The 60948-nt window shown below is 39.3% G+C and overlaps 2 protein-coding genes across 4 annotated transcripts; both read right to left on the reverse strand.

Moving 5' to 3' along the window:
- Positions 1–24389: 24389 nt before the first annotated feature.
- cep76 (centrosomal protein 76) lies at positions 24390–45387 on the reverse strand. 3 transcript variants are annotated; one of them, XM_061082024.1, is made up of 13 exons: positions 45158–45387; positions 43936–44091; positions 43681–43765; positions 41463–41687; positions 41108–41293; positions 38594–38691; positions 38245–38373; positions 37776–37961; positions 32906–33072; positions 32057–32216; positions 31660–31749; positions 27142–27359; positions 24390–25674 (listed from the first exon to the last, which is right to left on the reverse strand). In XM_061082024.1, the coding sequence occupies exons 1-13, from the start codon at positions 45218–45220 to the stop codon at positions 25536–25538; spliced, it is 1902 nt and encodes a 633-aa protein (XP_060938007.1). In that variant the 5' UTR covers positions 45221–45387; the 3' UTR covers positions 24390–25535. The 3 variants fall into 3 exon arrangements, with proteins under 3 accessions (XP_060938007.1, XP_060938006.1, XP_060938008.1); XM_061082023.1 differs by having other exon boundaries at positions 31660–31833; XM_061082025.1 differs by lacking the exon at positions 24390–25674 and having other exon boundaries at positions 27154–27359; positions 31660–31775.
- A 4055-nt stretch (positions 45388–49442) lies between these two features.
- On the reverse strand, positions 49443–58791 carry ptpn2a (protein tyrosine phosphatase non-receptor type 2a). The gene is made up of 9 exons (XM_061081069.1): positions 58582–58791; positions 57344–57434; positions 57156–57256; positions 56900–56998; positions 54905–55042; positions 53062–53271; positions 51734–51898; positions 51374–51582; positions 49443–51150 (listed from the first exon to the last, which is right to left on the reverse strand). Exons 1-9 carry the CDS (start codon positions 58636–58638, stop codon positions 50961–50963), a joined length of 1260 nt encoding a protein of 419 aa, XP_060937052.1. The 5' UTR covers positions 58639–58791; the 3' UTR covers positions 49443–50960.
- Positions 58792–60948: the final 2157 nt, after the last annotated feature.

Consider the following 60948-nt stretch of genomic DNA (forward strand, 5'->3'; position numbering starts at 1 on the left):
AACCATGTTATTTAAGTGTATCGCTTGGAAAGCTGATCATTAGATTTAAGTAAATAAGTGAAGTTTGTGTTCTGCAAAATATAAATTTTTTTTATTAAAAACTATCCAAACATGTAAAATATCTGTAATACACTAAAGCAAGAGGTATAGGGACGTTTTTCCATGATGAACTGATTGACTGAGTCCACATTTAGCTCTCTTCAGTATTGGTCTTCTAAGGTAGCCTTCCTTTGCTCCAATTAATGGAAACTATGGTTTCAAATACAGCACTAACAAAGACAGTAGAAATAGACAGCAAATGTCACATTTTAAGATATTCGTTTGAAACTGTGCCCAACATAAAATCAACCAAACTGTGTTATCATCAGCACATATTTAACTTATACTCTCTGGACACCCACACAAGCACACACATTTTCCAGCTTTCTAGTATTGAATAAATTCGTTTTTACATTATTTAGAGTTTATGTGCAGATCATCCAATTACAGCCTCAGGGTGGATGTAGGGGGGTGAGAAAACATTGGTTTAGGTAGAGAATATCCGATGATGTCCCCTGTTATATCAACAACACACACACACACATAAATTCATGTACAATGATAATCTGCTATACTGCATGCGCTCTATTGTTTACAGCCCCCTGGACAGGGTCTCCAGATGGTGGGGTGCCTATTACTGAGACCCCTACTGTGAGGGCCCGCTGTGTGTGTGTGTGGTTGGGTGTGTTTATCTGTGAATTGTGTTGATGCACAAACACACATTTTTTTGTGCATTTCTCTATATTGGGGGTGGGGGGTGGGGGGGGGGGGGCGTGAGCCAGACGCAAAGGTGAGCCAGAGGCAACATACAGGGAGACACCAGTGTGGCATTCCTTCAAAGACCTGATCAGAGCCCCTTCTCTGACAAAGGGGAGAGCAGTGTGTGTTTCTCCAGGGGATTAGCTCGGCCTCTTCCATTAGGCCTCGTACAAATACCCCTAAAAAGACGATGGTTGGCTCTATAGCATGAAACGCATACAGCACTCACACTGCCGTATGCTGGGCCCAGCTCATGAATATCATTACATAGTTACCTGGGGATAAAGCTTAACATCACACAACATGTTTTACAGTGCAGTCCGGACAAGCGCCAGAGTGTGTGGAAGCTAACTAAAAGTCTTTTATTTTCAAAGACTTATGTTGTTTCGGGTTGAGAGAAATGTTTAAAGTCTCTGCTGTAACATTGTGATGAGGATTTATTTCTGACAACAGCTTTCTATCAGCAAGGAACTTTTCACTGTTTGGTGTTTGTTAAAATTAAAGAAAAATGAAGAGAAGAGAAGAGAAGCTTTTTAAATCATAACGCATTTATGTTTATCATCTCTATCTGTTCTAAGCAACAGCTTCCAACCACTTCTGAACTCCGTCACCTGGAGCCCACTACTCAACATTGATAAGCAGAGGAAGAACCAAGCATCAATACTGCGTTTACGAGCAATCAAATTGCATCTAACAGCATTATGGCAACTTTGATTAAAAAGATTTGTAGACTGATGAGTTATTACCATTATTATGATAAAAAATAATTATATTAAAGGAATGGTGTGGAATAAATGCAAAAAATAACTTGAATAATATAATAATAAAATGGCTTTTGTCGCCATTTAAGGGGTAATTAGCACAGGTTGATACTGACTCCATTATATAGGTTGCAAATTGAAATAACTCTGTATACCTTTTGAGGCTTTCAATAGCAAATGTTTATGCATTGTTTGGGGATGAAACAATCTGTTGATTTGTGGGATAGACTGTTACTTTATAGATAGATAGTGAATGCCAAATGATTTTTATTCTCAAATTAATATCTTTTGGATTGGACAAGCAATTTGAATATGTCTTCCTGTATTATAAGAGATTATGATGAGCATTTTTTACTTTTTAGGATATTTGACAGACAAAACTAATATTTTAATTGTATTTAATAACAGAATGATGGATTATATTTGATAAAAAAATTGTTTTATTTAAATCTTTATTACTGTATTTTTTCTGATATTTTTCACTAACTTACTTAATTTGTCTCTTCTTCATTTTGTGGTGTAAAAAGAAAAAAAGATATTCATGCATGAAGAACATACGTGATAGAACACCTTGAGACATCTCATGGTCCCTGATATGAATTGTCATTTCTTGTACTTATATTTTGTGTGTAATATTTGCACCTCCGATCAAACAAATTGCCGCTGTTGGCTAATAAAGTTACATTTACAAACTTCCACATTGTTGATCGTTAACACATCCTGACAAAAATGTGTACCAACTTTTATAAATAATTTAGTTTCAACTTGTTCCAAAAAATCTGGCATATATTTGAAAACTATCACAGTGCTCTTCGGATTTTATAGAACACTGTGTGCAAATTACACAGTCACAGAGAACAGATAGAGACAGAGGTAGACACTATATGTGGAAAATTCATGGCATTTCCTGCCATCAATCTGAACTGTAGATACAATTCATTACTTGCAGGATAGCTGACAGTACGTGCTGAACGCCACAGAGGCACGCTGACATTTCAATATAATGGTGCCATAATGCATTCATCTGTTCACCATTTATGGACCAGCAGTCAGTACTGATGTGATAGTCAGGAGTGACATGATATGCTCATCAAGCTGCTGCTGCATCTTTGATGGGAAAGGTTTGACTTTTAGTATTTGGATAAACAGGATTGACAAAGGTAAAGAGAGACAAAATCGGTTTAATATTCTTCAGAATTTTACTTTAGTGGCAGAAAATCTGATTTAAAATATTGTAATATTCATTCAGCCTTAAAATTCTATAAGGACAATTCAGACATTTATTGCATTTATATTATATTGTGTATTGTATTGTATATAATCGTCATCATCAATCCAGTATCATCAAAATTCTTTGCACAGCATTCCCTCGTGTGCCCCTTTTCAGCCAGTGATGAATTATTTAATCATAGAATGGATGTACAAGCTCTAAGTGCTTTGTGGTTGTAGAGCCACATTGCCTAGGGGCGGAGGAAGGGGCTGGGTGAGACGGTTGGCCGGGTATTTAACAAAAGAGCAAGCAAGCAAGGCAAAAAAAGGTAGTACCCGCCAAATGTCAAAGCCACCCACCAGGTCTCCAGTGATATTTCAAATTCTTAGGTGAAAAACACCTGCTTTACTGCACTCAGCTCTCTGTGTACGCACACCACCTTCAGGCCTGCCGCGGTATTCCCACCGGCATTAGTATGTGGTGAGCATGATGAACGGGAAAGGATGTGGTAGAACGTGTAAGAGAAATCATAAAGAAAAAAGAGAGAAATTAGAGGAGAAACAAATGAAAAGGGCAGAAAGCTAAAAAATTCAAAAACAAGAAAAAGATGAAACTGAAGATATAAAATACAAATCAGAAAAAAAGGACAGAGAGAAATGGAAAGACAAAATAAGACAGGAAAGGACAGCAGATGGAGGTAGGGAGATAAAGGAAAGTGGAGAGATGGGTTAGAAAGATGAGAAATAAGAATTCATTACAGCAATGTGCCTCCTGCTAAAGCTAGAAATCGGAGAGGCTCTGATTGTTTTTTTTCTTAGATACACTGTAATCTCAATGATCTCTACATACTGCTGTAATTGGATTCTTCTGGGATGATCAGCAAAAAAAAACTTTTTTTATCCACACAAGAGGAACAAGAGAAGGAAAGATAACTGAAAGATAGATAAAAAGTATAATAAAAAATGACATTATCTTGTAATAATTAGGCTTTTAAATATTACACAGAAATAAAACCTCACATATTTGTATGCTAAATTGTAGAATATGAAAATGTTCATTATATCATTAGAATTTGTCTTGTTGTATCTTCCCTCACAGATAAGTTTGACATTTTGACAAATGTGCTCAAATGCTTTCTTGCCAGGAGCAAGATAAGAAGACGGATACCTCTCTCACACACAGTAGTAACACATAGTCTGTGAACCATTTGGAATGACCTGGTTTTCTCCATTAATTGAAGATTGAATATGATCTGATCTTCTCCACTGTCACAGACAAACAGAATGTGTTTAAGCTAATAACTACGGAGCCCCCCAGGGGACATGGGGTAAAAAAAATGATGGGTGAAAAAAAAAAAAAAGAACGGACTTTCTCGAGATACTTTCTGACTGCAGAATCTGTCATGGGAGACTGTGTGTGTGTGTATGGGGTGTGTGTGCGTGTGTGTATGCTTGTCCCTGTTCCTCTTCACTAAAACTGATAAACACATGTATTTTTTAGTTATTATCCGATGATGACCGATCATGACTTCGGATCGCTCCGTCACTTTAACGCTGACGGTCCTGTACTGTGCGCGTCACGTTACGTCTCGTGTTGTGTGGAGCGGGGGACTACGTGCACACGGTGTTTAAACATGTGGGCCATGAACTCAAACAAACACAAAGTAAACATCAGTCCTGTAGGTGTCCTAATAACTTGTGATCAGCGCTGGTGTTTATTGTTAAAGTGTAAAGCGAGCGCGGGACAGAGGGAAGTGAGGCGGAAGCAGACTCCGACACACACAGGACGACCGGACTTTTAATGAGTGTCTGTTCTGATCCTGGAGCAGCGCTGGTTATAATTATTCAGCGGCAGCACATCGCTAAGACAATGAACGGAGCAGAAAACATGGATCGATCCTGTTATGTCTCTGTATCGATGCACAGTCGCCCACTTCCGCGAGTAAGGCGACTGTCCCCGCAGCCGCTCAGCCTCGGCTTCCCTGCTCCGTGGTGCTCTGCCGGATGTACATTGTCCTAAACTTTCTCGAGATCTCGAGTTTGTAGCTCGAGATCTCAAGTTTGTATCTCGAGATCTCGAGAAAGTCCCTTTTTTTTTTTTTTTTCACCCATCATTTTTTTTTACCCGTGTCCCCTGGGGGGCTCCGTAAATAACACACAAACAATTATTATTTTTCATGTATTTATTTAACACACATTGGACATTCACAGTTCCTGTGGAAAAAGTCAGAGAACCCTTTAATATTTCCTAATTGATCAAACCTCCTTTGGCAGCAAAAACCTTAAAACCAGTAGCTGCAGATCAGGAGGATTTTAAATCGTTCTTACTTTAGTTCTGTTTGAGCTCATCCACATTATTTGGACATCAGGCCTGAACATCTCTCTTGAGCTCATTAGGGCCAATCCAAAATGCTGATGTTCTGACTGGTCAGACTGCACCCACTTGCTCTTGACAAAATGCCCTGCTCTTTGTCTTCTTTGACCAATTACTATTGTCCTGATTGGTGCTGAGACCAGGCTGCAGTAATAATGACTAGAAGGAGACGTGGTTGAGTCGAGCATTTTCATTAAATAGATTTTTAGTAAAAGACGCAAAGGTGGGCCTGGTTCGGGCACTCAGCTGTGGGACATAGAATGTGCGGTGCTGGCTCAGCAGGAGCAGGAACAGCTGCATTGAGTTTTTTTGTGCTCTACTTTAAATGCAGTCCCCGTTGGACTGACACACACACACACAAACGCACGTATGTCAACCATGTGATTGTATAATAGTGTGTACGTTTTTTGTCTTATTTCACCGAAAAATTACGAAATGGGAGGAGAATCCCGTCTGAAAAAGGGCTTTATACCCACAATGCACACATTGTGCTTTTTTGGATTCTTTCCCTTATATTTGCAGTAAAATGTACTGGATCTATATTTTATTAAATGTCTGTGTATATAGAAGGACTTCAAAAATATTCTCATGATCTGTTCCTGTGTCTTTCCAGGATATCAGTTCTATAAAATAAGCCTTTTAACAAGGCCAAATCTTTGATATAACTGATTAAGAGTACCAAGACACACAACATTTGATTAAAGAAATGTTGTATTTCAGAGGCATGACGCTGGTGAAGTGAATACCATGTTCTGTCAGGAGACATATTTTTATATGAGGTGAGGTCCAGGAAATGAAACTGTTTAAAATCATGAAATTGAGAACAAAGGCATCATCGACAAAATCATTTTTTAGGACTCCTTGTTTCAAGGGATGTAATTATAAATTGGCCTGTTCAAATTCAATCACAATTATATACAAGAACTGGCCCAATTAGTAATCCCATTTACTCCATCTGTTTGAATGCCCCCTTTCTTATTGAAAGAGCATTGTGTGTGTTGGCTTTATAGAATATTTGTTGTAATTTCATATTAAATTATAAATGACGGTATGTCATTTATTTGAAGACATTGTGCTTAAAGAAAGGAATTGATTTTTCTCTGCATTGGTGATTAGTAATCAGAGGTCAGTCTGTTTAATATGAAATGTTCCGTACACAAATAGACACACAGAACAAACATCTGCCATAACTTTTTTTTCTTGATGACAAGATATTGTGGTTTGAACATTTGACATGTAACCCTAAAGCAATTACTGTCATAGAACGTGTGCCAAATTGGTGTAAAAATGTTTAAGCTGTCTGTAAATTAATTATTCCTTTGAAATGGCATTAAAACTCCTCGGGAAAACGAATTGCTTATTGCCATATATACTCTGAAAGGGATGGTGAAGAGACTATAAACCGTGTTGAGCAAAACAATATGGCCGTTACATGTTCATGAGAAAATGTGTTTCAAAATGTATCTCTGTCTGTCTCTCTATCCCAGAAAACAGGGTCATTAGGATGTTTTTTCTGCTAGTTTGACCTTTACTTGAAATTGGCACATCACTGGCCTCTAGCAAGCAGACTAATAAGTGTAGTATATTTTAGATACTTTTCTGGATAGTAGGAGGAAGTGTAGACATGTTATCCATCCTCCCTCTTTATATACAGTATATTGATTCATTTGACAGTTTTTGTCACCCAATCCGACTTTTCCTCCAAATATTTCTTATAACTACTATATTGCTTTCTTGCTTTTGTCCCAAATTTTTTCTTTTATTTCTGTTTCTTTCTCCCCTCTCTGTCCTTTCATTTTCTTCCTCCTTGGCTCCATTTATTCCTCCTTCACCATTGCTTTGGCTCCCCTCTGCTGCTTCACAGCCCTCTTTCCCCTCTGATCTCTCTTCCTTTCTTTTGATTGATCACCATTTCAATAACAGTGGCCAGGGTTATTTGGCAGCCACCACAGAGCACATTCGTTTGTCCCCCTCTGCAACTGAAGAAGATACTCCGCTATTCTAATGGACTCCAGAAGAGAGAGTCCTTAAACTGATTTAAAAAGAAGGCCAGCAGATCTCTCTTCCTCTCTTCCCTCTCTCCTTCTCAGCCTTTTTGGGCACTGACAAAATCTCCCTCTGTTTGCCATGGGACCAGATGTACCCAGGCAGTTCACAAGATGCTAGTGCATGGAAGCCCTTTTCTTCCGCATGCTATAGGACATTAAAGCTGGACTTAGTATATTGGCAGCTCTAAATTAAATCGAGAGGAGACTGGAAACTTCTTATCCTCAGTAAGCATAAATCACGTAAGGTGTCACTAAACTTCACTTCACTAGCTTCTGTTTTCCAACAATTAAACTGAAAGGAGGACAGATGCTAATGCTTGAGTCCAAATTAAAAGGCAAAATAGCACGACTCAAATTTGTCCCATTAAGAATCATTTTCTTTTTACACAGATTTTAATACAACTCAGTATTAGAGGCTTGGCTTCTGCTACCAGCTCACATTAAAGCCCTGTACCCTCTGCTTCATGCACACAATAGGGGACAATCCAGAGATAGACTGAAGTCAAGCAGGGTTCAGCGGCGTCCTTGACAATCAATCAATCAATCAAATTTTATTTGTATAGCCCATATTCACAAATCACAATTCGTCTCATAGGGCTTTAACATGGTGTGACATCCTCTGCCCTTAACCCTCAACAAGAGTAAGGAAAAACTAATAAAAACCCTTTAACAGGTAAAAATACGAAGAAACCTCAGAGAGAGCCACATGTGAGGGATCCCTCTCCCTGGACGGACAGAAGTGCAATAGATGTCAATCGTAGGAAAACATCATCGAGATTAAAGTTTTTAGCAGCATCGATGAGGGTAAACATTTTAAAGGATAACTTCAGTACTATATGTCAAGCAGTCCTGCTGCAGTCATAGTCTATGGTCAGCAGCCAGCAAGATCATGATACACCATCAAGATGGGATCCACTATGATCCACAGTCATTGTCCACTGCCGCCTTTAGGATCCATTATCAGCCGCTGCCTCGGTCGTGGTCCACCACCACCATCCGATGCCAACGCGACAAAGGATCTTCATTATCACTACGATCAGCCCGCACGATATAGAATCCGCCATACTGGATCCACCATTGCGACCTCTGATGCGGGATCCACAAATCGTTATCCATGGTGCGGCCACAGCTGTGGCCCTGCATCTGCGGGCAATAAGGCACAGAAACTCCGGGGAAGGGGTCAAGTCAGTAACATGTACTGATGAGATATGAATTACTTTGATGTGATAAGGGTGGAGAAGAAGAAGGAGAAGCTAGAAAGAGAAGCTCCGTGTGTCATGTGTCATAAATTCCCTTTGCGCCTTAGCGTCATCAGGTTTTTTTCCTTGAAGGAGGAGAATTTTAAATTCTATTCTAGATTTAACCGGAAGCCAGTGTAGCGATGCTAATACTTGAGAAATGTGCTCTATTTTCTTGGTTCTCGTCAGGACACGTGCTGCAGCATTTTGGACAAGCTGCAGAGTCTTTAATGACTTACTGCTGGAGCCTGATAATAATGAATTACAATAGTCCAGTCTTGATGTAACAAAGGTGTGGACTAGTTTTTCTGCATCTTTTTGCAAAAGGACATGTCCGATTTTTTAGATATTACGCAAGTGGAAAAAGGCGTTCCTAGAAATTTGTTTTAAATGACAATTAAAGGACAAATCAGGATCTAAGATCACTCCCAAGTTCCTGACTGTTTCATTGGAAGCAAGGGCAATGTCGTCTAGCGCAGCTATATCATTAGATAATGTATGTCTAAGGTGTTTAGGGCCAAGTATTATAACCTCCGTTTTATCTGAGTTTAATAAGAGAAAATTGCGGGTCATCCAGGTTTTTATGTCCTTGAGACATGCTCAAGGTTTAATTAATTGATGACTTTGTTCAGGTTTTATTGACAAGTATAAGTGGGTGATATCCGCATAGCAGTGAAAATTCACAGAGTGTGTCCTGATAATGTTTCCTAGCGGAAGAATAAAATTGGGCCGAGCACAGAGCCCTGTGGAACACCATGGTTAACTATGGTGCGCACAGATAACTCATCATTAATGTGTACGAATTGGGAGCGATCAGAAAAATAAGATTTAAACCAGTTTAGGGCGGTTCCATTAATGTTAATTAACTGTTTTAGTCTCTGCAATAAAATGTGATGGTCAATTGTGTCGAATGCTGCACTGAGATCTAACAGAACTAGGACAGACACAAGTCCCTGATCTGAAGCTATTAAAAGGTCATTAGTGACTTTTGCCAAGGCTGTCTCTGTGCTGTGATTAGCTCTAAACCCAGACTGAAAGTCTTTATTTAGATTATTTTCCTGGAGAAACTCACACAGCTGATTGGCTACAACTTTTTCTTAGATTTTAGACAGGAAGGGGAGATTAGATATTGGCCTGTAATTGGCTAAAACCTCTGGGTTTTGGGTGCGTTTTTTGAGTAGGGGTTTGATTACAGCTATTTTAAAAGACTGTGGTACATAACCTGATGATAATGACAAATTGATTGTGTTAAGTAACAAACTATCTTTTAGGGGCAGAATTTCTTTAAGTAATTTTGTAGGAATGGGATCTAAGATACAGGTTGTTGGTTTAGAACCTGAGATTATTTTGGTGAACTGATCACGGGTGATCAGAGAGAAGCTGTCTAAATAATGGGAAGGATTCTCAGCCATTTCTGAGATCTCTGTTGTTGGGTGGGTATTAGTGCCAATTAAGGGCAGGAGATGGTTGATTTTATTTCTAATAGTTAGAATTGTATCAGTAAAAAAAGGTCATAAAGATATTGCTATTTAGGGATCAAGCAATACTGGGTTCGGTGGAGGTGTTACTCTCTGTCAGCCTGGCTACAGTACTGAGGGAAACCTGGGGTTTGTTGTTATTCTCTTCTATTAGTTTTGAATAATAGGCAGCTCTTGCTTTGTTGAGGGCCTTTTTATATTCTTTAACACTACTCTTCCAGTCTAGGAGATTTTCAACACTGTTGCTGGAGCGCCACTTCCTTTCGGGTTTTCTTGATATTTGTTTCAACTCATTTGTCTTGGAATTATACCACGGAGCTAATTTGCTATGTTTGACATGTTTCTTTATTAGAGGCGCTATTGAGTCTAATGTTAATCTTAATGAGTCTGCAGAGCTATTGACGAGGTGGTCAATCTCAATGGAGCTCGGGTTTTTAAAGAATTTGTTGTTTATGTCGACGGATAATACAGGTTTAAATGTAATCGGAATTATTTCCTTCAATTTAGCTGCTCTGCTTCCTGGTCCCAACTCTGGGTTGTCATGTGATAGACTGGGTAATATTCCTAGATAAGAGAGATGCTCCATCCCAAGTGGGATGAACGCCGTCCCTCCTAGCAAGACCAGGTTTCCTCCAAAAAGTTTGCCAATAATCTACAAAGCCCACACCATTTACAGGACACCACCTTGTGAATGTCATCCCTGATGCGTTGGCTCTCTGGCCAATAGGGAAGCAGAAAATGTTGGCGGGTGTTTGTGCAGCATGAAATTTCTAATGTCTTAACGGCACTGAATCAATCTAGAGTTGTTATGCTAATTTTGTTTGTGTTTTTAATGTTCCTTTGGCATGCAGTCTATATAATTTGAGTAGAACGGATGACAGTACTAATTCAACATCTATGAGGGGGCATTTTGGGTTCAGCCTCTTGCCAAGAGATACTTTGGCATGGGCTGGGATTCAAACCACCAACCTTCTGCTAGTTTTTCTGATTAATACATATGCTCTATCTAGTATATTTAAAAAAAAATCTTCTCTGATATCTTTTTTAATGTGATCTCTTATCATTTTGACCAGCTGAGTTTGGTGCTCTCTTATGCATACCAGGTGCTGGCAATCTGAAGTGTACCAAGTTGAATCACGAGAAGAAGGGAGGGAAGAAACAGCATATTATTAAGTTGTTCATTCTTGTCTTTCCGTCCTTGATAAGATTAACTGTAGCCTGAATATGGTGCTGTGGATTTCTTATTCATTGTAAAACCTTTGAAAACTAATAGGAATAACATTTTTGGCAGTTTTTGTTCATTGTATTCTCATCCTTTACTTACTATCAGATTAGATGGGTGGATTAACCTATGTGGTCTGTTTATCTTTTTGAGTGCTTTTTATTTCAGACATTAATAAATCTTGAATGATCTAATCATCAAGAAAAAATCTAGTTGAAAAGTAATTTAACATATTGAAATAAAATGAAAAACTAGGGGTCAGATCTCATCTTTAGATAAAATCCAATTTATAAGTGTTTTCACATCTAATCCATTTTGTTTGGTTAAAACAAATTCTGAATTTGCCCAGTTAGTGCGGGTTGATTTGGGTTAGTGAGAAAACTAGTGAGTAATCTAGTCTCGACCGAGAAGACTGAGGCAGCTCAAAAAGAAGATCTCTTTTGTGAAAGCAAATACATAAAAAACGGTATTGTTGAGAAAGTTGATATTGGATGTGACTACGAATAAATCCATCTACTGCTCATGAACTGTTCAGACATTAATCTTAATTATAATCAATCTGAATAAGCAATTTCTATGTTCATCTTTTGGTAACCATGGTAACATGTGTGTAAGCAGATGAGTGGAGGACTATACCCCTAAACCACCGTTAAAACTGTGGTCTGTGTAATATACTTTGTTATCCCTCAGTCTATTGAGTAGTGATCCCACTGTTATATCCCCAGAATATTGCATTATCCATTTTTCGTGTGATGAGCTTACATACAAAGTCAATGCAAAAACATTTTCACAAAAGCCAATCAGCGCTGAGAATTAAAGATGTTATATTCACTGGACTCGAAGAAGCTTACACAAACAAATAAACAAATGTTTTTGTTCGAAAGACTCTTTTTTTGGTACCAAACTGATCGTGTGGGTACTTAAACAACCTTAACTGTTTTGGACATGTGTCCTTATCCTCTAAATCAAAAAAGTCATCTTGACCCGTCTCTGCTTCAGCTTGGTGGCTGGCTCCTTTTCTTTCTTTTCATTTGTCTCTCTAGTCTTCCCTCTCACTCTCTAATCTTTCATCGTATCTATATGTGCTTCTCTTTCTCCCCTAAATTTTGAAAATAAACAAATAGCATATGTTACTAACAAAGAACGTGTTTGAATAAAGATGTGATGTTTAGAATGAAGTCCTCTGACATAATGTATGTACTGCCACACTAAAAATGTTTGCGTTAACTATCTGTCAACTTTTTCATCTGGTTCTTCCTGCTCAATCTCTCTCCCCTCTCCATCTTCCTCTTTCCCTCTTTGCACTGACAATAACACACACATATAATGTACGGAAATACAAAACAACATATGTGATAATAAATGAAGCCAACACACAGGGCATTTATAACATAAATATATGTAAGAAGTGAATGGGGAGAATCCACATTAGCTGACAGTTTTTCATTACACTGCTTAGTATTGTAAAAATTATTGTGATGTCCACTGCAAAGAGTGTAGGGACAACAGTAGCTAACGTGTCTTTATAACAATGTGGTCTTGACTACCGGTCCACTTTCTTAACTGGTTCAAGCTCTCTTTCTCTCTGTCCATCCTGCTCTCTCTTTCCATTCTCCTATCTACCTCTTTTCTCTGACAATAACACATTAACATATTGCATGGAAACAGACAAAAATATAGATTTATAACTGTGTGGTCTTGACTACATGTCTACTTTTTTCGCTTGGCGATGCTCTCTTTCTCTCTATCCATTCTGCTCTTTCTCCATCTCTGTCGCACTATCATCCTCTGTTCCTCTTTGTACTGTCAACCAGATGGGAAACATAACAACCAAAGGATTTATAGTATGATACGAGGTATGAAGATGTGACTCTATGTGAATCTTTTAAATTATAATTAAGTATTGGGTTGCTTTGCTCACTTTAGCAGGTAACATCATTTGGACCTTACACTTTCACCTCAACGTGGCTGTATTCTTGAAATAAATATTCGGATATCCATCTTTGGAAAAACAGACATTTCTTTAGGGTTGTATAAATAAGACTTTTTACCACAGCTAACCTCTTTTATGCCCCAGCAAGTTCATGTTCCATTTGAAACAAAACAGAAAGATGTCTGGAGCTCTAATGCTTCAATTTACTGCCCATAATTGAACTTACAATAGTTCCTAGAGACAAATTCTGTCATAATGACACATAGTGATTATTTAAAACAAAAATTAGATGAATCACTTAAGTCGTTGGCTCTCCGTTGTTAAATTAAAACTGACCAACACTGTTCCAACACTGTTAGCAGCAAACATAAGTCCCAATTTTCCACGTTTTTTTTTTATATCAGGCGACATTATTATATTTTTAGGGGTGCTGAGAGTAATTATAGGGGTACTCCAGCACCCTTAAAAAGATGCTGAACTTGCTCGTAGGGTTTATTCCTATTACTCATGCAAGTAATGCAAGAAAACACAAGTTATCACACAGTACGAATCGTGAAAATTTTCATTGCGTTTGGTGTGAAGGCAGCATTAGAGGCAGATTAAAGGGATAGTTAACTTAAAAATGAAACTTCACTCATTATCTAATCAACACTATGCTGATGGAGGGGTGGGTACAGTGTTTGAGAATTTAACATAAAGACAGGAAATTTGTGCAATAGAAGTAAGCATGTTTTTGTAACTGAGAGTAGAGTTATTAAAAACCATTTGAATTCTTTAAGGTAGCAAAGATGTCTCGTAAAAGACCTTTCCCAGGCCCAGGACAAAAGGGAAATCTATTGTATTATTTAAAGAACCAGCCAAGTCAGAAAAGACAGACAAACACACTGACAGAACAGTCCGACCAAATTATAGAAACAACAGGGCAACAGACAGAGGAGCAACACACAGGACAGAGAGAGCAACAGACAGGACAAACTGACAAACAAGTAGAGGAGCAACAGACAGGACCGATAGAAGCACATGCAGAGGAGCAACAGACAGGACAGACAGACAAACATGTAGAGGAGCAACACACAGGACAGAGAGAGCCTGAGACGGGACAGAGAGAGCAACAGACACTAATATTGTGTCATTTTTTGCTGAACATAAATCATTAACTGCTCTTAATAATACAATTATTAACAATAGAGGTTAGGTTTCAGTAAAGAATTAGTTGAATACCATTGTAGTCAAAATGTCAATCAACCTACATTGGTCAAATCTTAAACACAGGTCTATTAATTAGGCCATATTGTGTTGGAGAGACGGCCCGCGAGCTGACCGGCAGGCCGGGCCCCGGCTCCACCGGCCCGGTTAGCCCGCGAGCTAACGCTAGCCGGGCCGTGTAGCGAGACTATGATGTGTATTTCGCTCGTAATCCCATTTGACGCCATCTAGCGTATCGTTTTTGACATAGATGAACCACAACAAATCGCGGGAGTTGTTTTCCAGAGTTTTTGGGACGGCAGACATGCTAGATACCCAAATTAACGTGTAGAAGCACTACAAAAGTGGAATTTTCATAATATGTCCCCTTTAAACCAAAATTTCCTTGGGGTGGACCTTCAGCTATGTCTTTGCTTCACAGAATGTAACCAATTTGGTCCATCCCCAGTAGGCCGCCCCTATCAACGACTTTAGGCCCCACAAACCACCAGAATGCAGGGCACAACATGGGTACAACGCCAAATTAATTCAAATTCCCTGATATTTGAGCCACCAACGTGTGTGGCTGCGTGCGCGGCAACATTTTGGTCACCTCCGACAAAAACTCCAAGGTTTTTTTAAAAGTTGGCAGCTCTAGTACATAGCTGTACCAACACAATTTTACTGGTCATTATCCTCAATATTTAAGATTAAACTGATTTGAGTGACAGGCAGAATGTAAAAAATAAAATGTATCTCCACCAACAATGTGCATTGCATGGAACTAAATAAAATTGCAACAACTTAAAAGTGCATGGTATTATATCAAGGAAATGTGTTTCAAATTTTCCAGAATTTCCTCTATTAGCTCACCTTAATGAGGTGAATAACATCATACTGTTACAAATATGAACTGTAATTGCTTGCTGGACTAACATGCCTATTAACTTGGATGTAATTTGCCTACATTTACCATCTAATGAGAGAAAATGGCATCTTTCTGACTTGGCAAGAGCAGTGAAGTCAGGTTTATAAGTTATCAGGGCAATGCGCATGCTGTCATGTAGATAATGGTCAGTAAGGGAATTGCGATTGTGAGTTTTAATGGAATTCATGTGAGAGAATTATGGCTCACAAGTGTATGTTGAACCAAACATTGTTCAAAGTGCAAGATCCCTTGAGTGTGGAAATTTCTCACGGCTGACTTCATGGGTCCAGAATTTTTCAAAACCTGCATGCTGCCATGACTGTTGCAAGTCACCTGACGACTAAATGTCAATGGTTTCCAGTTGTAAAGACCCCTCATCCACAGAGTATAAATGCTCCCTTCCTTTCAATGCAAAGTCAGATTTAACGTTCACACAGAAAGGATCCTTTACAAATGTCATAATTCCACTGTGGATGCTAAAATCATGAAACCTTGAGGCAAGGTTGTTTTTCAACGAGTCAATGAAGCCTGCCATCATTCCTGTAATTTGTAGGCCAGAACTCCTCAATGTGGGGAAGTGGAGCATCCTTTGAAAAGCATGAAGCTTCTCCACAAGCTCCGCGGCTGTTTTATCCCTGCCCTGCAACTCCATGTTGAGTTGGTTCAAATGGTGGAAAACGTTGCTCAAAAAGCAAACAGTGGCATTAAACTCATAATTTTCCAGAGACAGAAACTTGCCAGCTTTTTTCAACTTTCAAGACTGGCGAAACACCAGAATTTCCTCTCTTAGCTCACAAAAATGTTTCAATGCGTTTCCTTTGCTAAGCCATCTAATGTCATTGTGAATGAGCAAATCTTTATATTCAGCAGACATGTCAGCTAATAGCTTGCGTAAAAGGCAGTGCTGTAAACTGGAAGTTGACCGGATAAAATTTATGATGGCCATGACAGAGTCCATGGCCTCTTTCAACTCACAGGAGGCTCTGGTGGATGAAGCAATGAAGCGATCTCATCTGCGGAGCCGCGGCTGCCATCCTCGCAGCTAGTCCCTACTCCCTGCCCGCCATCGAGGGTGCACCATCAGTCACCAACATGTTGACGCGTGCCAAATCATAGTTGTTCACTTCAAAGAATGAAACGATTTTGGTGAAGTGAATCTCACCGGTAGTATGTCCCTCCATGGGAATTAGTCCAAGCAGATCCTCACAAAAACATTCCCCATCAACAAATCGCACATAGAGGCACAGCTGTGCAACATCACTGTTATCGGTCGACTCATCCACGGCCAGAGACATCACTTCGGCTTTCCTCAGATTGTCCAAAAGCGTCTTGAAAACGTCCAATGCAAGGGACTCCACTCTCCTCATATTTGACGAGTCAGATATTGGAACTTGCTTGATGGAATCAATAACGCTTTTTCGTGTTTTCTCATCTGCTACCGGCTCCTCAATGAATGCCAGCATACACTCCTTGACCATCTCGGGGTCTGTAAACAGCTTTTTCTTTTTAGCCAATATCCATGCCACTTGTAACAATGCCACCTTTGCTCTCTCTTGATCCGTAGAGGCCCGAAATAAAGTTTGACATCTTCGCTCATAACAAGATTTGAGGCTCAATATCCTCTGCTTCCGAGCAGCAGAGCCCAGTGGGAAAGTGACATCAGTCAAGTTAGCATGCGCCGTCTTCAAATGCCTTCTCAAATTGTACTCTTTACACACTGCGAGGCACTCACTGCAGATTAAACAGACCGGGTTCCTACTATCCACAGTAATAAATACATATTTCTCTGTCCATTCATTTTTGAACTGCCTATTTTCTGAGTCAACTTTTTTTTTTGTCTCGTTAGCGCAGCTTGAAAGTTACGAGTCGGAACGGTCACAGTGATGCACTCTAGAGCAGGAAGGGGCAAATTTGATTGGTCATTTGTTGTCCCTCATAATGTATGTATGGCCAAAACATGCAGTACCTGTTTACTTGGCTTAAACGGGTGCATACTGCCACCAACTGCACGTGAGAGTGTACAATTAGCCATAGTTTGCACGCAGTTAATTTTGCATGTGGCGTCAGCTGCATCTCGGGTATGTGCAGTTACTGTGAGTTACTGACCATGATACTGTGACAAGACAAGATACTGACCACATCTATTTGCAACAGAGAGACTGTGCACTGGTGATTGAAAGTTATGAAGGCTATTTAGCTGGATGTCTTCTGTAACAGAAGGTTATATTAAATAAAGTTTAGTTAAACCAAAGATTGTTTCATAAATCTGATTGAATTTGTGCTCCTTAAAAGATAAGAGTGATAAAGGGCTTTAATAATTTAAAATAGTGCTTTTTAAATAATGATTTAATTATTTTCCTGGTACAAAAGGGTGAATGAATAACAACAAAAACAAAATAAACAAATATCGGCTTTCGCCTAGATTGTTGTTTTAAACATGGGTAACGGCCAAGAATTTCCATATCGCTGCATCCCTATCACGTACTGAATGAGGCTACTGGAGCATTACATTACATTACATTTCATTTAGCTGACGCTTTTATCCAAAGCGACTTACAATAAGAGCATTCAACCCCGAGGGTACAGACCCAAAACAACAAGAATCAAGAAAGTACAATTTCTTCAAAATAAAGCCAACTACAAAGTGCTATAAGTAAGTGCCATTTAAGTGCTACTTTAAATTTTTATTCAAGCACACCCCGGGGGCCAGTCCATAGCAGCTCGAGGACCGGATTTGGCCCGCGGGCCGCCTATTGAAGAGCCCTGATTTAGATCATATTTTAAGCCTTAATGTCCATTGATATCTTCTTGCGAGGTGCATTCATGGACGTGCAAACGTCCGCTGGCTTAGCTACTTCCGGAAGTGACTTTTAGACTTAAAACAGGGTGTAAATGACCTCGTTTCCAGTCGAATATGAATTTAGGGACTTGCAAACACTTTGATTACACTTTGTTTTTTCGGACTCACCCTACTCTCCATCAGCAAAGTGGGGTGTAGATAATGAGTTTCATTTTTGTGTGAACTATCCCTTTAAGTGTAGTTCTTATTTTCACCAAATCATGGAGCTACCTCTCAATATTTGATTTTATCAATTGATAGAGAATTACAGTTTCATGATATTGTTAGAGTTGGGAATATGGGATGTGGCAAATAATGTTCTCATATCTGAAAATTATAGCACTGTAGTTTCACAAGGTATGCATTCATGAAGGGGACCTCATTGCTAGATAATGAAACCCAAATTGCCCCTCACATAGAAGCACTGAATGTGTAAATGGCAATAACCTGTACTGTAAAATGCTTGTAGTGGTCATCAAGACGAGAGAAGTGCAATATAAATACAGACCATTTACCATTGCTCCCAGGACTATCTGCTGGATCTCCTGTTAGTCTTTTCGCCATCCTTTCTTCGTATGCATCCAACAACAACAACAACATCATTAAACCCCAACTCTTCCCCCTCACTCCTGTTTTACATCAGTAAGTGGCAGCGCCAGGCTCAAAGGTAGTTGGGTAAAGTCTGTGAGAAAAAGGGCACGCCTAGTAAGCGGGCATATTGATGAGCTTGACACTCCCTCAACCAAAACATGCATCATTAGTAGCCTCTCGCTCTCTCTCATGCCTGACGCATGCACACACAGTTTGTTTCTTTCTCTGTATCTCCCTCCATCTCCCATTTCCTTCTCAAGCCCCCCTCCTGTTTTTTAGCACTAATTAGCTGGGTTCTCCCTCCTCTGTGCTTCCCCAGTCACATCTCAAAGGGAGATGGATATGATTTTTCTTTAACCTTAAGGCCAAGTTAATCAGCTGAATTAATGACATTATTACCCGATAGGCTCCAGGCCATGCAAAACATTTCTATCTAATGCTCAACGCTCCTCTCTGTATCTCTCCCACTCCTTCTTTTTACCCCCTGCAATATAATTTTAAATTAAAAAAAATGCAATAAGACTAGAAATGAGAGAGGCAGAGTCATGGCGTTGGGTGGCAGGAAGATACAATGGGAAATATAATAATTGCATAGATATGGAGTTACAAGTGCGATTACTTTAACAAATAGCCTCAATCATTTATTTATTAACAATATTTGCGGGGGTGTTTCCTGAAATTGACAAAAGTGTTATTTATCAAATAGTCGTTATTCGAACAATGGTGTAGTCTCTGTATCTGGATGTAAAAGAGGACATGTGGTTCCTATACTGTGTCAATCACAAACAACCCTTCTCTCACACACACACACACACACACACAGCAAACACAAAACAGCTTTTTGGTCTGGCTAAAACACAATAATTAGATGATACATTGGTGTAAGTCAGTAGATTTATTACCACAGTTGAAAAACACCACTGATAAGGAGATGCGCCATTAGTCTTCTCATTTACTTGACAAACTCTAACTTAGCCCAAGGCCTGTACATCGGATTAGGTTCATCTGATGACAACAAAATAATGAGTTGGCTCTAAAAGAAGGAGACCAGCCTTGGGAACTCGCTTCTTATTTCTGTGACCAGACAACCAGACCTTCCTTTTGTGTGTAGAGATGAGCTTTTGGTTTGGATTAATATCTGGGGAAAGAATGTAAGCAGCCTAATACTTAGCAGGGAAAGCAATGCATGCAAATACAAACATACTGTTTCTGTATGGTTTGGCAAATGCAGAGGGTTGGTGTTTTTTTTTTATCCCAGGCAACTCCCAGAAGTGTCCTTGGGCAAGATACTGAACCCCCAATTGCCCCTGATGGCTATCACTGTAGGATAGTAAAAACGACTATAGGAGTGTATGTGGGAATGAGTGAATGTGACTTGTAATGTAAAGTGCTTTGTGTGGTCATTAAGACTGAAAAGTTCTATACAAATAAAGCCCAGCTCATATTTACCATTGAAACACATCACCAGAGTGGCACAGTTTTCTTTAATTCATGATCTTCAGCTACTGTTGATTAAAATGTAGTTCCCGTCATTGTGGAGTAGAGAGAGAGAGATCATGTTTTGTATTTTAATAATATTTAAAGGAAGCTTTAAGTTGTCAATAAAACAAGCAACACCTTATTTAAGTGTCTGTGAATTCCTAATAATTTCCTAGAAACATCATGGAGAGAACCGTAATATGTAATAATATGTAATAGTAGTCAGGGGTGACAGGGTAGGCAATTAAGCTGTGTTAGGTTTATTAGCACTTATTGTTTTTGGGACAAAGGTCTTGTGATTGAAAACCCCTGAACATACTGCAGATAAAAAAGTATATATTTAGAGTAAAAGTTGATATTTTTTCTAAAATCTATTTTTTTGCAATGAATTCTCGCGATCAAAATTTGACTGTTAGGCACAATCAAAAAACGTGCCAAAGTAATGTGCTAAAGATGGCTCTGAGCTACAATATACTCCTCCCAATCAACACCATTACAACTGATGATACAGTTATTGGCAATACTTGTTAAGTGTGGGTGCCTTGTCTATGGATGAAGAAGACTCATTAGCAGCATATACCACCTTGGAACAGGAAGATGATTATATGTGTGAAAAAAAGTGTATGCACTATAATTAAAACAGAATTGGTATGTTACTTCCACCTGTACATCCGTTCGATCTATATCCAGTTTATTACTATTACTAATTAACAAAGTACAGGCTACAAAGCCATTTAAAGCATACTGTTTAACCTTTACTGGTACATAATCAATCCATTGCTTTGTTTAAATTGAGAATGTACTTTTAGTCTATACTTAACACCTGCCTTGATATACAAACAGCACCATAAGAACAAGTAAGTCTCACCTGAATGCAAACACTGCATGTCAGTTGCATGGGTGGAGACGCAAGGTTTAAATTGCTTTGTTTGTGGTGCTTTTACACTCAGTTTTACCAGAAATCAGCATCCTCTCTTCTCTCTTCCTGCTTTATATAGTTAATCCCTTCCTAAAGGGGCTATCAGTCAATTACACCTGAGCACTGCTGTTTAATAAGGGCTGAAAACATACCTGAGTTCCCAGCATCAAACACTATCTTTGCTCTACATTTTTCCTGTGGTATACATTCAGAAAAAAGAGAGGAATTATTCATTAGCTCTCTATTTCGCTCTTTCAGCCTCCCACTTGATCCTCACGTTCAACAACTCTGGGGCAAATGCAGAATTGCAAGTTACCTCCCGGAAAAATCTAATTAATTGGCCATCCTCACAGTCAGCTAAGTTTGGGCTGATATGACAAACATTCCCCCAGAACTCCAGCACTCCAATTAGAGCAAAACTTTTTGAACTGACTTCTCCTAACACAATAACTCACTCAGCTAGGCAACTGTCACTTCGCTTCTCTGCAATTTCAAAATCCTGTGGCCTGTGGGATTTTAGAATAGTAGGCTCACTGTGGTTTCTACTCACTCACAGTGAAAAAATATCCATGGGATTCTGCAGAATAAGTAGAATTTCCTAGTTCTCCCTACAGTGGTGGGTTTCTTCACGTTTATTCCTTATTTACACTGTACATTAAATACACGCCTAGTGATTTGATCACGCTTCATCAAACATTGAGACCTCGAGTGGACCTATGAAGTGATCAAAGACATGTCGTGCAGTCTGTATGTAGAAAAGCTTGAGAGCTGTAAGCATATGGGAATACTGTGTTAGACTATTGTAACTCCCTCCTGGCAGGTCTACCTGCTAGTGCCATCCGACCTCTGCAGCTCATTCAGAATGCAGCAGCTTGACTGGTTTTTAACCAACCTAAATTCACTCACGCTACTCCGCTCCTCCGCTCCCTTCACTGGTTACCAGTGGCTGCCCGCATCCGTTTCAAAACATTGGTACTTGCGTACCGTGCTGCTAACGGATCAGGTCCAGTCCACATCCAGGACATGGTCAAACATTACACCCCAGCCCGTTCACTCCGCTCTGCTTCGGCCAATCGGCTTGTTGCTCTCTCACTGCGAGCTAAACACTTGCTGTCCTGGCTCCTAAATGGTGGAATGAGCCCCCCATCGACATCCGGACATCAGAAAGCTTACACATATTCCGCCGCAAACTAAAAACACATCTCTTCCGACTACACCTTGAATAAAATGTTGAAACTAACAATTTAGTAGCACTTAAATTGCACTTATGTATAGCACTTTGTAGTTTAGCTTTTTTTGAAGAAATTGTACTTTCTTCATTCTTGTTGTTCTGGGTTTGTACCCTCATGGTTGAATGCACTTATTGTAAGTCGCTTTGGATAAAAGCGTCAGCTAATTGAAATGTAATGTAATGTAAAGTAAAAAGTCAGTTAGGACAAAACAGAGATCAGTTGCTGGTATCCAGTGCCTGGTCTTAGACCGCCATCTAGTGTATAATTAATGTATTGCAGATGTACAGGTCAGCAGAGGAAGACAAACAAACTAAAATAAAAGCAAAATAAAAGCTGCTCTTTTCCCTTCAATTATAGTTACAGTTAAAATCTTGGTTTCATGTCAACCATTACAGTATTAAATTCAGCTTAATGTAAACAATATGGTTTGACTACTCCTCAGATTACATACCTCATATAAGTGCCTTGAAAAAAATCTAAGGTTGGATTTATTGAGTCAAAATAAAGATACAAAATAGGCATTATATACGGTGAAGAAAAGCTAACATCATTTTGTCTTTTTTTAAGTCAGACTCTATACTTCACTACACACAAAGTATTGCAACATACTCAATAACTTTTATATATAAAGTATAAATATACACTACTGTTCAAAAGTTTGGGGTCACTTAGAAATGTCCTTATTTTTCAAAGAAAAGCACTGTTTTTTTCAATGAAGATAACATTCAATTATTTAGAAATACACTCTATACATTGTTAATGTGGTAAATTACTATTCTAGGTGGAAACGTCTGGTTTTTAATTAAATATATACATAGGTGTATAGAGGCCCATTTCCTGCAACTATCACTCCAGTGGTCGCATGGTACATTGTGTTTGCTAATCGCCTTAGAAGACTAATGGATGATTAAAAAACCCTTGAAAACCCTTCTGCAATTATGTTAGCACAGCTGAAAACTGTTCAGCTGGTGAGAGAAGCTATACAACTGGCCTTCCTTACCTGGAGCATCACATTTGAAGGTTCGATTATACTCTCAAAATGGCCAGAAAAAGAGAACTTTCATATCAAACTCGCCAGTCTATTCTTGTTGTAGAAATTAAGGCTATTCCATGCGAGAAATTGGGAAGACACTGACAATTTCCTACAACGGTGTGCACTACTCCCTTCAGAGAACAGCACAAACGGGCTCTAACCAGAGTAGAAAGAGAAGTGGGAGGCCCCGGTGCACAACTCAGCAAGAAGACAAGTATATTAGAGTCTCTAGTTTGAGAAATAGCCTCACAGGTCCTCAACTGGCAGCTTTTTTAAATGGTACCCGCAAAACGCCAGTGTCAACGTCTACAGTGAAGAGGCAGAGTGGCAAAGAAAAAGACATATCTGAGACTGGCCAATCAAAAGAAAAGATTGATATGGGCAAAAGAACACAGACATTGGATGGAGGAAGATTGGAAAAAAGTGTTATGGACAGACGAATCAAAGTTTGAGGGGTTTGGATCACACAGAAGAACATTTGTAAGACGCAGAACAGGTGAAAAGTTGCTGGAAGAGTGCCTGACGCCATCTGTCAAGCATGGTGGAGGTAATAAGTGAGCTGGTATGCTGTCTGTATTGGAGTGGCCAGGGCAGTGGTCAGATCTCAACCCCATTGAGCTGTTGTGGGAGCAGCTTGACCGTATGGTACGCAAGAAGTGCCCATCAAGCCAATCCAACTTGTGGGAGGTGCTTCAGGAAGCGTGGGGTGAAATTTCTACAGATTACCTCAACAAATTAACAGCTAGAATGCCAAAGGTCTGCAATGCTGTAATTGCTGCAAATGGAACATTCTTTGACGAAAGCAAAGTTTGAAGAACAAAATTAATATATTTCAAATAAAAATCATTATTTCTAACCTTGTCAATGTCTTCACTATTTTCTATTCATTTTGCAACTCATTTGATAAATAAAAGTGTGAGTTGTCATTGAAAACACGAAATTGTCTGGGTGACCCCAAACTTTTGAACGGTAGTGTAAATAAAGTTTTTGTTTCACTTTTAAGCTTTTTCCAACTGTATAATCCTAATGATTGCTGCAGACTATTCTGATGAGAGTTGGCGACTCTTTGAGCATCATTTTTTTTTTTTTAACAATATTTTTTATTGAAGTTTCAAGTGCATATCAAACTTTATGGCGAATTTACAAACATTTTCATTTATTTCCCCTCGAACAGCCACTCATTCACACACACAAAGAAAAAATAAATAAATAAAATGGACAATGACAACAGACATCAAACTTATGGAGTAAAAAAATTTCAAAAATAAAAATTTCAAAAATTTCAAAAAGGGAGGATCATTTCACAACCTGTTGTTCAGTCAGTGTTATCCGTTTCATTGGTCAAAAATGACACAAATGATTCCCAAATACAAGTACTGTTTACCTTTAACAATGTATGTCAATCTCTCCAGTCCAAGACAAGTCATCAACTCCTTCTTCCATATTGCCAGTGATGGTGGCTCTACATTTTTCCAATATCTCTTTGAGCATCATTAATATAATCATGAACATTTAATTATGGTGATGACAATGATAATTGATAAAAACTGTGATGTAATAAACCTTTTGCTTCATCTTCCACCTTACTTTGTACATGGCATTTACATTTCTGCGGCCCGCCATCCATTTTTAATTGGGCTGTATCAACAAAAAAAATTAACATGGAAAAATAAATAAAAATAAACTTGAAACTAACAATTTAGTAGCACTTTAATGGCACTTACTTATAGCACTTTGTAGTTTTTCTTGATTTTGAAGAAATGGTACTTTCTTCATCCGTTTTGTTCTGGATTTGTACCCCTCTGGGTTGAATGCACTTATTGTAAGTCGCTTTGGATAAAAGCGTCAGCTAAATGAAATGTAATGTAATGTAATGGACTATGGCCCACTGTATTGCACTTCTCAGTTTAGACACTAGGTGGTTAAGTACACAGTAAGACATATATATATTTTCTTTTTAATCGCATTTATTTTCAAAAATAGATATATGAATACATACAATTTTGTGCATAAAAGTCAGCAAAATAAAGGCCTAAGCACCAGAGTAGAGATAACAGTCACAAACATCTCTTTAAATGTCTTTATCACTGAATACAACTTTATGTAATTTAGTCTTTTCATGGATGCAGATGTTTTAATGCAATGTGCATAAACAAGTTTGTCTATATGAAACAGAAATCTGTTGTGTCGTCATGAAGTTAGAAAGTTTTGTCTGGGGCCAATGTACTATACAAACTGGTAGTCTTTTGAAAACCATCTTTCAGTTGTTTAGAGTACAGAACGATATTTACATGCAAACATGAGCCACACTGCACAAACATTCTCTGGATACACAAACACCCGAACTCGTACTGCCAGCCGCACAAGGTCGCCACGGCAACTAACTATTTCCTGACAGAACGGAGACCTGCACAGAAAGTGACAAGAGACAAGAAATATGACGTAGTGCAAAGATTGTTTTATTAAATAATAACAAATAAATAGATAGCATTAAATATAAGTGCAGGTGATTCCTTTGCCTAGATCACCAGTTTAAAGGCTGTGTTCATGGACCGTTCCAGGTTGATTCACAGACAATATACTTACACTTGATAAATAGGCTTTTGAGACATATTTCAGTCTTGATGTTACTCGTGTGTAATTTGCCAGCAGCCAGGACATGAATGCGCATTATTATTGAATTCTGGTTGAATTTGCAAAAGAAAGTGGACATGTGTTCATGCATTTATGCACTGTTGCTTTGTGTCTCTATTAACACAAACTCTCTTAAATGGATAGGTCACCCAAAAAAGAGAATTCACTCATTATCTTAATGTCTGCTAACAGAAGTAGTGATGCTACCGGAACTATTGATGCTACAACGCAGAGCTTGTGTTAAGTGTGTGTGTGCGTGGGAACTTGAACAGTTGGAACAGTTCCAGGTGATATCAAAGGGCATTTAGGCTAAAAACATGGTGTAAATGAAAACTGTTCAAATTCTGTGTTTATTTTATGATTAACTATAATTGTATTGGATTCGGCTGCAAAGCTTTCTACCTACAGAAGTGTATTGTTGACTGAAACACTTCACCCACTCATTTTTTTGATATCTTTGTCAATGTTTTCCACATGTATGGCACTGCCCTATCCTAATCTGGAGGTATTTGTTTTCTGTCTTTTTGCGTCTGTCGTGTGTTAGAAGCGTAAATAAATAAACAATCAATGATGAGGGTGAAAGGGTGTCAATTTCATTATAATTTAATAGATTTGGTCAATACCTTAGTTAATATAATTATTGTTGTCTATTTAAGGCTTCTTTTTTTTTTTTATACAGTTTTAACATATTATGCATTCAGTTAAAAGGGTGTGTGTTTACATTTTCTAGGGCAGCCGGGCCTTCATTTTTGCGTACGCATGGTCTAAGGAAGTTCTAAATTTGATCGTCCTATGCGAACAAATTTAGGTAAAAACATATTGATGAATACCAAATTTGTGCATCAAACGTTTTAGCACAGATGTGTGTGTACACAGTGCTTGTGAATGAGGCCCATTTTTCCTCTCTCATGCCATCTACAGCAGATTCAAAGGCTGGTTTCAGACAAAGTCACTGCACTTTCACAGTCATACTATTAAAACTGTTCAGTGCATGTTTTGAGGAACTTTAGAGCTGTGTCTGCTCTTGCAATCATCCGACTAGAATACCACAAAACGCACAAACTTGAAGTTGCATGAATATATTTTGGGATTTTATTTACAGAACACTGATTAGGTACTTAAAGTACACTCAAACAGACCACATGGCTGCCAACAGGAAGTGTAATCCCTTTAACTGGTCAAAGCATTTTCAATGCACATACACACTGCTATCTACAGTATATTCAGAAATGTATCTTACCTAAGACAAGTAGTAAAGGCTCTACGAGCACTGCGGTGCAGGAAGTGTATGGGGAAGCCTTTGAAGGTGTGTCCATCTGGCACTGCCCTCCTCACTGCATCCTGGAACTCCTCATTGCCACAAGACACACCAGTGCAGCGCTCCAGCTCATAGGCTGATAAAGCAGAGGAGAGCAGGTAGGACAGGTGATCATCCCACACTGTTGCCAGCTCCAGGTCCTAAGGGAGGGAGCACCACAGAGCCCATCGTCAGCTTATTACATTGCATGTTAGGATAAATCACCTAACATGTAACTAACCAGTGGCTCTATAACATACAATATAAAACTTAAGCCTCTCTTGGTCTATCAAATCAATAACAAAAGATCCAGGGCCTGTAGCCTGTACTACGAAGCAACTTCAACATACCCAGGATCAGAGGTGTAAAGTAACGAATTATATTTACTCAAGTTACTGTAATTGAGTAGTTTTTTTGTGTACTTTGTAATTTTTTGAGTAGTTTTTTGAAATGGGTAATTTTACTTTTACTTAAGTAGATTTTGACTGAAGTATTGTACTTCGCTACATTGGAAATTACATCCGTTACTGAGTAAGAAAAAACATAGTTCAAGGCGCAAGGCAATTCTCACTGCAGTGGTAGACAGTGAACGCGTTCATTCCAACAGCCAGGCCACCTGCCAGTAGCGATCTTTTCCGTATTTTTCAGGAAGTGCCTCTTCAAACTAAAAGAAACCATTTCAAAATAAATGTATCAAAACTTTGCTTTGTTGTGCCTTTTGTGTGCAGAGTATGACTAAATAAACACGCAAAATAAGCAATAATACAATTTAAAAAAAAAACATTATTGATTCATATGGATGGATAAAGTTTTCTCCAAAAAACAAGTTAAGTCTTTCATTCTCACTTTCCACCTTAAAACTATGAAATGAACTGAACTTGACATGTCCTCCCAAAAGTTCTTAAATGTTGTGTTGACATGTTAAATGTTAATGTTTGACATGTTTAATGTCATTGCACTTATATTTGTAAAGATTCTCCTTTAATTAAAAATAACTGTTGTTGGATAGGATTTATGACCCCTTGTCCTTTTTTTGCACTGTATATGTGCGACCCCCATCAAGTTGTTGGAAGTAACTAAGTAACTTTTACTTAAAGTACATTTTAAATGAACTATTTTTTACTTTTACTTGAGTAGATTTTTAGATGGGTACTTTTACTTGTAGTTAAGTAAAATTTCATCAAAGTAAAGGTACTTTTACTTGAGTACAATATTTCAGTACTTTTTACACCTCTGCCCAGGATATCTTTCATATATCCGGGTGAACTTAATCTAACAATGGCAGTCAGGCTAAAGGCCAGCGCATGCTTCTGCGTTTTCACGGGCCCGGAAGCGTAAGAGCCCTTCCGGGCCCCTTAAGTACTTACATATCCCTTCTTACAAGCATACGTGCGTCGCCCAATTTTTCTAACTAGACGGCAAAGCTCCGCAAGCGTCACGTAGCCGGCAAGGCTGTGATTGGTCTGCTAGCTACATCATTTCCGGAGTCGCATTTCCGGTTCATGCCCGATAATACCGGCGGAAACCACGGAAGATTTAGAAGAACGAATATGGACCAAATAGAAGAGCACTTGGCAGATGAGACCCGAAACTATGACCACTAGTATAACCCGTCACTGACTGGTGGATTTGTCCGCCAGAAAAAGGCTCTGAGGAGCCGCAGTGGCGATGTAAATAAACGGCTCTTCTTCGTGCCACACACGAAGAAGAGCTGACTTCGACAAAAAACATTACTCCGCCTAGTGTTCTGGTGGGGAATTGCTTGGCAACACGCACAACGCTTGGAAAACCATGAATGACAATGAGTCCTGCGTCACAACTGCGTGAAAAGCCGCAGACGCCGTTGCAGAAGCATGCGCCGGCCTTAAGCGGTCATATAAAGCTGGTTATCAACTCGTTAAGTAAACCCATGATTGCGTCATCAAGATCTTAACGCGTGCACATGAAAGGGGCAGTGTTTACAGCGTATGAACAATCACAGACATGGGCAAGGAGTACAAACACATTATCCAGATTAAAAGAAACACAGTTACAGCTGCTAAATGTAGGAAGGACAGCTGGTCAAAAATCGTAATGTGAAAGAATGTGGTGGTTATGGAGCCTTTGGGGAAAAAAATATATTATGCGATCATGACATAATAACGAGATATGAATCTGTTCTTTACCCACAAGTCCTGTGGAATTTAAGAAGCCTCTTGGATAAGAGAAGAAATGTTTAACTTAGTCACATGATGTAGCCTCTATAACAAGCTTTTGTTTGACACACACTGTCTGCACTGTCTCTGAAGACACACTGTGGTGGAAACATTTAAAATTACTAGTCAATAAAACATATGGAACTACTTTAAGGAGAGTGCGCACCGCACAACAGTGTAGTGTCATTTTGGTGAGGGCTGACTGTTCGAGTCTCCATGAGAGGGGAGGGAGGGATGGGGGCTGTCACAAGGTAAATCTGTAAACTATCTATCCCCCATTCCAAGAAAATATTTAATTCATAGGATTAACCTACTTAAAAGAAGGATAAAAGTATACAACAGTGTTGTGCATGAACGAACGCAAAAGAACACGTTCATTGAAAGCGTTCACTTTTACGAGACCGATGAACTGAACGCAACTCAATGACAAATAATGAATTTGAACGGTGAACACGTTCATATTGAAGCGTCCTCGCTTAGAGACGACAGGAAACTTCTCTCTTTATGTGTAACTTTATTCAACGAACACGACACACTTCTTGTTCGTAACTCCGACACTCCTATCCATAGATTTATACATAAAGACTAGATGTCTCGTTCGACGGAGCCGGACGTCCGCACATGGCGGCCATCTTGCTACTGGGCATCTCGCTCACCCATAACCTTGTGAAAATTGAGCAAGTTATGGTTATTTACCACTACCAACACAATGTTATGGGTGAGCGAGCTGCCCCGTAGCAAGATGGCCTCCATGTGCCGACGTTCGTCTCCGTTGGCCAGCAATGCAGACGAAACATCTAGTCTTTATATATAAATCTATGCTCCTATCATCCACCACTGTATTCTTCACTCCGCTACCTCATTCACCCTTGAAACGCCAACTCATCAGCCAATGAGAGCCTGCCATCCCACAAAACCCTACAGCCATTGGCCTAGAACTGTGACGTGCCCCACCCCTACCTGTTCACTGACCCTCAGGACATTTCAATACTTTCTCCTAAGGAGAGATGCTGTATAAATCAAATGCTTGCCCCATGTTGTGCTCAGTGCTCGTAAAATGTCCGCGATGTAGCCTAACCTAAACCAACTAACTCGACTTCGCACTACGTTACCCATGATTCATCACACACAAATGCAGACCAAACAAGCAACATATTCCAAGTGTTTTCTTCTCTGGCCAGTGTCTCAGCTCACTGGTTATCTTGGCTCGCTGTCTGGCCGGTAACCAGCTGTCCGGAACACGCCGTGAATAAGGAGGAGGAGACGTTTCTTTAATTGGAATGCGGCCACTTTATTTCTCGGATATACAGCAGGAGCAACACTCGCATCACCTCTAGGTGGTTAGTCACTTCTCGATATACACACACTTTTAGCATCTTTTCCCACAATAACCAGGTGCACTACGTCACACACTACAAATTTCCTTAAAGGGGCAGGCCATACCTGCAACCCAACAGCTCTCATATACAAATGGCAAGTGAAATCCGCAGACTCAGCGACTACATCTGATGCACCTTATTATTATCTGAGGGATTTTTACACACTGTCTGATAAAGATTCCGACAGAAAAGGCAAGGGGTAGTGATGGATACAGTTCTTTAAAAAATTAGTTAAGTCTTTCACTCTCACTTTCCACCTGAAAACAATGAAATGAACTGAACTATGAACACAATTTAAATGGTGAACTATGAACGTGAACTATTCATGTTTACTTGTATTGTAATTTATAATAAATACTTTAAACTACCGTCATCCATTGTGTCCATCTACGTATTTGTCATGACCTGGGAGCCGGGGCATGACACTATGTTTGGTTATCCCGCCACTAACACACCCACTACATAAATATAAGTAACTTCAACAAGTAGAGAAACGTAGATCAATGCAGACAAACTGTGGTACTGTGAGCACATTTCTCTTAGGTGTCAGGTTGGTTATGTTCAGCTTCAGCAGCTGACAAAGGTTTATCATTCCCTCCGATGAGAATCTATATCTTTCATAAAGATACTCATTGTCGCTGAAGACCCTTGTCCTCCTTGATTTTATACTGGTTAATCTCTTACCTCCAACTTAACCAGCTCCAGAGCAGGTTAGCATTTCAGCATAAGTTACCATGGTGATTTTCCCCTATAAGAAGTTAACAAGTTTCGTGAAAACCCTAAACTTAACCTGAAGTTACCCGAATAAATAAATCCTGCTTTGTAATACAGGCCCAAGGTGAGTTAGAAATCATCTTAGAGTGTCGACATCCAGCAGCATGTATTACCTTCCTGTGCTCCGAAACCAGGTAGCGCATCTCAAACTCCAACTGGTTGCTAGATGAAGCAGGATCCAGAGATGAGGCACAGAGCGAAGGCTGAAGGGGCAGAGAGGTGACTGAGCCTGGGTCACAGACAGAATTCAGAGCATCTTCACTCATCGCCTTCCAACAAGATTGATTCTAAAGGGGAAAAAAATTAGCGATGGATAGATCTATGGAGCGTTTGATTCTGCATGAATCAAGAATTCATTTCAAATTAATTTAAACAACCCAAAGACTAACACAATACCAACAAACAAATCAAAAGTGCAGTATTGTGGTGTAAAAGATCATGATGTACATGTAAAAATTATGTTATCTGAGAGATGGATCACAGTAAATGTAAGGGACACCATTCTCCTACCTGGAAGTCAAAGACACAAAGCTCTACAGCATCAGATGGCTGGCAGTTGGCCAGGAAGTTCTGGTGGTTGAAGATACAACCCACAGTGCGGTAGGGGGATGAGGGTTTGGGCTGTGGGGCCAGAGGCGGAGCTTCTGGGTCAATGGCCTGATGGAGGTATCTGAACACATACTTAGTCCAATTACAAACCCACAAAATTATTGAAAAAAATTAAATTGCACACTATGCACAATTTCAAATGTATCTCTTCAGAGTTATGCTTTATAAATATAAAATAAAATAAAACTGTACTGTAAATCGCTTTGAGTGGTCACCAAGAATAAAAAAGCGCTATTATTTATACACACCATTTACCATTTAAATAGTTAAATAAAAATTGAAATATGAAGAAAACATACAGCAAATGGTCAAGATTCCTCTTACTATAACTTGCCATACTCATCTGACAGACCAATTTGAAATCAGGTCTTAAATTCCAGGGCTAAAGCTAAAACACAACATCTGATTAACAAAATAAGAACTAAAAGTCTTTCTTTGACCCAAAGCCTGGCCAACAAATTCAGAGATATCCTGCTGACAACTACACAAACTGTGTAAAGAGACAAACTGAAGCAAAAACAAGTAATTTTTTAGGCCACATCTGATTTAGCACTTACAGGAAGGTAGTATATCTCGCAAAATCTATTTACGAAATATGGCTTTTCTCCTCTTTCAATTTTATAAGTATCCATCACACAAAATCTATAATATACTGGATTTCAGCTTGCGTCCAGCATGCTATTAGAGCGCCACATGCCACATGACAAGTTATTTACATTAATAACAACAACAACAATAACAACAACAGACCTGTGTGCTGTTAGGCTCTCCCAGAATGTAACGCTCCCATCAGTACCGCGAGTCAGGACCCAGGTGTGTGGCACTCCCTTTGCTTTGGTGCCTACACACACATATGCATCCAAACCAAAGCCAAGCAGGAGGCTGCACAGCAGGGTGGCGTGGTCTTCACAATCCCCCTGGGGAGCACAAACAGCAATGGGTTCAGCTCCTCTCCAGAGATGGAAATGTGGAAATCAATTTGCAGATAGTTGTATGATTACCATATTAACTTTAAAATGAGAGTGAAAAAAACAGTCCTTGACCTTCATTTATTACATTTTAGCCTTGAGAGTTGCACTTTGAGAGTAACACCATTTTGATGTCTTTCATGCAACAGATTATTTTAATCCTGCTGAAACCTCTTAAAGCTATTGGCCTGCTCCAGTCACTCTGGAACAATGAGTTCCTGTTGAAAGTTCTGAAGGCTTGTACACGTTCTGATTATTTTGTTATGCATCTCACCTTATTATCAAAATATTACAAGTTTTTATCTTATCTTCATCTATTTGGTTATATTTTGAAAAGATAAAGACTTTTATTCAGAGTTATTATGATTATTATCTTGAAGTATTTTGACAACTTTATAAAACATTTTCTCCATCTTTACAGCTTTTCCGGGAAATGTTATGACTTGCAACTTATTACAACTTTACCTATCACAACACGGTTTTCTAAAATAGAGGACAGTTATTCTGCAATGTAATTATTCTTTATATTATCACCTTGTTCTATCCACAATGTTGAAGAAAGCAATACAAAGTTCCCGGATTTTGCTCCGTATTTTTTTTTTTCATTATTGTAAGATATTACTTTACTAATATTGAACTTCAGGTGTAACCTCAGTTCCAGGCCAAATTCCTAATTTACACTGTGACAAGTTGACAACACAAAGTTGAATTACTTCATATTCTAAAATTTAACAAATTTTAACGGATTCAATGGTTCCTTCACTGTTGCTTGTCTAATTCCTCATGTCACTACAACAATTCGTCTTAACAGAATTACTATATCCTTTTCTCACTGCTCTATTTGCCTTTCACAGAAGTGTTGAACACACAAGAAAAGTATGCAGGATAGGAAATAAGCTCTGTAGATATCAAATTGTCTATAACAGTAAGCAATTGCATTTGACTTCTCTAGTATAGAGGCCTGGGTTGAGCAAGGGGTTGCTGCTGCTGCTGCTGCTGCTGCTGCTGCTGCTGCTATGAGCTGGCTCAAGCTACGAGCAAGTCAGAATGATAAATGCTCCCCAGAAGTGCTAATTTGGATGGTAGAATCAGAACAGGTAGGTGTGATGAGGCTAAATTAATTTTCCCTGAAATGAAACTCATAAATCAGAGCTGACAAGGGCCACTTTGTGAGATTTGTGTTTTGTCTGTCTTGCCAGCCGCTAACAGAGAAGACGCAGGAAACGTTTATCCCGTAGTGGTCTGGGAAATTCCGAGTTATCAAGTCAAGAAATGAAAATGCATCTCAAGTCAAATAAGGCCCCAGGACCAGACAGGTTCCCTTCGGAATGGTACAAAGTAGGGAGTTTGTTGGTCCCTGTGTGGCAGTCTACCTTTACCTTGGTCTTTAAGGAGAACACTATAGCCCCCTCCTGGAGGGAGGCGGTAATCTAAAGGAGGTAAAGGATAAATATGAATGCAGTAACTAGACCGGTTAGTGTGTTGGAACAAGATTATAAGCCCTTTACCCATATACTAGCCAAAGGATTTGAGGGATTGTTGCCACAAATTATAAGCCTTGATCAGACAGGTTTTGTTTGACAAAAAATCAGAATGACATTACACGTTATTTACCATATAACAGAATTTGATTTAGAAGCAGTATTAGTGGGGCTAGATGCAGAAAAAGCTTGGTCTTATTTATTTAGAATCTCGAATACATTTGGATTTCATAATACCAAGGGCTAAATTACAAATTATGGAGCATTTTCAAACCCCTTTTCATTGGAGTGAGGAACAAAACAGGGGGGCCAAATTATCCCTCTCTCTTCTTTATTGAGCCCCTGAGCCAGTGGATTATTCAGAAAAACATTATTAAAAGGAATAGCCATGAAAGGAGGAGAACAAAAGATGTCCTTATTTGCTGATGACGTATTGGTGTATGTAACCGACCCAGAACAACTTCTGGTACAGTAATTTTAACTTTTCGAACAATATGGATCCTTCTGTGGATGAAGCTGATTGTATTAATAACACAAATCCTCAGTTTTAAGTACAATCCCTCAATAAATGTGAAGGATAAGTATAATTTGAAGAGGGATGCTGAATCCATGAGATATTTTGGGGTAAATATTCCAGTATACTTGACAAAACTGTTCTCGCTTAACTACCTCCCCATGAACAAAATGAATTTCCTCTAGATCTATCTGACCAACAATTTCAGGAGTGGGATAAGTTGGTCAGTTTACAATTGGCTGGGTGGGGTTGAACTCCCGTGCTAAAAAGATTACTATATTGCTGCATCATTGAATCCTTTCTGGAGGGAGATTCATGGGGTTTTGCAAAAAGTTTTTCAGAATGACAGAAAAAAGGAAATGTTATACTTAAACTTACATGAAGACTATTAAAAAGAGGCCAAATGGAGGGTTTGGATGATTGCCTGGCACTCATCAAAGACACCACATCACAGACAAGATAGTTAATTACATAAGCAATAGTAATACAGACAACACTTTCTGAAACATCGCAACTGAATTGTCAAAAAAGTCTAAGACAAGTTTAAGACACCAGCTGGTGCAACTTGGACACATCATCAGTGATGAACCCAGGGTTTCAGGTCTTTGATCATCATCCAATATCATGTGTCCAAGTAGCTTGCTGCGCCATGGTTAGCCCCTCTTGATCCACAGCCACTTTGAAGCTTTTTCTGCAGCTTCGGTGATATTCTTGGTGGCTCTTCTGTCCTGCAACCCTCGGATTCCTAGGAGACTAAGTCTCCAGACACTGAACCGCGAAGCCCCTGCAGCCTTCTACCCTTGGCTTTTGCATTCCTCAGACAGTTCGAGATATTTCCAATATATCAAAAGCTCTGTCCAGGTAATCTTATGGACAGCTGTATGGTCCCAGTTCATCCAAACTCTCTTGCCACAGTCCTGCTGCAGCGCTCCTTCTCTGCACGGATCTCCCCCTGGATCAGCCGATTTTTTCTCTCTCCCCTTGGCTTTGTCTTACCAAGGTCTACTATGGCAGCCAAGCCCGGCTCGTCCTGCTGCCACCTTGCCCACCACGATGTGGTGTCTCAGCCTTGCTTCAGCCTGTTAGACTTCCTCCTGCACCCTCCACTTTCTCCCAGTTCTGACTGAGATACCTGCCAAGGAGACTCTGTTGTAAGCTGAGTCTCTCTAGAGGAGTATCGACTCTGCAGACCTACGATTCCTCAGTTATGCTGGTGAAAGGATGCTGCAACTTTTTGGTGTGCCAGTAAAGAAAATGCTGTTTAGCCTCTTTGGCAGGCCAAGGCACCTGCCCAGGCACTTGCTGATGATAAGTTCCAATCCCTCAACAATAATCACTGGGACTTTGTATATCAGCAGCGGCCGGAGTCTCTGCAAGATACCATGCTGATAGATCCATAGAGCCAGGTTTTCAGTTCTAGACAGGCTGACTGGACTGCAACTGTGTCTCTCAGGGAGTAGTCAAAGATCTTGCCAAGGCTCTTCACAGGCTTCTCAAACTGATGGAATCTGGACACCTCCTAAAGAGAAGCGCTACTTATTACATACTCTTCCCTTTCTCAGAACCAAGGTTCTGGATTTGGCTGGCTTGAGGCTCATCCTTACCCAAGTAATGGCCTTCTCCAATCCTTGGAGGAACCATCGGCATCCTGGCACTGATGTTGTTGTGAACGTCAAGTCACCCATGATAGCTCTAATTGGGGGTTGAAGGATGTCCAACATGGACAGCGGTCCTTTACATCCACTTCTGATGACTTCATCAGCATGTTCATTGCCAAGGCAAACAGGGATACTGATATGGTACAACCAGTGATGATGCCTTTCTCAAGACCAGTGGTCACCAACCTTTTTGAGCCCAAGATCACTTTTTAATTCTAAACATAAGCCGAGATCTACCGCCCTGATATCTTCCAAAACACCCACACATATTTATTATTTTTCTTATAATTCTGTTTAAGGCTCAATTAACGAGCATAAATATAAACAAAGAGAGGCGGTAATATAGTAATATCAATTCAGTTCAATGTTGTACCCCCAGCACCATTGTAAATGAGGGTCTTATTCCTCAATGTGTTTTCCGAGGCTTAAATAAATAATCAATCAATCACTCAATCATGGACAGCGGTGTCTTGTTAACATCCTTTTGTGAAACAAAGGATCCTGTTGTCTGCACTGTAGTATAAGAGAGAAAATATCAGTTTCTTCCAGATCTCTGTCTCCAGTCTAGTTATCTTTTATCTCTGACTCTGGTTCAAAACTATATGGTTGCAAGATTGTATCTTCGTCTCCAGTAGCCATATTTCTACAGAGGTAATGGATAGCTAAAAATCTGGGCGCTTATATCTCGTGAAGGAGGGAGGAGGGGCACTCAAAACAGGTCAATCTGAGGAGGGCTGCTTTAGACAGGGTAAAAAGGGTGCTGTTTTAAATGATCCTTGTGGTATTTTGACCAAAATATGTTTCAGACATTTCATTAAGACCCCAATGAACCATATCAACTGTAGTAAAATGGGCATAATATGTCACCTTTAAGATTTATTTCTTGAACTAATGGAATGAAGGTATGAAGAGCAATAAATCTGCCGTACAGCAAGTGCATTGTCTTCTGAAAAATGGATCCGCCTCTTTTATAGATGCCAGATGTCTGTTTCTCCTTACCTTCCGTCTGCATAGGAAAGCCATTAATGTGCACCATTGCTCCTGCCCGCCCCCTCCAACCACAGGAGCCTTCTCATGGGCCAGCAAGCTGACGAAACGGGCTGCCTGTCGAGGACTCTCCAGCAGCCGGCCCACCCGGAGGACACGCACATAGGAACACACTGGTTGGTTGACGCCATTTTCATCCTGCATAATTCACAGACACAAAACCAGAGGTCATGGGACAACATGGAGCCAAATATAAATGTGAGGAGTTCCAGATTTAATAATCCCTAAAATGGTCAGTTTTGCCCCAAACCTGCAGCATACACCTGTGTATCAGTTGAAAATTGCAACTAAAATGTTGTTGTTTTTTAAAAACTCTCTCGTAAGTATGAACATAACATGTACATGTCCCAAAAATTTTGCAATTATGTAATATGCAGATGAATTATTATTAATTTGAGCCAAACATGTGACTGAGATGAACCTGCGCAAATATCTTGACCATTTTGGATTGGTGCGACGGTCGTATCTCAAGGAACTCCCTCCACCACTGTTTGGCATAAACCAGGAAGAGTCTCTCCTTCTCTGCTGTCTTCTTTCTTTCCAGGGATTGCTGAAGGAGAACAAAACAGTCACATGATGCATTAAAATATAGAGCTTTGATGTTTCTTTTACTATACAGTCTTTATATCCAATATCAGCAATATTGATCACAAAAGGCATTCAGTTGGATTCATTCACTTTGAGTGGCTGATGAATTTTTCTTGTTACTACTAAAACTTTATACAGCTGATGATTTAGTCACAGATATAGAGAGACTGCAGTGTGCTGACCTGTGTGCTGATGATGTCAGTGCTCAGAGTCTCTGTGAGAATTGGGTAAAGCTCCAGACTGACTGTCAGAACACCAGCTGGGACTTTAGATTCACTGCCTAGTGAGAGAAACACGCACATGCACACACACACACACACGCACACGCACACACAAATTGTATATAGCAAGAATATCAACTTATTATTGAGCAGCTAATGCAAAGTATTTACAGCAGTGGTTCCCAGCCTGGGGGATAGCAACCCTCCATGGGGTCACAAGAAGTGAAAGATAAGGTATTTCCTCATCTGATTTTAAATTATTGAAAAAAAGATTTTTTCTGATTCTTGCTGCTTATAAAATACTGCAGAATATTGCATCTTCTGGCCTCTAACATTATTCAAAGAAGGAGTTTAGAGGGCAAAACAGCAGCTTTTGTTGAACTACTGACAGACATACAGTATGCAGCCTGTGAGGAGTGGTTGAAAGCAGACACTGCTGTATTTGAAGGAGGAATCAGCCAGACAGGTTAGAGACAAATGTTTTACAACTCAACAAGTTAAAACTGACAGAATCAGGAACATATAGTATGCATATGTACCTCAGGCTTTTAAGGTAGCAGTAGTTAAAACCTCTTCATAAAATGCATGAAATTCTGTTACACAGACTGGATCAACATGTAGGGATTAAAGGAACCGCATTAGGCTGGTTTAAGTCTTAGTTATTGGATAGATTCGTTAGACTCCTCAGTGTACACAAACGTTGAGTGATGATTGAAACCTGCATCAGATGATGCAAGCTGTTCCCTTGGAAGATGACTTCAGAATCTTTTCATTTTTTAAACCAATATTGCAAAACAGTACATCAACAGCCGGTTGCTTTTTATTACAGTGATTTTATAGATGCATGATACCATTGTGTAAAGAGCTACATTCAGATGCACAATCATAAGCAGGAGAATATGTGAAATTAAATGGTCTCCATGAAGAGGAAAGGGTTTTCTTTGTTATCACTTCGCATTTAGGTTAAGTCCATTTAGGTTTTTTGTTTATTGTATAAGAAATGAAGTGCTACACCAAGAACAGGATCCATTTTGAGGGAGGAGACTGACTTTTTTGTTTAAAATAAATTGTTAAATGTAAGGAGTTTTAAGTTCGAACATTTTTTATTTTACTATTGCGATTGTATTTCTTGTGTCTTATTTGTCCATGTGTGCTGGACCCTTCATTATTCTTAGCTCTTAGCTATAGATATGATGCCCTAGAAAAATGAATACATTTTTGCATATGCAGTGCATTGCATAAGTATTCACCCCCCTTGGACTTTTCTACATTTTGTCATGGCATAGCCACAGATTATAATTTATTTCATTGTGATTTTATGTAATGGACCAACACAAAATAGTCCATCATTTGGAAGTGGGGGGAAATATTAAATGTATTTCAAAATTATTTACAAATAAAAATCTGAAAAGTGTTGAGTGCATATATTCACCCTCTTTACTGCGAAACCCCTAACAAAGATCTGGTGCGACCAATTGCCTTCACAAGTCACATTTGCAAGTCACAAAATTAGTAAATAGGGTCCACATGTCTGCAATTTAATCTCATTATAAATACACCTGCTCTGTGAAGGAGTTTGTTGGAGATCATTACTGAACAAACAGCATCATGAAGACCAAGGAGCTCACCAAACAGGTCAGGGATAAAGTTGTGGAGAAGTATGAAGCAGGGTTAGGTTTTCTCACGGAAACATCTCACGGAACACCATAAAATCCATCATCAGAAAATGGAAAGAATGTTGCACAACCGCAAACCTACCAAGACAAGGCCGTCCACCCAAACTGACAAGCCAGGATCAAGGAACAAATTATTCAGAGGAGCCACCAAGAGGCCCATGGTAACTCTGGAGGAGCTGCAAAGATCCACAGCTGATGTGGGAGAATCTGTCCACAGGATCGTGTACTCTACAAATCTGGCCTTTATGGAAGAGTGGCAAGAAGAAAGATGTTGTTGAAAGGGAACCATGAGAAATCCCATTTGGAGTTTGCCACAAGCAATGTGGGAGACACAGCAAACATGTGGAAGAAGGTTCTCTGGTCAGATCATGCTGTGGGGATGCTTCTCTTCAGCAGGTACAGGGTAACAGGTCAGAATTGAGGAAAAGATGCATGGAGCTAAATACAGGGCAATCCTTGAAGAAAATCTGATGGAGTCTGCAAAAGACTTGAGACTGGGGCAGAGGTTCATCTTCCAGCAGGACAATGAACATAAACATACAGCCAGAGCAACAATGAAATGGTTTAGATCAAAGCATGTTCATGTCTTAAAATGGCCCAGTCAAAGCACAGACCTAAATAAAATTGAGAATCTATGTCAAGACTTGAAAATTGCTGTTCACAGATCAAATGGTAAAAAGTCTGTTTAAGTCTATTTGAATTCCAGTTTGTAACATTACAAAATGGGAAAAGGTCCAAGGGGGGTGAATACTTATGCAAGGCACTGTATGTTCACTGCAGAAGAAGAATTTTTCCTCACCAACACCCATCATCTCTACAGCAAAGCAGGTCTTTCCACTGGGTGCGCCGAGGACTATCCTCCAGTCCAGGAAGTAGGATGAGACCAGCGTTGTCTCACTGGAGGTGTCTGTTTTGATCAGCACCAAGTGAACCGGGTCACTCACTGACAGCAAGGTAGTTGCATCTGCCATTTTATTGCTTTCTCCTGCAGCATCAAAATAAATGATATGCATAAGTTGGTTTAAAGCAGTAGTCTGTAACATTTTCAAAACATTTCATGTCAAATAAATGTGGGAAAAGTTAAAAACACAATCCAGATAATATTTGAATCAACACGATGCAACATTGTGCAAACATGAACGTGAAACGAGTACCTATTCCATCTCTATGAATCTCGAAGAGTAAGCCCTCCTCGAGGTTTGGTTCACAGGCACAGGGCACTGGCTTTGAGTGAAACCTCTGGTTGCGGAAGTGCACGTAGAGTGTAAATGTTGAACACACTTGACCTGGTAAAGGCTCAGGCTCCTGGAGGTGCTCCAGAAAGGCCTTACCACCAAGTACTTGCAGATACAGGTAACGTCTTGATGGATCAATATTGGCTTAGAGAAAGAAAATAATGTCATCACTCACTGTGTCCAGGTTAACAATTACATTGTATAACTAACACACTAAAAACTGAAGGGAGCAGTGCTCAGCTGTACAATATTTCTTAATAAGCATACATACAGGGAACAATAATTACTTTGAAAGAGGCAGGAACACTATGTAAAATGTTACAACACAGCTGATTAATTTTTATGCAGTAGAAGCTATAAGCAAAGATAGATTTCCAACGGAGAAACCATTGGATCAAAGAAAAAGTTAGACTTATTGTAATAAGTTAAACCTAACATGGATGCCTGTAAAGAGTATGAATAAAAAAAAAAGGTCAATAGATAAATACTGCATATCATATGTGATAGATACAGTTGAGACTACTTAGTCATGATTTACTTTAGTATATCCTGGTTTTTCTCTCTGTTTAAACATTTGTAAAATCAGTGTTAGCTTTGGCCTTTTTGATGTTTGGCTAATTATGCCTCTCATTTATATTTTGCACGATGATTTTTTGTTACAAAATCCCTGATTGGATATTCTGAATTTCTACTTCTGAACTTTAACGGATCTTTCATTGAACAACAATAAACATGAATGTTGAATAAAATAAATGTATTCCCAACAGTACAGAGTAAACAAGGTGATGGTGTACCTTTGTGTGGACATACATACATCCTACTCTCACTGCTGTAAAAAGTAAGCCAACTGTATACAAATAAACTTGGTATTAAAATGAAAAAGGTTTCAGTGTAACCCATTCAGGGTCCAGCTGAGCTAGGCTGGCCTAGCCTTGTTTTCAACTACATTTAAGTTCCCTGTTATAGGCTAACTTTAGCAAAATAACGGTCAAATGATTCTTAGTAGATCCCTAACAGAGGGAATCTTCCCTTCCAGTTGTAAACATGCTGTGGTCCAACCTCTTTTAGTAATTAGTTGGTTTGATTCTTACCTTTTACAAAGAACTTGCCTGGTTCCCATAGGTAATTACACATCCTCTATAACGAATGTTACCTGTGGTGTACAACAAGGTTCAATTTGAAGCCTATTTTATTTTCTATTTATGTGCTTCCCCTTGGCCAAATCCTCCAACACCACCTCTCCTTCCGCTGCGTTTTTAGACTGTCTTAATGATATCAACAGTTGGATGGCACAAAACTATTGGCAACTCAACAACTCAAAGTCATATCCATCAATCCACCTAAACCCATCACTCAGATTGAACACAGCCTTGGTACCTGGTCAATCAATTTAAAGCCCTATGCCAGAAACCTAGGAGTTCTGTTTGACCAATCATTCACTTTCGAACCACAAATTAAAAAGTAGTCAGAACGCAGCAGCCCAGCTTCTCACTGGTCTTAAAAGACAACATCACATCAACCCGACCCTTGCTTCTCTTCATTGGCTCCCTGGCCATTTTAGGATGATTTTAAGATTTTACTGATCACTTTTGAAGCATGCCAGGGTCTGGCCCCAAGCTACATCACAGAATTACTGACCCCTTATGTGCCTGCACGAAGCCTTAGATCCTCAGGTGGAGCCCTACTCGCTGTTCCAAATTAAAGGTTGAAAACCAAAGGTGACTGTGCTTTTGCCATCGGGGCCCCTCGGCTTTGGAACAGCCTACCTGAGGAGATAAGGCTCACAGAGTCAGTGACTTCTTTTAAATCACTTCTTAAAAACCCAATTTTATAGATCTGCTTTCATGTGATACTGTGATATTATCGTTTTCTTTTCACCTTTTATTTTACTTGTTCACTTATTTTTATCTATTACGTGTTCAAGTCTTAATTTACTCTTCTTGCTTTGTTATCAAAGCACTTTGATAACTCGGTTTTTAAAAAGTGTTACATAAAAAAAGTTTATAATTATTATTATTACAAGTACCAAAAGCTCAGCTCAGATTAAAGTCTTATCTGCTTAACAATCTAACTCTTTACAAGTAGTTTTGCTTGTTTGCTGTTGGTTTACTTGCGTTTGGTAAATTATGTTTTTTACATTTCTTCAGCTGAGTGATTTCTTTGTCAATAAAGTCAGAAGCACGCTTGGGAGGAGATCCTTTTTTTTCATCCATGATTGCCTCCTATTAAAAAGCAGACAGAACAACAGTTAGTGCAGAACAGTAAGCATGTGATCAAAGTAAAAATTAAAAAATATAAGCAAATATTAGTTTTTGACATACATCTGGATAATAATTATATTTCTCTCACTAATCATCAAGTATTCAAAGCTGCTGGCAAACGGTCATTCTACCTGGTTAAATCGTAGGTCCTTCATTACATCATCTATGATACCCCTGTTCTGCAGAGCACTTAAAAAATCGGCCTCAGACAGAGATTGATGCGATCGCCCTTGATCATCCTTCACATTTTCAGCCAGCACCTCTCGGATCTTCCCACGTATACCACTCTGATAACCCCAAAAAACACACAAAATACACAGAATTAACACCTAATATTTACGCTGCCTAAACAAAGGTCACAAGGAGAGATTTCATTGTACCTATACAGGCTTTATAATCATCACCTGCTATAATGAAATCTGATTAAGATGGACTCCTGACCCTCACCATTCAAAGTTAATCATGAAGCTTTGGCTTTCCACATCTTTGCCCCCCACTTGAGTCTTTTGTTTCTAATGCTCATCCATCTTCACTGTGTTGGAGAGAGTGATTGGGGGAAAATGTAGCATTACTCTTGTATCCCGAAAATCTTTAAAGAGTTGCCCATCAACAATATTTTTAAACACACTTTTAGATAACTGCATAAATAGGTCTGTATCAATGAGTTAAAACCATCACATAAATACTTAAACCTGAAGTTGTGGATCCTATCAATGGTAGCATCATCATTTAATTCCAACTGCTAATTCCACAATTGTATTTCGGTCTATCTGTATGTGTTATGTGTATTGTAACTGGTCCAGAGAAGTGCAGTGCCAAATTAGGTGCGATTTGGACACATGATATGTGCTCTCCAAACAGGCAGGTTTAGAACTGCACTAGTTTTTGTACAAATTCATTAGAAGACAATTTTGTAAAAACAAACACAAATAGCTGCTCGATAATGAGCCAATTACTGGACAAAATTTAACTGGAAAAGTGAAATATTGCTTTGTTATTCACATACAGGACAATAATATGGTATATCTACCGGGTCCACTCTATTGCATCTTATTTAACATAGGTGATAGTCTGATCGCTGACACTATGTCAGAGGACATTCTGTGTAGGCCAAACACACCGGCCATTTAAAAGTCATCAGTAGAACACAGAAAGTATAGTTTAGCATAAACTGGTAGTACTTTGCTGCTGTGGTGAAAACAACAAAGGTAATACTAACATATATCCATGATGAATATATCCCGGCTTGTTTTAGTAGTGCTATCTCACTGTGTGCACATCAGACAATGAGTAAACAGACATTTATGTTTAATATAACTAACATGAGTGGAAATAACAGCTAACGTTGCTCACCTTGAGCAGATGGTTGTGAATGATTTGCTTCAGCTCGGAAACTTTCTCTGGAGGCAGAGACATCACTGCTAAGGACGAACTCTGGCAAGCTTTACAGTCCAGTGGCTACCGACGTTAGGAGAAGGGCGCTATCAGGAACAATAAACAAACGTGTTTGTCCTTTCTGAGCTATTTATATACACATTTGTTGTCTGTATCTAGGCCAAGGCACTCGTCTTGCCGTCGGTTTAAACTGTGGCGGAAAAGCTAGTGTAAATATGGCGGTGTCGATGCCTGACTACAGCCTGCGATTAAGTTAAATTAATGAAACCTGGCCTAGAACACAAAAATATACACTATAAGGAATATCACAATAGTGATATGAGTGTTCATTTGTTGCTTTATATATATTTTACAAGAATTATTTTCCCTTTTTATTCAGGGATAGTCTTAGACACCTACGTGACGTCTGCGACAACCATAGACGGGCGACAAGGCGACAACCAATACAGGGCCCTATTGTAGTACAATTTGCAGTTTGTATCAATAGGCCTAACAGGGGTCACTAACTGTCGGACCGCGGTCCGGGTCCGGACCCAGAAGCCGTCCCATACGGACCCGGACCTACAGCCAAAACAGAAGGCGCTTCTGTTTTTTAACCGGCGCAGCTTTTGTAGTCATTACGGTAGTGGTTTAGCGGAGCTTCCGTTTTTTCTAACAGGCGCAGCTTTTGTAGTTATTACGGTGGTGGTTTAGCGGATGAGGAAGCGCATTGACCAATTGCATGCGAGTAAAGCCATCCCATGTGATACTACTCAGCCAATCAAGTCTGTGCATTCACGGCGGTAAACATTGCGACGCTGCCGACAGATGACAGAGTTAGAGGCAAGTTAGACACACACGAAAAGACAGTAGAAAGAAAAGGAAAGATAGCGGTACAGGTAGAGAGAAACAGAGGAGTGAGCCGGAGAAAAGGAGAGAAGCAGGAGTGAGACGGAGAGAAGCAGAGAAGCAGGAGTGAGACGGAGAGAAGGAGAGAAGCAGGAGTGAGAAGGAGAGAAGCAGGAGTGAGACGGAGAGAAGCAGGAGTGAGACGGAGAGAAGGAAAGACACAGGAGTGAGACGGAGAGAAGGAAAGAAGCAGGAGTGAGACGGAGAAAAGGAAAGAAGCAGGAGTGAGACGGAGAAAAGGAGAGAAGCAGGAGTGAGACGGAGAAAAGGAAAGAAGCAGGAGTGAGACGGAGAAAAGGAAAGAAGCAGGAGTGAGACGGAGAGAAGGAAAGAAGCATGAGTGAGACGGAGAAAAGGAAAGACACAGGAGTGAGACGGAGAAAAGGAAAGAAGCAGGAGTGAGACGGAGAAAAGGAAAGAAGCAGGAGTGAGACGGAGAAAAGGAAAGAAGCAGGAGTGAGACGGAGAAAAGGAAAAAAAACAGGAGCCGGAAAGAAGGAAAAAAAACAGGAGTGAGCCGGAAAGAAGGAGAGAAACAGGAGTGAGCCGGAGAAAACGTAAGATACACATGTCGCTCTCCAAAAAAAGAAAAGTGGACAGCGAAAATAGAGCATTCAATCCGGAATGGACAGACTCATTTCTGTTCATTCTTCCCACTGGGAGCACTAAACCAGTGTGTCTCATATGTTCAGAGACTGTGGCACTTATTAAAAGTGCCAATGTGAAACGCCATTATGAGACAAAACATAAAGGTTTTGAACAAACATACCCACCTAAATCTGAAGTGAGATCACAGAAAATAAGTGGTCTCAGAGCCCAATATGACCAGTCCACCAGGATCCTGAGCCACTCATTCACTTGCCAACAACGTGCTCATGAGTGTTCCCTCAGTGTTGCTTGGATTTTGGGTCAACACAAAAAGCCATTTACCGATGGAGGGGTTATCAAAGAATGCATGAGTGCAGTTGCCGAAACACTTTTTGACGGAAAACAACAACAAGAGGTTGGTGATAAAATAAAGGAAATACCCATGTCAGCCTCATCTGCCACAAAGAGAAGTGAACTATTAGCTGAGGATGTTCTAACCCAGCTAGATGAAGCCATGAAGAAGGCACCGTGTGTAGGCTTAGCCGTGGATGAGTCCATTGACGTGTGTGACAGTGCTCAGCTGTTGGTATATGTCAGGTTTTTCAGCATTGACCAGAAAGTGTTCTGTGAAGACCTGTTAGGTGTCACTCCCCTTCAGACCAGTACAAGAGGTGAAGACATCTACCTGGCTGTTAAGGAAATGTTAAAAAAGAGAGGGATACATCCACAAGTGGTTTCAATTACCACAGATGGAGCCCCTGCAATGATAGGGAGAGAGAAAGGAGCTGTAGCAAGACTGAAAGAGGACAATCCTGAGCTCATAGCTTACCATTGTATTATTCATCAATCTGTCCTCTGCGCCTCCCTGTCAGATGAGCATGCTGAGGTGATGAACACAATGATGAAAATGATCAATTTTCTCAGGGCATCCTCTTCCTACCAGCATCGCATGCTAAGGGAATTCCTTAGAGAAGTTGATGCCGATGCTGATGACCTTTTGCTGCACAATAATGTGAGATGGCTCAGTAAAGGCAGGGTGTTAGAGCGCTTTTGGTCCATCAGAAGGGAAGTTGCAGCTTTCTTGGCAGAGCTAAGAAGTCAGAAGGCAACACAGTTTTCTCTCTTTTTAGAAAATGAGAAACAGATGGATAATGTGGCATTTTTGGTTGATATCACTTCGCATCTGAAGGAACTGAATTTGAGGCTACAGGGCAAGGACAATTCAATTTGTGAACTGATGACAGCTGTCCGCTCCTTTCAGAGGAAACTGGAGGTGTTCAAGGAAGACCTGCAGGGAGACTGTGCACACTTCCCAGCAGTGCAGGAACAGGTTCAGGGACAGAGAGATGTGTCTGCATTTGTTGGCTTTATTGATAAGCTGATTGTAAACTTCAGCAACTGTTTTGACAGCTTCAGCTTTGGACAGCCGCTCACCATGTTCATTCAGAACCCATTTCTCATCACAGATGTCAGGGGGTTCTCAAAGGAAGTCACAAAGCACTTTAAATGGGTAAACGCTGGGCCTCTCCAGATGCAATTGGTTGATCTCCAAGCAGATGTGGCCCTGAAAAGGCAGTTTGCAAGAACTGACCCTTCCACTTTCTGGCTCCAAATGGTCTCAGAGACAGCTTTCTCAGCTCTGAGGAAAGTAGCCCTGCACATCTTGACCATGTTTGGCTCAACATACAACTGCGAGGCAGCTTTCTCCACAATGAATATCATATCAAAACTAAATATAGTTCAAGGCTCACTAATGAGCACCTCCAGATGTGTATGAGAATGGCCCTGACTCCATTCCGGCCCAGATTTAAAATCCTGGCAGGACAAGCTAGAGCTCAATTCTCTCACTGAGCAAAAAAGTGGGGGAGTGGGATATAGTAAGAGGGGAAGTCAGTCATTCTAAAACTGTTCAATTGTTATCATCTGTGAAATTGGTTGAGACTGTTAAGTCAAGTTGTGAAACAGAAAAAGGGAAATTCAAGCTTTTGCTTCCTTAATTTTATTTTTCTGAAGTTAAGCACTTTATTTGCACATTTTTATTTATTATTTATTTATTATTTATTTCGAGATGCAGTCCTACTTTTATTTAGTTAATGATATATTCCTGCAATCATACATATATGTTCAGTTCTATGTTACGTGATAATAAATATTGTCAAAAAGTTTTTGAATCGTACTGAATTCACTTGATTTGACAGTCAGGTATTGAGTACATGTAGTTGCTGATACAACTACTAGGGTACTTAAATATATATCACACTTAATAGTTAGAAATTATGATCTTCCGGACCTTTGCTTCAAGAAATTTTCTCAAACTGGACCTCTTTAAATTTTAGTTGAATACCCCTGGCCTATAAAATCAATGTACCGGTTTCAGTATTTATCTGAAATCAACCTAATACTATTAATTATTTCTTAAATTAAAACATAAGGTTTATATGGTTTTAATTTCAGTAGTATTCAAGAAAAATAAATCTTGTTTCATTTAGTGGACTAAACAACTACAACAGGTACTTCCTCCTCAAAAAACACCACTGCAGACAAGAGAAAATAAAATTACTGAAGTGGTCAATATGAGCAAGGCCTCTTCTTGAAATATTGAATCAATTCCTGGAATCCACGGTGAGAGACCTTCAGTCTGACTGCATTGATTTAGCTCATGGCCAGAATGCAATTATGGAGGGATGGGGACTGGGGTGAGCTGTGGGTGGACACTGGAGCTGCTTTATTGACACGGAGAAGGAAAAATACACACAAACAAGCAGACTTTGGTTTAAAAAAAGATTAATATTTTATTTTAATCTGCATTTCATGTTTTCTTTTCTTAACACAACATCTGTCATGTTCTAATTGCAGCTCAGCAATGTACAAATCTCCCCTGTAATTGTTAAAGGAAAACAAGAATGAATGGAATGTATGGTCAAACTGATCTTTTCTGGGCTAAATGAACACTGAGTCAAAGTCATGTCCAAACAGTGCCAATGTCCAAACCAGCCAATCACCAACAAATCGCTACATCTCAGGAGTCAGCACACGCTAATGTCACATTTCGTGTGCAATCAACTCTAATAAAATGTATTATATCACAACTCTGGCTACTGCAAAACAGCTAATGTAATGTTGAAACAACAGCTCACATAATCAATTTTCTGTACTGATCATGCTAAAGAGACCTTGGAGCACACACTCTGCCAACTTCAAGACACATTAAAAGCTATCTCAAACAAGCAATCAAATAGGTGAAGACATGTTTGCCATCACTCTCACCTAACTTAGAATTCAATCCAAGATGCTCTGCTCCAACTTCTAAATCACACTATTATAGCTTTATATTGGTCCCAGTCAATTGAAAACTTGGCTAGATCATGGGTTCAAATTATAAAGTCACATGCAATGCAAAGGTGCTGTGACCAATATCATTTTGCAATGCAGGTGTCAGTTATGTCAAAGATCCAATAGACAACACATTACACATAAAGGGAGTACAAATAAACAGCTTGCTTGGCTGGTATTTTAATAAAACTGGACAGCTTTGCTTTGGTTTCCTAAAGTGAGATAACCTGAACCCATCCAGTGGGTGAATACACACATTAAGCTGTGAGGGACTAGATAGTCACTATGACCCATGTGACAACCAAAACCGAAGAGAAACATGTGCTGTTTTAACAGAAAATGAAAGGTGAACATTCTAGCAGAGTCTGAAATAAATTGCGATTCTCTGCTAAATGTAAATGGAAGAACAAGTGGTGTTCTGGTGAACCTTTTAATGCATGCATGAAATGTGAATTCTCTAAAAGAAAAATAACTCCCATGGCTAATGTCAAGGAAAGGATTCATCCAACTTATCTATGGTAGGATAAACAGTCAACAGAACTCATTTTGAAATGCAAAATGTTAAAAACATGTCCACCATGAACAACACACATCTGACTATAGCAAATAAAGAATGCAAAAATAAATCTGTCAGAATATTTGTCTTTACTGCACCTCAAGTAGGTTTCTTTCAAAGCGATTTGCTATGATACAGTACATTCATCAACAGTAACAAAGAGGAAAGGAAAATAAATCATCGTGCTGGCAACGAGATCCTGAGATGTTACTACTTTTGTTTAGATGTTACATGAAAAATATACACAAGCTCATTTGATCCAGCGCTCCCGCATTTTTACCTTAAAGAAATAAATACCCTCAGATATGCACATCTTATCATCTAAATCTGCTTAGAGAAGTACCTAACCCCAGGTACTGGTGCAAAATAAGTCAGTTTTAGGTGACCCCGAGTGTTTCACTGGGAGTAGATCCAGCAAACCATTAGGCTGACAGCCAAAGCTGCCCCAGCACCGACGTTAAGCAGCACGGGCCTCCAGTACAGCCACTTCTCTCGCTTTCTCTCCGAGTCTGTCAGTCTCTGTTTCATCTGCAGGACCTTCTGCGCAGTGCTGGCAATCCTCTCCTCACGGTGTCGCTTTCTGAGACTAAAATAAATGGCAGTTAAAAGTAAAAGGTCAGAAAACAAAAGGGTTAAAAGCACATCCCCACAAAACACTACATGCCGGATGATTCAAATATTTTTACTAGTGCTGTCAGTTAAACGCGTTATTAACGACATTAACGCAAACCCATTTTAACGTCAATTTTTTTCTCGCAGACTTGACTTGACAAAACTCACTTCAAAAAGTACAGAGCTGTATTACTTACTGCCCAGAGAGGTCTTCCACATTGTGGTCATGGCTATCTGGCTCTGTTGGCAGCAGGTGGTCTCCTGAGGGGGCCTGCAGCTCCACAAAAGATGTTGGCTGGCCATTGGGCCTGCTGTCATTGAGGTGAGGTCTAGGTGGAGGTGGCGGAGGGGGCGGATCTGACTCCAAGTAGGGGGCAGATTTAGATAGTAGTCTCTGCTTGTTTTGCTACAGGGGACACGACACAAACACACAAGTCGACACTTCATCTGTTCACTGTGACAAGCCATGAATCTTGGCAAAATCTTAGATGCACTGTAACACGTCTTTTCTGTGACAGTTGGGAACATATTATTTTAATTTCTATTTATTGAGCTACCTGTGCAGCTGAGTTATCTGTCAGGATGATCTTGGCTCCCTCTATGACCGCCATGTAGGAAAAGCGAAGCTGGTCAGGGGTCTGGATCAGACCCATACGGTATTCCCTCATGTCCAGCAGCACCTTCTGTATGTCCACTGAAGACTGACTCTCACACCTGTCCATCTACAAACAAGATCAACATGTTCAGAAAAAGACGTGGAAGTGGAAAGATGTTTTTGTTTTCTTACTGTATACTAAAAGACCATCAGACCGAATTCACCCATAAAAGAAAATTCACTCATTATGTATTCACCACTATGCCTATGGAGGGGTGGGTGAAGTGTTTCGGTCCACAAAACACTTTGGGAGTCTCAGGGGTAAACAGTGATTCAGCCGAGGGGATATCTTCTACAGACGTAATAAAACACAACATGCCTCCATACTGCTCGTGTGGCGTCAACTAATTGTCTGCCAGCCCTGACATTCACATTCGACAGGGTGTCATTTACACCATGTTTTAAGCCAAATAGTCCCCTACCGGAAGTGGTGAAGCCAGTGCACACAGCCAGACGAACCCGCCTACACTTGGCCGAGTGTGTGTGAGGTGTTCCGTGAGCCCAAGGGTACGTGAATACGCCTCCGAGGACGCTATGTATTTAGGGGCTTGGGGCGACTTAGATGACATTCACGTATGGAGGCATGTTGTGTTTTTTCTCATGTTTTTAATTACGTCTGAAGGAGTCCCATTTAACTCAATTCTATTAGATCCCGCTGCAACGCTTTTTACACAAGACTCAAAAGTGTTTTGTGGACTCAAACACTTTACCCACCCCTCCATTGTTATAGTGCTGAGTAGATAGAGTGAATTAAACAATTTCGGTAAACTATCCCTTTGACAGAGACACATACCATTTGTTTGGATCAATTTTAAATTGTAAATAAGAGACTTCTCCTTTGATGCATCTGAAAAAAACGAAAACAAATACTATGAACAAATTCTAGAGATCTGTCTCTTTTTTTGTACGTGACACACATATCTCAAGAACCATTTGTCTTATTGCCTTCGAACTTGGCATGTGTATTGTTAAAGGCCCAAAGATATGCGGTCGCATTTGGTGTGATTTGGACTCAAAATAAATGTTAATAATCTTTTAATAAACAGGCGACCAGCGCTAAACTTTTCCCTCTTCAGCTTTCACTAACTATAATTATAAAAGCATCTCATCTTGCCCTCTCGACAATAATTGAGAATTTTGAGTAGCGTTTTAACTCTTAACTTTGATATCAGGTAATGTTTCCTTTTAAGGTTGGCTGCATTAGGTGACGTTGACCCTCTCAGTTCTCACCAGGACCAGGCAGGTGTCCACCAAGGCAAAGGTACCAGAGCGTCCAATGCCAGCGCTGCAGTGCACCACTGAGGGCCCATGCTCCGGAGTCAGCGAGCCAGATTCCCGAACCTTGAGTAGGAAGTTGAGGAAAGAGGCAGGAGATTCTGGGACACCAAAGTCAGGCCATGTGGTGTAATGAAAGTGGTAGACCTCCCTCGACTCCCCTGTCTGTGGCAGAAAACACATATGATGCTGGGCATGACAGAGTTCTGACTGACTGGGGTGATTTGTCACGAAAAAACATCACACACATAAACATGAAATCACAGTTTTTATTATCTCCACACATTTAGACTTAGATACTGGGGCAGGTCACACGTGCTGTGAAGTGCGACAAAAATATTTCCCACCCCCCATTTGGCACATAGCCTGTGCCAAATGTTAAATGAATATTGTCATATATACATATAAAAATACTGCTGATCTACTGGGATTGTCACACACAACCATCTCTAGGGTTTACAGAGAATGGTAAACAAAAGAGTAAATATCCAGTGAGTGGCAGTTGTGTGGACGAAAACGCCATTGTTGATGTCAGAGGTCAGAAGAGAATGAGCAGTTGTTGTTGTTCGGGATGATAGAAAGGCAACAGTAACTCAAATAACCACTCGTTACAACTATGGTATGCAGAATACCATCTCTGAACGTACAAACCGTCGAACCTTGAAGCAGATGGGTTACAGCAGCAGAAGACCACACTGGGTGGCACTCCTGTCAGCTTAGAACAGGAAACTGAGGCTACGATTATCACAGGCTCACGATAATTGGACAATAAAAGATTGGAAAAACGTTGCCTGGTCTGATGAGTCTCGATTTCAGCTGCGAAATTCAGATGGTAGGGTCAGAATTTGGCGTCAACAACATGAAAGCCTGGATTCATCCTGCCTTGTATCAATGGTTCAGGCTGGTGGTAGTGGTGTAATGCTGTGGGGCAAGGTGTACCTAATAAGTGGGCCGGTGAGTGTATACATATATATATATATATTCAAAGCAATTTTTGTTTAGAGAGCCAAAGAATCCCTTTTATTTATAAGTTTGGTTGTGTGTGGTTTATTTTATGCATGTTTTATATATTTAGGATATTTACATTTTTTTGTAATTCAAATGTCATACTGAATATTCTTTAGAATTAAGTTGATTACTCTTTGAAAGGGTTTACTTGCATGATTATGTTATATTATTATTATAATATGGTTGAAAATGGTTTAAAAGTGATGACAATATAATTTATCACAATTTCTGGAACAAAATATCATCAAACAAAAATAATAATGCACCAAGTTAGAGGTTTCCTTGTTTAGAGCTTTAGTTCTCTGATAATCTATTTTACATCCAAGCAGAATTGGTATTGTACAATGAAATATCCTTAACTGAATCAATATCGAATCTAGACCCTGTGAATCAGAATCAAATAGTTTTGGGGAATCAGTGGCATGCCCAGCCATGGTTAAAAAAATCCCCATTGTATATGTGAACTTTCAAGAAAAGGTATAATAAGTGTAATTTTGCAATGCCAGAAGGCAAGGTGACAAATTGTAGGTGTACTGGATTTATGTGCTGGTGCACCAAAATGAAAAAATTAGGTGCAACAGTGCGACCAATGTAAAAAGTTGGTCTGGAGCCCTGTGCAGAACAGGTTAAGTAATGGTCTGAACGTTTAGCTTCGACTGAGCTTAATTACCTTAGTGCTGGACTATAATTTTCATGAACTAGACACACAGCACTTTTCATCAGACAAAATCTGATCCAATACAGATTCTAAAACATTTACATTATTTAACTGTCTCCATCCCATGCTCACCTTTGTGTTTTGCAGTTCCAGCAATCGTATTGTGAAATAGGACTGGTCCTCCTCTGAAAGCAGCCTGACAACAAACCCTGTGTCTGTAAAAGATATCTGTAGCTCTTCTGAGGTGGGCCAGTACTGTGCACACTTTTCCTGCAAAGACAGAATCAGCTAAATCAGTTTTGGATAGACACATGGCAGGTGTGATGACTGAAGCATTGCCGGTTAGCTGCATTGAATTTAGCGCATCACTCTTATTTAATACCAATATACTTTTGACAGATTAAAGGATCGGCTGTGCATAGCAACAACACATGGGATTTTGTTACTTATCCTCTAAATTATTACTGTATTACTATGCTACATAGTCATTGGTTGCTTGTTTCCACCGGTCACAGTCCTTTAACAGTGCCTAGAAAGCAATAGGGCTGTGAGGTAACAAGGTAAATACAGTCATCTGAAATATTTGAAAGTAGCAATGGTGTTCAAGCTTTATATTTGTGTTTAATTGCTAATGTTAATGTTGATGAGTTTGCTATTCCATTTCTGATGTTTTTAACAATAAAACTGGAATATGTATTACATTTGTCGCCGACAATAATAATAATAAACTTTATTTGTATAGCATCTTTCATACAAGAAATACACCTTAAAATACTTAACAAATTACATGCAACATAAAAAAATTTGTGTAACAAAATGGAAAATCCAAGTTTAAGCACTTAAGTGCAGTTGAAGCACTGCAGCCAGCTATGGTAGGAAATGGTACAGCAGTAATTTACAGCTCCCTAAAATTAGATTTTTTGATAATACCATGTATGATGGCAAAACTTTTTGAAAAAATTTGATACTGCCCAGCCCTAAAAAACCTTCCAAATATTTTTGCTAAAGGCTAATCTTTGGGGTAAATTTAAAGGTAAAGCATAATTATGGGAGCTAAGGAATGCAGAAATGGAAAATAATATTTATAATTATGTTTTTTGTAACTTTAGAATGAACCTTTTATATCTACATCAGGAACGCGTCCTCTTCCACAAAAACATTTTTTGCAAACACATTCATTTGTTTTCTTGCTGTCAACATAGCTGGAAGTAGTATTCTTTCCCTAGTTTTTAATTTGTCAGATTTATGCTTGAAATCATAAATATAACATGTTTTTGAATTTGACCTTTAGACACAGTCAGGTAAGCTTTTGATCCCAGTTAGCAGTCTTTATACTGAACTAATTCAAGCAAACTCTGGCTGATGGCTCTAGTTTCAAATACTGTATGATGGACCAACATGAAAGTTATGTTTATCTTCTCATTAACTCTCAGTTAGAAAGCAAAAAAGAATACTTTCCTTCTAGGGCGATATGGCCTAGAACAAATACCGCAATATTTTTCATAAATATGTTGATCATTTGAAATGTCCTCTAAAATCACATTACAAATATTAAATTCTTAAAAGTTGTGCGTGTGAACTTCAACTCTCGCGTCATGAATAAACGCCACTCATCTTAATAATTTGTAAACTGATTTGTTCGGTTCAGCGTTCACCAAGAATAATAACCGTCTCTGAAATTTCGTAAACTTGCTAGGACTCTCTGAGTTTCTTCCCTCCTCTCCTGATACAAAAATATGCATGAGCGCAGGAGAGTTTTCTGGATGGGCAGGGGAGTGAGCTGTCTGATGTGAGAGGGGCATGAGAAGAGTTAAACGAAACTCAAAGAGAATTTCATGCTGACGGCTTAAAACATTCCTATGACAATATATACTTGATGGTCGCGATATACTCTTTTTATACATCGCATGTGGTACAAGCCGCGATACATCGAGTATATTCGATATATCCCCACCCCTACTTCCTACAGAGAAACTAACATTGAGTATGTATGCTATGTTGTAGAAACTTCTAGAGCCAATGTCGGTCTCAATTTGACACCTTGAATCATGTCATCCAGAACTTTTATATAAAACAGAAAGGGGAATGTTGTAAATGAATGATTAGCAGTTAGAAATATGTACTCACAGATCCCTTTTCAATGACTCTGTTGAGCATTATAACAGCTTTGCAATACTGCTCCCAAACCATCAGCCAGAAATGACCACAAGTATTCCTTAAAGGCCCCTGAAGATGCTCAAGAAAGAAAAGTACATTAACAAAAAGATCACTGAACATTAAAGTGACATCTTGCTCAGTCTTCTTCAAGTGATCCAGAGGCTTTTTTACTCTACTGTATATGAATGCGGATAGTGTCATTTATATTGTCTATCTGGCACCATACCTGAGACAGTATGTAAGCTCTTTGGGCTTCTTCCATCATAACTAAACTTGCATTGATGTAGTCATTCTCAGAGTTTTCAAGCTTTACTCGACTGTGATCGTCTGAAAGCAGATGAGAGATGACAGAAAAAATAGACATTGGCAATAATGCAAACTTTCACTAACAATCTTATTTATCATAAGACTCACATGGACTGACATCTCTGTAACGGTTCAAATTCCGATTCACTGGGAGTTTTGCCACTTTGTAAGGATATTCGCTGGCTTGGTTACGGATCTCCTGTTGGCAACAAGAAAACAAACTGACAGTTAGTAGTTTCTTTTTATGTCAGCAACATAAATGCGAAACATATCATTAACACACCAATGCATACATATGATGTATGCCTCCTGCCTGACAAGTTACAGAGCTAACATTCATTTAATTATCAAGTTGAGAAATAAAAGTTATCTTAAACAGTATGTTATTAGTCTCATCTGTGCTAACATGTACTGTTTCGCTAGGCTTTCATTTGTCAAACTACTATATTATTATTATTGTATGATATTGTTTTCACAATAATTGTTTTCCGTTGTGTGTATAGGATGCAGCTAAAGATGATCTCCCAGCCTCTGCTGGACAGCAACTTTGTTATCTTTTTCTTTCTACATGACAGATCAACAGAAACTGTTTCACTGAGCAAAAAGAAACGTATCACGCATCAGAATTGTTTCAACATTTAGACATGAGTGAAAAAATCCACTTCTCAGCATATACAAACGTAACCATTTGAAATTAGTTTCGATTTAACTTTCGACTTCTCCATTGAGTTATCTGGCTAAATTAACAGGTTTAATAATAATTATTAATGTATACACTTATTATTTATGCTGTAGCATAACTATGCTTCGGTTACTTCTGAACAGATTAACTGGTGGCCACGAAATATCTTCAGTTCCATGTTATCTTCAAGTTACTAGCGGGGTCAGAGCCCGAGATAAACGGGATCAGAAACGTTACAAATTGGGTCCGTTTGAACAGCTGGTGATAGAGCACATGCGCTTTCTCTGGATGTCCTCATGAATTCCCAGAAACTGCAGCTGACGTCTGCTAGCGTCAGCGAGCATTAGCTAACTGAGCTCAACTATGAAGACTGTGCTAATGCACGTTCTGTAACGATAAGCTTTGTAGCTACGGAAGTAAGCCGCTGGGAACGCGGACTGCCAGTTTCTCCATTCGTCTTTACTATTAGTCATCCCCACATACAACATTAGCACCATGTGTTGTAGTCTTTAAGTTGACACACTGTAATGTGTAACCCATGAAGCTAAAAGTTACAATATACCGATTAAAAAGGTGCCTTACCGACTAGCTACCAACTTAGCTAGCTAAGTAAGTTAGCAACTGATCGTCATAGAAACACGAGAGGCCCTGTGTCCGGACTTACATTGTAAAGGTTTTGCCAACTCCCTGACGAATCAATGTCTTCGAATTCTTGCTCCATAATGTCACAATTTGTGCCCCGAGACACTTTGTGTATGACCACGGAGAGTTTGCAGCACCGTTCGTTAAGTTACTCCTTTCTGTCAGCCATCTAAACAGCAGTGTGTTTAATCCCGGGATCCCTGCGGGAAGTCTGCTGCTGCTGCTGCACAGTGCTGCATGCACTCTGACTGAAGGGGGTTGCCAGTTATGCGTCTGACAACATAAAAAATCTCTTTCCTCTGCTGTGTGTTTGGTTTCTTATATAAATTGGTACATATATCGATATTTTACTACTGTTACCAAACAGCGGTTTGAATTTATCTGATATTTTATTCCAAGTAATAGGTCACGTTTTCTTATGTAGTGTATTATATTTGGTTACCATACACCAGTGAAATATACATTTCAATTAAATTGGACAGTAAACTTTTGGATCTTGAATCTTGGATATTGATATTTGCATTAAACGTAATTTTAATTATATTATAAATAGTTAGTTAAAAGTATGAAAAACAATAAATAATTAAAAAAAATGTGACTTATTAAACAGCAAAGAACATTAAAACAACAAATCAATCAGCATAAAATACAAAATAAATGCTTGTCTGTGAGTGATTAGTGTAAATGTCAGTGTACATTAAGTGTAAATATTCTACTTAAGCTGGCAACCCAATGTAACTTAACAATGCTACTTGCTATCTAATTTGTATTATGATAGCTATGCGTGCTTATTCTTTTAAAGGACCTGGTCTCTTAATTATATCAGTTTGTTTATCTGTGACAAGTACCTCAAAATATGTATTTTTAGTTGGTGTGATACGCCCCTCTTAATCCAAGGAAAGATACAAAAGGCATCAGGATGATATAGAAATGTTCATATTCATGAGGATTTAGGTTTTTTAGTGGAAAAAACTAAAGTTATGATCTTTTCATAGAAAAAAAATAAGAGAGGTTGGTTTAAAAATGGGGAACAATTAAAGCAGGTAAGCACATAATCGGATATCTGTTTTTTTATTTGACCCAAAGCTGACCTAGAATGTCCTTGAAATACAAATATGATGGTAGAAAAAAATGCTAAATAGTTTGGTAGATGTAATGAGCTCTCTCAAGGGGTCTGAATGAGGAGCCAATAGAAGAGCTTTGAAGAATATAATGTACATATAGCTCTAACTGCAATGGGGAAATTTGCAATGTTACAGCAGCAGAAGACATCACATAAGTAGCATGCATTACTTGGTTGAGGGAATATAAAGAAATAGAAATATACAAAAATATATATAAAAAAAACATAAATGTGATTAAACTGGTCAGTGTAAAGACATATTATGTGTCACAACATGTACAGTATATGGGTTGCACATAATTAGATTATAATTGACTTTGAAAGTGGTATACAGGCCAGCAGCAAAAACCTTGAAAGAATACAAAATCAGGCAATATGCTTTGGGGCTATTAAGACCTCCCCAAATATAGCTGCCCAAGGGGAGATGGGTGAACCTCAGATACAAACAGCTAATGCTAAACTACCGGTCAAATCTTCAAGGACACAAAAAAGAAGAAGAACAGAACTGTGAGGGCCCTCAGGCTTAGACCATGCTGGGAAGGTGAGAAAGCTAAGACAAAGTGCTATGTATGGACAGCAAGTAAAATGGCAAAAGAGATGAGGTTACATGATAAAATAGTGCAAAAGCTCCTTATCCTGTGACACCAACATGGTTATTTCCACCTGTATCATTATACTTTAAATCCAAGAACAATTGAAGAGAGACAAATGAAAAGGAAATTGGGTAGACATAGTAGAGAAATGGTTAAGGACTACACACAATACCCTGTTCCCAATATATACAGATTGGTCAAAGGAGCCAAAAACTGGAAAAACTGGATTTGCTTTTGCTATCCCAGACCTAAAAATAAATATAAAGGAAAGAACACCGGATCACCTGACAGGAAAGTTGAGATGTTGGCAATAACAATGGCATTACAATGGACATAGCAAAATAATATAAAAAAGGGTTATAGTATGTTCAGACTCACTATAAGCATTGCTATCTAAGCATAGCTAATACCAATTTTCTTAAACGCACAGTGGGATACAGAGCCATGAAGTCATGGAACCTACTACCAACAGAAATTATAAACGTGACACGTAAATGTATGTTCAAAAAGCAAATAATGAAACACTTGGGTACAACATACTTGTGACACTAGATGGTGTTGTACTGTATATAAATGTGTAGGATTCTATTACATGGTTTGACGTTTTCGCTTACCATGGAATTACCTATCAGTTTTTTATATCATGACAAAGGTCAAACTGCATAACCACTAA

The sequence above is a fragment of the Limanda limanda genome, chromosome 11, assembly GCF_963576545.1.
Source record: "Limanda limanda chromosome 11, fLimLim1.1, whole genome shotgun sequence".
Lineage (NCBI taxonomy): Eukaryota > Metazoa > Chordata > Actinopteri > Pleuronectiformes > Pleuronectidae > Limanda > Limanda limanda.

Excerpts from the sequence above, each read along its gene's own strand:
- cep76 (XM_061082023.1), bottom strand. The coding sequence starts at position 45,220 with ATGTCTCTGCCTCCAGAGAAAGTTTCCGAGCTGAAGCAAATCATTCAC. Across the intron at positions 41,294-41,462 it reads GATTCATAGAGATGGAATAG|GAGAAAGCAATAAAATGGCA; the intron begins GTACTCGTTTCA and ends TTGATGCTGCAG. Across the intron at positions 32,217-32,905 it reads GAGAGCCTAACAGCACACAG|ATACCTCCATCAGGCCATTG; the intron begins GTCTGTTGTTGT and ends GTATGTGTTCAG.
- ptpn2a (XM_061081069.1), bottom strand. The coding sequence starts at position 58,638 with ATGGAGCAAGAATTCGAAGACATTGATTCGTCAGGGAGTTGGCAAAAC. Across the intron at positions 57,257-57,343 it reads TTACAGAGATGTCAGTCCAT|ACGATCACAGTCGAGTAAAG; the intron begins GTGAGTCTTATG and ends ATCTGCTTTCAG. Across the intron at positions 51,583-51,733 it reads CAGATAACTCAGCTGCACAG|CAAAACAAGCAGAGACTACT; the intron begins GTAGCTCAATAA and ends TGTCCCCTGTAG.